This window comes from Oncorhynchus mykiss, chromosome 2 (assembly GCF_013265735.2).
Source record: "Oncorhynchus mykiss isolate Arlee chromosome 2, USDA_OmykA_1.1, whole genome shotgun sequence".
NCBI classification, from domain to species: Eukaryota; Metazoa; Chordata; class Actinopteri; order Salmoniformes; family Salmonidae; genus Oncorhynchus; species Oncorhynchus mykiss.
The window spans coordinates 9,383,033-9,434,047 of record NC_048566.1 but is presented as its reverse complement, the minus strand read 5'-3'; the positions used below and the strand labels follow the sequence as shown (position 1 = coordinate 9,434,047).

At 43.0% G+C, this 51,015-nt stretch overlaps 1 protein-coding gene across 1 annotated transcript; it reads left to right on the top strand.

The window, feature by feature from the left end:
- The first annotated feature begins 30,554 nt into the window (after positions 1 to 30,554).
- Positions 30,555 to 41,102, top strand: LOC110512181 (basic helix-loop-helix transcription factor scleraxis-like). The gene is made up of 2 exons (XM_036937361.1): positions 30,555 to 31,486; positions 39,724 to 41,102. Exons 1-2 carry the CDS (start codon positions 30,902 to 30,904, stop codon positions 39,760 to 39,762), a joined length of 624 nt encoding a protein of 207 aa, XP_036793256.1. The 5' UTR covers positions 30,555 to 30,901; the 3' UTR covers positions 39,763 to 41,102.
- Positions 41,103 to 51,015: the final 9,913 nt, after the last annotated feature.

Genomic DNA, 51,015 nt, shown 5'->3' with positions numbered 1-51,015 from the left:
GAGACAATTTGGCCCTGTCCATAGTCCATATGGGGACTGAGACAATTTGGCCCTGTCCATAGTCCATATGGGGACTGAGACAATCTGTCCCTGTCCATAGTCCATATGGGGACTGAGACAATTTGGCCCTGTCCATAGTCCATATGGGGACTGAGACAATTTGGCCCTGTCCATAGTCCATATGGGGACTGAGACAATTTGGCCCTGTCCATAGTCCATATGGGGACTGAGACAATCTGGCCCTGTCCATAGTCCATATGGGGACTGAGACAATTTGGCCCTGTCCATAGTCCATATGGGGACTGAGACAATCTGTCCCTGTCCATATGGGGACTGAGACAATTTGACCCTGTCCATAGTCCATATGGGGACTGAGACAATCTGTCCCTGTCCATATGGGGACTGAGACAATCTGGCCCTGTCCATAGTCCATATGGGGACTGAGACAATTTGGCCCTGTCCATAGTCCATATGGGGACTGAGACAATTTGGCCCTGTCCATAGTCCATATGGGGACTGAGACAATCTGTCCCTGTCCATATGGGGACTGAGACAATCTGGCCCTGTCCATAGTCCATATGGGGACTGAGACAATTTGGCCCTGTCCATATGGGGACTGAGACAATCTGGCCCTGTCCATAGTCCATATGGGGACTGAGACAATTTGGCCCTGTCCATAGTCCATATGGGGACTGAGACAATTTGGCCCTGTCCATAGTCCATATGGGGACTGAGACTATTTGGCCCTGTCCATAGTCCATATGGGGACTGAGACAATCTGTCCCTGTCCATAGTCCATATGGGGACTGAGACAATTTGGCCCTGTCCATAGTCCATATGGGGACTGAGACAATTTGGCCCTGTCCATAGTCCATATGGGGACTGAGACAATCTGTCCCTGTCCATATGGGGACTGAGACAATCTGGCCCTGTCCATAGTCCATATGGGGACTGAGACAATTTGGCCCTGTCCATAGTCCATATGGGGACTGAGACAATCTGGCCCTGTCCATAGTCCATATGGGGACTGAGACAATTTGGCCCTGTCCATATGGGGACTGAGACAATCTGGCCCTGACCATAGTCCATATGGGGACTGAGACAATCTGGCCCTGTCCATAGTCCATATGGGGACTGAGACAATTTGGCCCTGTCCATAGTCCATATGGTGACTGAGACAATTTGGCCCTGTCCATAGTCCATATGGGGACTGAGACAATCTGTCCCTGTCCATAGTCCATATGGGGACTGAGACAATTTGGCCCTGTCCATAGTCCATATGGGGACTGAGACAATTTGGCCCTGTCCATAGTCCATATGGGGACTGAGACAATTTGGCCCTGTCCATAGTCCATATGGGGACTGAGACAATCTGGCCCTGTCCATAGTCCATATGGGGACTGAGACAATTTGGCCCTGTCCATAGTCCATATGGGGACTGAGACAATCTGTCCCTGTCCATATGGGGACTGAGACAATTTGACCCTGTCCATAGTCCATATGGGGACTTAGACAATCTGTCCCTGTCCATATGGGGACTGAGACAATCTGGCCCTGTCCATAGTCCATATGGGGACTGAGACAATTTGGCCCTGTCCATAGTCCATATGGGGACTGAGACAATCTGTCCCTGTCCATATGGGGACTGAGACAATTTGGCCCTGTCCATAGTCCATATGGGGACTGAGACAATCTGTCCCTGTCCATATGGGGACTGAGACAATCTGGCCCTGTCCATAGTCCATATGGGGACTGAGACAATTTGGCCCTGTCCATATGGGGACTGAGACAATCTGGCCCTGTCCATAGTCCATATGGGGACTGAGACAATTTGGCCCTGTCCATAGTCCATATGGGGACTGAGACAATTTGGCCCTGTCCATAGTCCATATGGGGACTGAGACTATTTGGCCCTGTCCATAGTCCATATGGGGACTGAGACAATCTGTCCCTGTCCATAGTCCATATGGGGACTGAGACAATTTGGCCCTGTCCATAGTCCATATGGGGACTGAGACAATTTGGCCCTGTCCATAGTCCATATGGGGACTGAGACAATCTGTCCCTGTCCATATGGGGACTGAGACAATCTGGCCCTGTCCATAGTCCATATGGGGACTGAGACAATTTGGCCCTGTCCATAGTCCATATGGGGACTGAGACAATCTGTCCCTGTCCATATGGGGACTGAGACAATCTGGCCCTGTCCATAGTCCATATGGGGACTGAGACAATTTGGCCCTGTCCATATGGGGACTGAGACAATCTGGCCCTGTCCATAGTCCATATGGGGACTGAGACAATTTGGCCCTGTCCATAGTCCATATGGGGACTGAGACAATTTGGCCCTGTCCATAGTCCATATGGGGACTGAGACTATTTGGCCCTGTCCATAGTCCATATGGGGACTGAGACAATCTGGCCCTGTCCATAGTCCATATGGGGACTGAGACTATTTGGCCCTGTCCATAGTCCATATGGGGACTGAGACAATCTGGCCCTGTCCATAGTCCATATGGGGACTGAGACAATCTGTCCCTGTCCATAGTTCATATGGGGACTGAGACAATTTGGCCCTGTCCATAGTCCATATGGGGACTGAGACAATCTGTCCCTGTCCATAGTCCATATGGGGACTGAGACTATTTGGCCCTGTCCATAGTCCATATGGGGACTGAGACTATTTGGCCCTGTCCATAGTCCATATGGGGACTGAGACAATTTGGCCCTGTCCATAGTTCATATGGGGACTGAGACTATTTGGCCCTGTCCATATGGGGACTGAGACAATCTGGCCCTGTCCATAGTCCATATGGGGACTGAGACAATTTGGCCCTGTCCATAGTCCATATGGGGACTGAGACTATTTGGCCCTGTCCATATGGGGACTGAGACAATTTGGCCCTGTCCATAGTTCATATGGGGACTGAGACTATTTGGCCCTGTCCATATGGGGACTGAGACAATCTGGCCCTGTCCATAGTCCATATGGGGACTGAGACAATTTGGCCCTGTCCATAGTCCATATGGGGACTGAGACAATCTGGCCCTGTCCATAGTCCATATGGGGACTGAGACAATTTGGCCCTGTCCATAGTCCATATGGGGACTGAGACTATTTGGCCCTGTCCATATGGGGACTGAGACAATCTGGCCCTGTCCATAGTCCATATGGGGACTGAGACAATTTGGCCCTGTCCATAGTCCATATGGGGACTGAGACAATCTGGCCCTGTCCATAGTCCATATGGGGACTGAGACAATCTGTCCCTGTCCATATGGGGACTGAGACAATTTGGCCCTGTCCATAGTCCATATGGGGACTGAGACAATTTGGCCCTGTCCATAGTCCATATGGGAACTGAGACAATCTGTCCCTGTCCATATGGGGACTGAGACAATTTGGCCCTGTCCATAGTCCATATGGGGACTGAGACAATTTGGCCCTGTCCATAGTCCATATGGGAACTGAGACAATTTGGCCCTGTCCATATGGGGACTGAGACAATTTGGCCCTGTCCATAGTCCATATGGGGACTGAGACAATTTGGCCCTGTCCATAGTCCATATGGGGACTGCATTGACAACCATGAACGTAAATCAATGTGATCCCTGGTTGCCATGGAGGTTCAGCCCGTTGAATAGGTTCTAGAAATGGTTAGTACAATAAACACAACTCTGTCCCTCATTCTCAACAAACTAACGCCTCTGAAGGAAAACCAATCACCTGATGAAATAAGGGCCTAGTTTGAGCGGTGTTGAATGTAATTTTCCCCACTACTGAAAATTGACCTTGGCTTGAAAGTTGTGGGAGAAAGTTAATTCACTCTGATGAGGGGAAAAATGAGCTTTTTCAGATATTCAGGTATTTCTAACCTGTAACAGGTATAGTCAAGTTTTGCACAACTATGACAAACCAAACTGTAAAAGTGTTGTTTTATGAAACCACAATCCATAGTTCAAATATATTGTTAACATATCAGTGAGACATTGTCACGTACTGTATTTCACCCTAAAAACAGAGTTACCAGGTACACTCTTGGTAAAAAAGGTGTTCTATAGAGCCTATAAGGGTTTTCTGCTGTCCCCATAGAATAACCGTTTTAAGAACCCTTTTTGGTTCCAGGTAGAACCCTTCTGAGTTCCATGTAGAACCGTTTCCACAGAGGGTTCTACATGGAACCCAAAATAGTTTTATGTTGAACCAAAAAGGGTTCTCACTGGAACCAAAAATGGTTCTCCTTCAGAGTGTACAGGGAAGGGCTCTCAGGGTGTTTTGCACTAGGTCAAACCAGTCTGTATATATGGCTCTGGGTCAAACTTGTGGAAATCATTTAAATCCACCTAAGCTATATGTACCAGTTAAACAAATCTTTATGCCCCTCAGGCAAGTACCTCACCCTCTTCGTTAATATTTTCACATTCAATAAAATGAGGGTGTTTAAAGCATTAATACAAAGGTTAGGCACAGGCCAAAGCCCTTAAGTCCGGGTCCACCCCTACATGGCTTAGACTGGGGGGGGTGTCCCAAATGGCATCCTATTCCCTATATAGTGCACTAGTTTTGATTCACGCTCTGTTCTAACATAGTGCACTATATAGGGTAAAGGGTGCCATTTGTGACGAAACCAGTGGAACATACACTGTTTATTCAGCTGAAGTCATGGAGCAGAGCAGCTCACAGCCCACAGCACCCCAACACCCTCTCCCTCCATCCAGCCCACAGAGACTGATTGTATCATCTGTAAGAATCTGAAATGATCTCGTATTGAAGTGAACTTTTGACCCTCTTCCCTTGGTGTAACTTTGCTGAAATGTCCTGCAGCTCTATTCTGAGTTTGAAGGGCAAACATGGTGAGAGACGTCCTGCAGACATGTCTCCCTCATGTGGAACATCACCAAAAGCATGGTAGAAATATCACTATCTACTCTCCTTGGCAAATGACAGATTACGTTCTACTCCTCTTTCATTTCTGATATCACACTACTTAGTTTCTTACCTGTCTGTCGCTGAAAATATCTAATTCACTTACAGTTGAGTTTCTGTTACTATTCTTATAGACTTATAGATTATCTCACTCTCTCTCTCTCACTCACTCACTCACTTTCTCTCTGTCTCTCTCACTCACTCACTCACTTTCTCTCTGTCTCTGTCTATCTCTCTCTCTCTCTCTCTCTCTCTCTCTCACTCACTTTCTCTCTCTATTTCACTTTCTCTCTGTCTCTGTCTCTCTCTCTCTGTCTCTCTCTCTCTCTGACTCTCTCTCTGTCTCTCTCTCCCTCTCTCTGTCTCTCTCTCTCTCTCTGTCTCTGTCTCTCTCTGTCTCTCTCTCTTTCTCTCTCTCTCTGCACAATTTGATGACTGGAAATTTCACTTCATCAGCACTGTTTACTTTGGATCTATCCAAATCTGTTGAGTTTCTCCTAAATCTTACTTGCCTAAATATTCCTTCTTGGCTGCAGGTTTGGTGCTCACAAACAGATTTACTCACATCAATATAATTATGCAGCCTAATATGAGGATATAAAAACATTGTAAGGAAATGGAACCAGAAGAGAAGGAATTGACAGATGTCCATTGAATAATTATCTAATCAAAACAAAGAGTGGTTTTAATGTATTTTTATTTTGGTAAAGAATGATATAATAGGGGAGGAATGGCTCTATTGTTTTATTTTGGTAAAGTATGATATAATAGGGGAGGAATGGCTCTATTGTTTTATTTTGGTAAAGTATGATATAATAGGGGAGGAATGGCTCTATTGTTTTATTTTGGTAAAGTATGATATAATAGGGGAGGAATGGCTCTATTGTTTTATTTTGGTAAAGTATGATATAATAGGGGAGGAATGGCTCTATTGTTTTATTTTGGTAAAGAATGATATAATAGGGGAGGAATGGCTCTATTGTTTTATTTTGGTAAAGTATGATATAATAGGGAAGGAATGGCTCTATTGTTTTATTTTGGTAAAGTATGATATAATAGGGGGGGAATGGCTCTATTGTTTTATTTTGGTAAAGTATGATATAATAGGGGGGGAATGGCTCTATTGTTTTATTTTGGTAAAGAATGATATAATAGGGGGGGAATGGCTCTATTGTTTTATTTTGGTAAAGTATGATATAATAGGGGAGGAATGGCTCTATTGTTTTATTTTGGTAAAGTATGATATAATAGGGGGGGGGGCTCTATTGTTTTATTTTGGTAAAGTATGATATAATAGGGGGGGAATGGCTCTATTGTTTTATTTTGGTAAAGAATGATATAATAGGGGAGGAATGGCTCTATTGTTTTATTTTGGTAAAGAATGATATAATAGGGGGGGAATGGCTCTATTGTTTTATTTTGGTAAAGAATGATATAATAGGGGGGGAATGGCTCTATTGTTTTATTTTGGTAAAGAATGATATAATAAGGGAGGAATGGCTCTATTGTTTTATTTTGGGTAAAGTATGATATAATAAGGGAGGAATGGCTCTATTGTTTTATTTTGGTAAAGAATGATATAATAGGGGGGGAATGGCTCTATTGTTTTATTTTGGTAAAGTATGATATAATAAGGGAGGAATGGCTCTATTGTTTTATTTTGGTAAAGAATGATATAATAGGGGAGGAATGGCTCTATTGTTTTATTTTGGTAAAGAATGATATAATAGGGGGGGAATGGCTCTATTGTTTTATTTTGGTAAAGAATGATATAATAGGGGGGGAATGGCTCTATTGTTTTATTTTGGTAAAGAATGATATAATAAGGGAGGAATGGCTCTATTGTTTTATTTTGGGTAAAGAATGATATAATAGGGGGGGAATGGCTCTATTGTTTTATTTTGGTAAAGAATGATATAATAAGGGAGGAATGGCTCTATTGTTTTATTTTGGGTAAAGTATGATATAATAAGGGAGGAATGGCTCTATTGTTTTATTTTGGTAAAGAATGATATAATAGGGGGGGAATGGCTCTATTGTTTTATTTTGGTAAAGTATGATATAATAAGGGAGGAATGGCTCTATTGTTTTATTTTGGTAAAGAATGATATAATGGGGGGGAATGGCTCTATTGTTTTATTTTGGTAAAGTATGATATAATAAGGGAGGAATGGCTCTATTGTTTTATTTTTGGTAAAATATGAATTAATAGGGGGGGGGGGGGTGGCTCTATTGTTTTATTTTGGTAAAGTATGATATAATAAGGGGGGAATGGCTCTATTGTTTTATTTTGGTAAAGTATGATATAATAAGGGGGGAATGGCTCTATTGTTTTATTTTTGGTAAAGAATGATATAATAGGGGGGGAATGGCTCTATTGTTTTATTTTTGGTAAAATATGATATAATAGGGGGGGGGGGGGTGGCTCAATTGTTTTATTTTGGTAAAGTATGATATAATAGGGGGGGGGGAATGGCTCTATTGTTTTATTTTGGTAAAGTATGATATAATAGGGGGGGGGGGGGAATGGCTCTATTGTTTTATTTTGGTAAAGTATGATAAAATAGGGGGGGGGGGGGGGAATGGCTCTATTGTTTTATTTTGGTAAAGTATGATATAATAGGGGGGGGGGAATGGCTCTATTGTTTTATTTTGGTAAAGTATGATATAATAGGGGGGGGGGGTGGCTCTATTGTTTTATTTTTGGTAAAGAATGATATAATAGGGGAAGAATGGCTCTATTGTTTTATTTTGGTAAAGTATGATATAATAGGGGAGGAATGGCTCTATTGTTTTATTTTGGTAAAGTATGATATAATAGGGGGGGGGGGCTCTATTGTTTTATTTTGGTAAAGTATGATATAATAGGGGAGGAATGGCTCTATTGTTTTATTTTGGTAAAGTATGATATAATAGGGGATGAATGGCTCTATTGTTTTATTTTGGTAAAGTATGATATAATAGGGGGGGGGGGGGAAATGGCTCAATTGTTTTATTTTGGTAAAGTATGATATAATAGGGGAGGAATGGCTCAATTGTTTTATTTTGGTAAAGTATGATATAATAGGGGGGGGGGGAATGGCTCTATTGTTTTATTTAGTTAAATAATGATATAATAGGGGAGGAATGGCTCTATTGTTTTATTTTGGTAAAGAATGATATAATAGGGGGGGGGGGGGGCTCTATTGTTTTATTTTGGTAAAGTATGATATAATAGGGGAGGAATGGCTCTATTGTTTTATTTTGGTAAAGTATGATATAATAGGGGATGAATGGCTCTATTGTTTTATTTTGGTAAAGTATGATATAATAGGGGGGGGGGGGAAATGGCTCAATTGTTTTATTTTGGTAAAGTATGATATAATAGGGGAGGAATGGCTCAATTGTTTTATTTTGGTAAAGTATGATATAATAGGGGGGGGGAATGGCTCTATTGTTTTATTTAGGTAAATAATGATATAATAGTGGGGGGGAATGGCTCTATTGTTTTATTTTGGTAACTTTTTTTCCATCTCCCAAAGGTAACCAGTCCTGGTACTGGGAAGGCAGAGGCTATGTACCAAAATAGTGCACTATGGAATAGGGTGCCATATGGGACGCACTCCTTTGCACCCCGGTATCTCTACTTGTACATTCATCTTCTGCACATCTATCACTCCAGTGTTTAATTGCTAAATTGTAATTACTTCGCCACTACGGTCCATTTATTGCCTTTACCTCCCTTATCTTACCTCATTTGCACACACTGTATATAGACTTTTTTTATTGTATTATTGACTGTACGTTTGTTTATTCTATGTGAATCTCTGTGTTGTTGTTTGTGTCACACTGCTTTGCTTTATCTGGGTCAGGTCGCAGTTGGAAATGAGAACTTGTTCTCAAATAGCCGACCTGGTTAAATAAAGGTGAAATAAAAATTAAATACATAAAATTGAGTTGCAACCCATTTATCCTCAGAACAGCCTCAATTTGACGGGGCATGGACTCTATAAGGTTCCATGCTGGCCCATGTTGACTCCAATGCTTCCCACAGTTGTGTCAAGTTGGCTGGATGTCCTTTGGGTGGTGGACCATTCTTGATACACACAGGAAAGTTGAGCATGAAAAACCCAGGACCGTTGCAGTTCTTGACACACACAAACTGGTGCACCTGGCACCTACTACCATACCCCGTTCAGAGGCACTTCAATATTTTGTCTTGCCCGTTCACCTTCTGAATGGCACACATACACAATCCATATCTCAATTGTCTCAAGGCTTAAAAATCCTTCTTTAACCTGTCTCCTCCCCTTCATCTACACTGATTGAAGTCATTTTAACAGGTGAAATTAATAAGGGATCATAGCTTTCACCTGGATTCACATGGTCAGTCTACGTCATGGAAAGAGCAGGTGTTCTTAATGTTTTGTAGACTCAACTACAACTGTTGTTGTAGCATGTCCATGTCCATCCGCTCTGTAGGTCATCTATAACACACTGTTCACACAGGGACATAACCGAGCAGAAGCAGTATCACTGTAATGGGTTGCCTCCCAAATGGCTCTCTATTATAATACCCTTCATCCTGGGTGACCCATAGTCAACTCTTTCTCTTGTCTTGTTTAATCACTGTGAAACAGCTATTGAGCATTCTAAACACATTATGACTCATTTGAATGTTTTCAATCATTTATTATGTTGACTATAGGCTGCCATTTTAATTATCTCTGGTCAGGGCCAGAACTACTGTTGTAGTATGTAGTTTGAAGACAGAGAACAGTGGGAAAGCTCTGGAACGACTCAGCACAGGTGGTAAGAGAATTAACCTTAAAACCAACCGTCAAAACCTGCGAACCTGAAAGCCATCTCTAGAATTTCAGGTGGCAGGAGCAGGACTTAATGAATGGGGAGAAATAAATTACACATAACGTCCAAATGGATCACAGCTTGAAGTAAACTTCAACAATTCTCCTGCTTCAAAATCCCGTTCAGGGTCTGTAGTAGTAGTATTACTCTGTTTTACTTTGATTTCATTGCCAAATCTCCCAAAATAGATGGGTCAGAGTCAGTTCAACCCTTTCAGTAGACGCTACGTTGGCCCAATAATGAATTACAAGCAGCCAGAGGCTAAAAGTACCTTTGCACTGGCATGGCTTGGTGAAACAACACATCTCATATTAACTAATGCACGAGAGCACAGGTGTGTCTCAAAGTGATGGGCTAACTTCACCAAAATAGTGATCTCACCAAAACAGACTCAACAAAATAGTGATCTCACCAAAATAGACTCAACAAAATAGTGATCTCACCAAAACAGACTCAACAAAATAGTGATCTCACCAAAATAGACTCAGCTAAATAGTGAACTCTCCAAAATAGTGAAATCTCCAAAATAGAGAACTCGACAAAATAGACTCACCAAAATACTGAACTCGCCAAAATAGACTCACCAAAATAGACTCACCAAAGTAGTCTGGAAGCATGATGTTGATTTTGCTCATCATATACCATATTTGATAACTATATTTGGAAATCTTTAAAAAATAATAATAATTGCCTACAACAACCTGATATTTGAATATGTCCCTCTTTGGCTAGAAGTCATCTTATCTACAATCCCAGAGTGGCTCCATCCAACCAGCCCTGCATACAGCACCAAGCACACGGACCACAACTTAAACACTTTTATGACATGTTATTTTACAACCTTAGTGGGCTTTCTCTTATTAACCATGGTGAAATAGTTTTGTGTTTTAACAGCTGCTAACTTTGATTTTGATTTCTCTCCAGTCTACTCAACACTTGCGATATATGAGTTCGCCTCTCTTTTTGTCTCATCTCACTGACCCCTGCCAGTTAGTAAATCAGCTAATCTGAGCATATAACATGTAACTTCCAATGGTGGCCCACCCTGACATCAGTCTCTGTGTTACAGCCCTGTTGCCCTGAGCTCATGTGTTTTGTTTGGTCTACCCTCGTCTTAGTGACATATATATAGAGCCCACATGCCATAATGTTTTGATAGTGAATCCCTTAATTGCTGTTTTAATCTCCAAATACCATAATTCATACTTCCTCATTCTTGAACAGAAAAATGACCCTTCTTTATGACCGTTACTCAACAGTCCAGGTATGTGCCTGCTCAGGGAGGCTTGTCTAATGCCAAAATACAGACACATGTACTGTTTCATTGTTGTCCTTTCATGAAGGATGCCAGCCTCCCATTACTAGAGGCTGCTGTGGTCAGTTTATTATTGATATGCGCTTGGCGGGCTCCTATTACCAAGCTCAGATGTGAGGCAAGCACCACCACAGAACTGTCTGTCCAACTGAAATAGCAGTTACAGTACTGTAGTATTGGCTACTACTTCAATATTATAACCCCTATTTCACCCTCCCCTCAATCTTTTTGAATTAGATTGATGAACCTATAACTTGCTGAAGTGATACGATCAGCCTATGCATGCATCATAATCCTCTTGACTTTCAGGTGACACTAAAGAGAACTGTTAGAATGAGTTATATAGGCTTGTGTTTCTCCAGCCAGAGACTGCTGCTTGTTGGATGTTGGCCTTCACTGCAAAATATGTTGATTTTACCTAAATATCTCTTAGAATTTTAATTTTAATTTGATTTTTTTCAGCTTTATTTAACCAGGTAGGCTAGTTGAGAACAAGTTCTCATTTAGAATTGCAACCTGGCCAAGATAAAGCAACGCAGTTCAACACATACAACAACACAGAGTTACACATGGAGTAAAACAAACATACAGTCAATAATACAGTAGAAAAAGTCTATATACAACATGTGCAGATAAGGGAGGTAAGGCAATAAATAGGCCATGGTGGTGAAGTAATTACAATATACCAATTAGACACTGGAATGGTAGAATGTGCAGAAAATGAAGTTGCAAGTAGAGATACTGGGGTGCAAAGGAGCAAGATAAATAAATACAGTATGGGGATGAGGTAGTAGGGTGGGCTATTTACAGATGGGCCATGTACAGGTGCAGTGATCTGTGAGCTGCTCTGACAGCTGGTGCTTAAAGCTAGTGAGGGAGATATGAGCCTCCAGCTTCAGTGTTTTTTACAGTTCGTTCCAGTCATTGGCAGCAGAGAACTGGAAGGAAAGGCAGCCAAAGGAAGAATTGGCTTTGGGGGTGACCAGTGAGATATACCTGCTGGAGCGCTTGCTACGGGTGGGTGCTGCTATGGTGACCAGTGAGCTGAGATAAGGCGGGGCTTTACCTAGCAAAGACTTGTAGATGACCTGGAGCCAGTGGGTCTGGCAACGAGTATGAAGCGAGGGCCAGCCAACGAGAGTGTACAGTTCGCAGTGGTGGGTAGTATATGGGGCTTCGGTGACAAAACAGATGGCACTGTGTATCCAAATTGTTGAGTAGAGTGTTGGAGGCTATTTTGTGAATGACATCGCCGAAGTCGAGAATCGGTAGGATGGTCAGGGCTGTTGACTGGGGCAGGGGTAGCCAGGTGGAAAGCATAGCCAGCCGTAGAAAAATGCTTATTGAAATTCTCAATTATAGTGGATTTATCGGTGTTGACAGTGTTTTCTAGCCTCAGTGCAGTGGGCAGCTCTTATTCTCCATGGGCTTTACAGTGTGCATTGGCTTGACATATAATGTAAATTATTTTAGTACACTGGCAGATCATTTTGCTTATTTTAACCCAAGAAAGGGCTTGATACAAGTGGGGTATGATAAATGATCCTATTTCAAGATATTTAATAATATGTCTTAACAAAACAAATGATCTTAGTGCACTGGCAGATTTTTCCTTATTTTAACTTAAAAAAGGCTTGAAATAAGTCAGAATATCTTAAAGCAAAACAGATGTCTTGATGTCTTTTCAGCTCAAAACTAGTAAATAGATTTTACTTCATTATCTCAATACAATTTTACAAAATATATGTAAAAATGGCATTGTTTAGTAATAGATGCTTGATGACCAGCCTTGGTCGTTCCACAAAATGAGTCTCTTTTCGGTATATTTTAGTTCCCCTAATTTTAACATTCTGTCATGTCGAGAAACTTAATAACTTAATAAAAAACATGTTTTCCCATCTCAAGAGGTTAAAAAATAAATGACTATAGTAAGTGCCTATTGAATGCCAAATAAAGTAACAGAGTTGACCGTAACAGGGTTGAAGAGTTCATCTTAAATCAGCCATAAATTCCCTTGTGACAGGGAATGGAACCTTGTTGTGAACAACAAGGAGGGGCAATTGAATGAAAACATTTACTGTAAAGGAGGGGTGGGGCTGTATCCCGACACACACTATATAGTGGACTACTTTTGACCAGGGCCCATAGTTGGTGTACTGAGTGATGGTGAAGGGAAACAGATATGTAACAAGAGAGAAAGGATGATTGGGGAGGAGAATGAGGAGACAGCAGGGTTGAGAAGTGTTGAGGAAGGACGACGGGAGGAGAATGAGGAGACAGCAGGGTTGAGAAGTGTTGAGGAAGGATGACAGGGGAGGAGAATGAGGAGACAGCAGGGTTGAGAAGTGTTGAGGAAGGATGACAGGGGAGGAGAATGAGGAGACAGCAGGGTTGAGAAGTGTTGAGGAAGGACGACGGGAGGAGAATGAGGAGACAGCAGGGTTGAGAAGTGTTGAGGAAGGACGACGGGAGGAGAATGAGGAGACAGCAGGGTTGAGAAGTGTTGAGGAAGGACGACGGGAGGAGAATGAGGAGACAGCAGGGTTGAGAAGTGTTGAGGAAGGATGACAGGGGAGGAGGATGAGGAGACAGCAGGGTTGAGAAGTGTTGAGGAAGGACGACGGGAGGAGAATGAAGAGACAGCAGGGTTGAGAAGTGTTGAGGAAGGACAACGGGAGGAGAATGAGGAGACAGCAGGGTTGAGAAGTGTTGAGGAAGGACAACGGGAGGAGAATGAGGAGACAGCAGGGTTGAGAAGTGTTGAGGAAGGACGACGGAAGGAGAATGAGGAGACAGCAGGGTTGAGAAGTGTTGAGGAAGGACGACAGGGGAGGAGACTGAGGAGACAGCAGGGTTGAGAAGTGTTGAGGAAGGACGACGGGAGGAGAATGAGGAGACAGCAGGGTTGAGAAGTGTTGAGGAAGGACGACGGGAGGAGAATGAGGAGACAGCAGGGTTGAGAAGTGTTGAGGAAGGACGACGGGAGGAGAATGAGGAGACAGCAGGGTTGAGAAGTGTTGAGGAAGGATGACAGGGGAGGAGAATGAGGAGACAGCAGGGTTGAGAAGTGTTGAGGAAGGATGACAGGGGAGGAGAATGAGGAGACAGCAGGGTTGAGAAGTGTTGAGGAAGGACGACGGGAGGAGAATGAGGAGACAGCAGGGTTGAGAAGTGTTGAGGAAGAATGACAGGGGAGGAGAATGAGGAGACAGCAGGGTTGAGAAGTGTTGAGGAAGGACGACGGGAGGAGAATGAGGAGACAGCAGGGTTGAGAAGTGTAGAGGAAGGATGACAGGGGAGGAGTATGAGGAGACAGCAGGGTTGAGAAGTGTTGAGGAAGGACAACGGGAGGAGAATGAGGAGACAGCAGGGTTGAGAAGTGTTGAGGAAGGATGACAGGGGAGGAGAATGAGGAGACAGCAGGGTTGAGAAGTGTTGAGGAAGGATGACAGGGGAGGAGAATGAGGAGACAGCAGGGTTGAGAAGTGTTGAGGAAGGATGACAGGGGAGGAGAATGAGGAGACAGCAGGGTTGAGAAGTGTTGAGGAAGGACGACGGGAGGAGAATGAGGAGACAGCAGGGTTGAGAAGTGTTGAGGAAGGATGACAGGGGAGGAGAATGAGGAGACAGCAGGGTTGAGAAGTGTTGAGGAAGGATGACAGGGGAGGAGAATGAGGAGACAGCAGGGTTGAGAAGTGTTGAGGAAGGACGACGGGAGGAGAATGAGGAGACAGCAGGGTTGAGAAGTGTTGAGGAAGAATGACAGGGGAGGAGAATGAGGAGACAGCAGGGTTGAGAAGTGTTGAGGAAGGACGACGGGAGGAGAATGAGGAGACAGCAGGGTTGAGAAGTGTAGAGGAAGGATGACAGGGGAGGAGTATGAGGAGACAGCAGGGTTGAGAAGTGTTGAGGAAGGACAACGGGAGGAGAATGAGGAGACAGCAGGGTTGAGAAGTGTTGAGGAAGGATGACAGGGGAGGAGAATGAGGAGACAGCAGGGTTGAGAAGTGTTGAGGAAGGATGACAGGGGAGGAGAATGAGGAGACAGCAGGGTTGAGAAGTGTTGAGGAAGGATGACAGGGGAGGAGAATGAGGAGACAGCAGGGTTGAGAAGTGTTGAGGAAGGACGACGGGAGGAGAATGAGGAGACAGCAGGGTTGAGAAGTGTTGAGGAAGGATGACAGGGGAGGAGAATGAGGAGACAGCAGGGTTGAGAAGTGTTGAGGAAGGATGACAGGGGAGGAGAATGAGGAGACAGCAGGGTTGAGAAGTGTTGAGGAAGGACGACGGGAGGAGAATGAGGAGACAGCAGGGTTGAGAAGTGTTGAGGAAGAATGACAGGGGAGGAGAATGAGGAGACAGCAGGGTTGAGAAGTGTTGAGGAAGGACGACGGGAGGAGAATGAGGAGACAGCAGGGTTGAGAAGTGTAGAGGAAGGATGACAGGGGAGGAGTATGAGGAGACAGCAGGGTTGAGAAGTGTTGAGGAAGGACAACGGGAGGAGAATGAGGAGACAGCAGGGTTGAGAAGTGTTGAGGAAGGATGACAGGGGAGGAGAATGAGGAGACAGCAGGGTTGAGAAGTGTTGAGGAAGGACGACGGGAGGAGAATGAGGAGACAGCAGGGTTGAGAAGTGTTGAGGAAGGATGACAGGGGAGGAGAATGAGGAGACAGCAGGGTTGAGAAGTGTTGAGGAAGGATGACAGGGGAGGAGAATGAGGAGACAGCAGGGTTGAGAAGTGTTGAGGAAGGACGACGGGAGGAGAATGAGGAGACAGCAGGGTTGAGAAGTGTTGAGGAAGGATGACAGGGGAGGAGAATGAGGAGACAGCAGGGTTGAGAAGTGTTGAGGAAGGACGACGGGAGGAGAATGAGGAGACAGCAGGGTTGAGAAGTGTTGAGGAAGAATGACAGGGGAGGAGAATGAGGAGACAGCAGGGTTGAGAAGTGTTGAGGAAGGACGACGGGAGGAGAATGAGGAGACAGCAGGGTTGAGAAGTGTAGAGGAAGGATGACAGGGGAGGAGTATGAGGAGACAGCAGGGTTGAGAAGTGTTGAGGAAGGACAACGGGAGGAGAATGAGGAGACAGCAGGGTTGAGAAGTGTTGAGGAAGGATGACAGGGGAGGAGAATGAGGAGACAGCAGGGTTGAGAAGTGTTGAGGAAGGACGACGGGAGGAGAATGAGGAGACAGCAGGGTTGAGAAGTGTTGAGGAAGGATGACAGGGGAGGAGAATGAGGAGACAGCAGGGTTGAGAAGTGTTGAGGAAGGACGACGGGAGGAGAATGAGGAGACAGCAGGGTTGAGAAGTTTTCTGCAAGCCACTGTTACGGCCACTGAAGTGGAGCCTATGTCATGACTTACTTAGAATAAGTAAGTGTGAATGACTGCAACAGGCCTCTTCCCAGTGCTCCGATAACAGCAGGTCTGGTATCACTAAGTCTATCCTGTGAGAACTGATGACCAGATGTGAGAGCGGGCTTGTTGCTGTACACACGATGCAGTTTCACACAGATTGATTCACGGCAAAAAATAAAAAACAAAACATTATTTTTGGGGGGATCCAATCAATAGAAAATCCATGGCCAATTTCCAATCTCTGACTTTTCAATAACAGGTGAGCAGAGTCCCATAACCACTTCCACTTTTTCACTGTCTGTGGATGATCCACTGCAGAGCCGCTGAGCAGCAATAACGTTTGACTGACAGCGTCCTTGCCATGCTCTGGCTGAGCAATAAAACCAGACAAATAAACAGAGGGCCGTCATTACCCCTCCCTCGCATCCAGCTCCTCCACACACAGAACATTGAGAATCATGAGGCAGAGAGAGAGAGAGAGAGAAGACCTGGATGCTTCTGCTCCATACGGGCCAGCCCATCATTAACCTGATCAGCTACAACAACAAATAGCATAATGCACAGAGAAGAAAGAACGAAACCAACGCATTTAGCAGCTTTGTCTACTTTGGACTGGAAGACATTCTGTCTGTTCTGTTGCATGAAAAACAAGGGGATATATTTTTTTTATATATCAGTACGATATGGTTGAAGGCTAGCTTAGGGATCGGATCGCCCCCCAGCTTCCTGAAGTGAGAATGCTTTCTGAACTGGGTCCAGGTAAGGATTTAGGGGCTCAGATTTATGGGCCCAGGGGGACTCCACAGCTGTGGTGGGGAACGCCAGACGACCAGAGAAGGAAGGTTTTGGGGGAGAATAAATCAGAGCGTTTTCATTTTATTTTAGATGAGAGGAGTGGAGCATGGCGATAGAGGGGAGGAAAGAGATCCCTCTCTTTAACAGTGCAAGTATAGCAGAGGTTCGGAACCACGCTTATGTTATGAGTAATAACCTTCCCTGAAAATATATCTGTTGGCTCCCCGAGCTAAAGGCTTTAGCTCAGCGTGCTAACACAGACTTGCAGAGAGCAGGAGACCCAGGTTTGAATCCCTGTCAGAGATATGGTAACAGTGGGGTGTGAGTGATTACGAGCCTGGGCGTCATGACAACTGGATAATGGTTCAAAAGGTGTAGTTTAGAAAGCGAACAGTCTTTATTGTGTTTTATCCTTAATAGTCTTTTACGTTTATAATGTTGTCTCCATGTGTAATGTTGTCTCCATGTGTAATGTTGTCTCCATGTGTAATGTTGTCTCCATGTGTAATGTTGTCTCCATTTGTAATGTTGTCTCCATGTGTAATGTTGTCTCCATGTGTAATGTTGTCTCCATGTGTAATGTTGTCTCCATGTGTAATGTTGTCTCCATTTGTAATGTTGTCTCCATTTGTAATGTTGTCTCCATGTGTAATGTTGTCTCCATGTGTAATGTTGTCTCCATGTGTAATGTTGTCTCCATGTGTAATGTTGTCTCCATGTGTAATGTTGTCTCCATTTGTGATGTTGTCTCCATGTGTAATGTTGTCTCCATGTGTAATGTTGTCTCCATGTGTAATGTTGTCTCCATTTGTGATGTTGTCTCCATGTGTAATGTTGTCTCCATGTGTAATGTTGTCTCCATGTGTAATGTTGTCTCCATGTGTAATGTTGTCTCCATGTGTAATGTTGTCTCCATTTGTGATGTTGTCTCCATGTGTAATGTTGTCCCCATGTGTAATGTTGTCTCCATGTGTAATGTTGTCTCCATGTGTAATGTTGTCTCCATGTGTAATGTTGTCTCCGTTTGTGATGTTGTCTCCATGTGTAATGTTGTCTCCATGTGTAATGTTGTCTCTATGTGTAATGTTGTCTCCATGTGTAATGTTGCCTCCTTGAGCGGCCTTCTACTTTTAATTGTCTAATAAACTTAATCAGTCAATCAAACATGAACCGGTAGTTCAAGTCAACAGTATTATTCCAGAATGATGCCCTCAGTCAGAGCGAAAGCCTTGTGTAATAGCAGGTCCAGTAAGTCAGTAGCTCATATAATATAAAGTTAGTGACCACATCCATCTCTTGCCCAGATTAAACATGCTCATCTAGCTGAGAGCTCACCTACCACATCCTGTTTTTACACAGACACCAATGTCAAGGTAATGAAGTTATAATGGAGCTTCAGCCCAAAAGTAGGTATATCTGTATTTTTACAACCTCTGGTTTTCTCTATAGAATATCTGAATATGCTCACACTGCTTGAATGTCTGAGGGGACTGAAAATGCCATTTCTCAACTCTAAACTTGTCAAAGCATACTATGTTGAACGTCCATTAAGTACCTTTATAAAACCCATTGTATATAATGTACAGTACTGTAGACCTATAGGTTTACGTCACTAGAAGTTTCCCTCATAGTGAACGCAGCATAGTCTTATTGAGCTTCCTTCAAGCAGTTTATCACATTAACAATGACTTGATTATACTCTCTGTGTCCCAAATGGCACCCTGTTTCCCTATGGGCTCGGGTCAAAAGTACTACACTACATAGGGAATAGGGTGCCATTTTGGATGCTTACTAGTATCAAAACATGCTAATCTGACTTTATTTTTCAAAGGGGAAAGAGCAGCAGGTCAAGTATATAACTCCTTATCACCATGTTATTGTTTGTTGAACAGCCCTTTGACACAAACCATGAGAAGCAAGGAAAGGATGGATTTACCACAGAGGGAGGGAATGTCTTTTTACAACCTTCTACTGTTTTTCTCTCAACTGTTGTTTCTATTGGCAGAGGCCTCTACGAACATCTTACTTTTCACAACGGGTCTCATTGTCCTTGCATGTGTGGTTGCACTTTATGAGCTATGTAGACAAAAGTGGCAGTAGTACATTTCATACGTTGGAACAGGGCTGTCCTGTCAAGTCCAAATCGGCTGCGGTGTATGAAACTAAGCATGTCGTCTGGACAGAAGTCTATAGTTGCCTTTGATAAGTGGCCCAAGTGGAGAGCACTCCATCTTTTACTTGTGAATTAACTAGTTCAAGTCAAATCACACAAAGTCAAGCCTTTGTTAGGGTTGCAAAAAATCGGGTAACGTTTCCAAAAGTATTTCCTATTCCCTCCTGATTCTGGAAATTTTCCAATTGGGTTTTCTAGAAAACCAGGGAATTTGAGGAAAGTTACCGGATTTTGTGGACCAGTGTTTCTTTTATATCAACATATTAATAACTTTTTTCTTCCAGTTTCATCCTACTTATTTAGGATGCGTGCCAAATGATACCACATTCCCTATATAGTGCATGACTTGGTCAAAAGTAGTGCACTAAATAGGGAATAGGGTGCCACACAGCCACTATGTGCTGTTGTCATCTGTCATCTGAGCCAGTTCAGGAACAAACAGGCCTTCCAAACACAGTATTATGTGATGGAGTCCTCTGAGCCTGTTCAGAAACTAACAGGCCTTCCAAACACAGTATTATGTGATGTAGTCCTCTGAGCCTGTTCAGAAACTAACAGGCCTTCCAAACACCCTACAATGTGATGTAGTCCTCTGGTACTCATGCTGGATCAGATCAGTTATGTTACAACAGCAGCTACACTTCAGAACACATCATAGAAATAATCTGTAACCTCTATAGCTGAAAATGACACGTTATGCGACTGTAGTCCGTGTGTCTTCTGATAGAAAGACGATGCAAGCCGTTCATTCACTGTTAACTATTTAACCCAGATGACCTAGAAGAAGGATAGAAAACGAAGGCACAGCATATGAATGACTTGATCTGCACAGCAATACTTAGAGTGGTGAGAAAGATCATTCAGATGGCTATGTCGTGTTCATAGAGAAGTAGACTACTGCATGGAATATGTTGCTGTGAGCAATAATTACTACTTAATAAACATTCAAAATTGCGGAAACTCAATGCATCTCCCCTCTCCACCTATAAACTGTCCAAGCAACAGCTTTAACAAAGGCTTCAGCAAGAATTAAAATATTTTGGAATTCCTCAGCACACACAAAAAAATGAAATATTTGATCAAGAACTATATGGTTCTGAGTTGTAAACTTCTCTCCCCCAGTGTTTATTTTATTCTAACCTTGTCACGCCCTGACCTTAGAGAGCCTTTTTCTATTCTCTATTTGGTTAGGTCAGGGTGTGACTTGGGTGGGCAAATCTAGGTTTCTATTTCTTTGTTGGCCTGGTATGGTTCCCAATCAGAGGCAGGTGTTTATCGTTGTCTCTGATTGGGGATCATACTTAGGCAGCCTTTTTTCCCACCTTCAGTTGTGGGATCTTGATTTTATTAGTTGCTGTATATCCTGCAGAACTTTACGTTCGTTTATCTTTTGTTGTTTTTTGGGTGTTCATCAAAATAAAGAAAGACGTATGCTTACCACACTGCACCTTGGTCTCATTCCAACAACGGACGTAACAGAAGATCCCACCACAAACGAACCAAGCAGCCTGGTCAGGAGGAGAGGACACAACGGAAACCCGAGAGGCAGCCCCAACAAAACATCTTGGGGGGGACAGATGACCTGGGCGTCGGTGCTGAGGGGTAAGTTCGAGACCGAGGAGGAATAATTGGACCGTTTGAGTGAGGAGTGATTGGCAGTGGAGAGGGACGAAAGAGTTTGGAGGGGTTGGAGTCTGGAGCAAGACAGTCGCTTTGAGGAGCATGTGACCCTTCAGGCACCATGCTTTGCGGTTACACGTACTGTGTCTCCGGTACGCATCCACAGCCCGGTGCGCTCTGTGCCAGCTCCCCGCATCTGCCATGCTAGAGTGGGCATTCAGCCAGGACGGATTGTGCCGGCTCAGCGCTCCTGGTCTCCGGTGCATCTCTTCGGCCCGGGATATCCTGCGCCGGCTCTGCGCACTGTCTCTCCGGTGCGTCTGCCCAGCCTGGTAAGTCCTGTGCCAGATCTACGCACCAGGTGATCCGGATAGAGACGGTGGAACTCCCGCAGCATCGAGGGGTCCAATACGTCCTCCACCGGCTCCCAGCATCTCTCCTCCGGACCGTACCCCTCCCACTCCACGAGGTACTGAAGGTCCCTCGCCCGACGCCTCGAATCCCGAGGTAAGGCTGACCGAGACCCCCAGACGTTCCATGAACGCCCTCCAGACCTTTGACGTGAACTGGGGACCTCGATCAGATCTATGTCTTCAAGCACCCCGTAGTGCTGGAAGACGTGTGTAAACAGGGCCTCCGCAGTCTGTAGGGAGACCGGGCAAAGGGAGGCGACCACGGCCGTTGTGGAACGGGTAAGGGTTGTAACTTCCCTCTGAGTGCCTAGGGACCTTGCACTGGGTGCACACCCCGAGCAGGAGGAGATATAAACCCTCACGTCCTTAGCTAAAGTGGATCACCAGTACTTCCCACTAAGACAGCGCACTGTCCGACCGATGCCCAGATGACCAGAGGAGGGTGACGTATGGGCCCAATAGATCAAACGGTCGCGGACAGCAGACGGAACGTACAGACACCCAGCTGGACATTGGGGGGGAGTGGGCTCAATACGTAACGCCTACTCGATGACCGCGTCCAGCTCCCACACCACCGGTGCCACCAGGCAAGAGGCCGGGAGTATGGGAGTGGGATCCATGGGCCGCTCCTCTGTGTCATACATCCGGGACAGTGTGTCTGCCTTAGTGTTCTGGGAACCTGGTCTGTAGGACAGGGTGAAAACAACACAGGTAAAGAACATGGCCCACCTTGCCTGGCGAGGGTTCAGTCTCCACGCCGCCAGGATGTACTCCAGATTGCGGTGGTCGGTCCAGATGAGAAAAGGGTGTTTAGCCCCCTCAAGCCAATGTCTCCACACCTTCAAGGCCTTGATGACAGCCAACAGCTCCAGGGTCCCCCACGTCATAGTTTCGCATCGCCAGGCTGAGCTTCTTCGAAAAGAAGGCACAGGGGCGGAGCTTTGGTGGCGTACCGGAGCGCTGAGAGAGCACGGCTCCTATCCCAGCCTCGGACGCGTCCACCTCCACTATGAACGCCAAAGAGGGATCCGGATGAGCCAGCACCGGAGCCAAGGTAAACAGAGCCTTCAGGTGACCAAAAGCCCTGTCCGCCCCAGCCGACCAATGCAAACGCACCGGTCCCCCCTTCAGCAGTGAGGTAATGGGAGCCGCTACCTGACCAAAACCCCGGATAAACTTCCTTTATCCGGTAGTAGTTGGCAAATCCTAAAAATCGTGGTGGGAGTCAGTCAATTAGGCACTGCTGAAATGCGGTCACTCTCCATTTCCACCCCTGAAGTGGAAATGCAGTACCCTGGGAAGGAGACGGACTGTTGAAAAAACAGGCATTTCTCAGCCTTGACGTACAGGTCATGCTCCAACAGTCGACCAAGCACCTTGCGCACCAGGGACACATGCTCGGCCCATGTAGCGGAGTATATCAGAATGTTGGCGATATACACCACTACACCCTGCCCGTGCAGGTCCCGTAAAATCTTGTCTACAAAGGATTGGAAGGCTGATGGAGTATTCATCAACCCGTACGGCATGACGAGGTACTCACAGTGCCCTGAGGTGGTACTAAATGCCGTCTTCCACTCGTCCCCCTCCCGGATACGCACCAGGTTGTAAGCGCTCCTGAGATCTAATTTTGTGAAAAAGCGCGCCCCATGCAATGACTCTGTCACACTTGCTATGAGAGGCAGCGGGTAACTGTACCTCACAGTGATTTGGTTGATGCCTCGATAGTCAATACACGGGAACAGACCTCCATCCTTCTTCACAAAAAATAAACTTGAGGAGGCAGGTGAAGTGGAGGAGCCCTGCCCCAGAGATTCGGAGACATATGTTTCCATAGCCGCCGTCTCCTCTTGCGACAGGGGATACACGTGACTCCTGGGAAGTGCTGCGTCTACCAGGAGATTCATCGCACACAATCCCCCCGTCGATGGGGTGGTAATTGAGTCGCCTTCTTCTTACAGAAGGCGGGAGCCAAATCAGCATATTCAGAGGGGATGCGCACGGTGGAGACCTGGTCTGGACTTTCCACCATAGTAGCACCAACGGAAACCCCTAAACACCTCCCCGAGCACTTTTGTGACCACCCTGTGAGAGCCCTCTATTGCCACAAAATAGTGGGGTCATGACAGGCCAACCAGGGTAGGCCCAGCACCACAGGAAACACAGGAGAATCAATAATCCTTGTGACCCTCCTGCGTAACCATGCCCAGTGGAGCGATGGCCTCCGTAATTAGCCCTGACCCTAATGGTCGACTATCTAGGGCATGCACAGGGAAAGGCAAATCCACAGGAACAATGGGGATCCCTAAACTATGGGCAAATGATCTGTCAATAAAATTCCCAGCTGCGCCTGAATCTACGAGCGCCTTATGCTGGGAATGCAGTGAAAACAAAAACATGTGAGCAACAGGGGGCTCTGGGTGAGCCTGGTAGCCAATCACCTGGGGTGACACGAGAGTGCCCTGCCTGCTGCCTCGACTCCAATTATTCCCTGCAAACCCTACAACCCCTCCCCCAATTGGAGTAAACTAATAAACAATATCACTTAGTCTTCTACCTTCAGTTTATACATATTATACACATTTTACAGACACAATATATTTTACAATAGTTTGTTTTTAGTCCTTCCTCTATTTCTGATGTCCATCCAGTTTCATTTCTATTTGTAACTGTGCTATTTCACAAAATGTCTGAACCTATATACATTTTACAGACTGATGTGTTGTTGGCAACAGCCATCAGGCTGGGAGGTTTAGGTCCAAGTCAGCTGCACATTATGTCAGACGATATCTTTTCAGAATTACAGAAAAAAAATAGATTTGATGATATGTAGCTGCAGTTCATCTCAGTGTAGGGATTTCATAATTAGGAAGGTTGCAAGTGTATTTTCAGCTAATTGTCTGTTACTGAGAGAGAGGCATGTTTGTGTATCTACAAACACAGAACAATTATGAACACAAGACGAGAAAATGAAATGATCTCTAACCTAATCGCTGGTAGCCTATCGTACCCACGTGTCCATGTGGAAAAGAACATTCTTAAGCAACAACTTTGTGGACCAAGTTTAAGACCTATGGGACATATTGGTGGAAACATTGCAATTATTACGTTATTTTTTATCACTGGAAACGTTTTGAATCTTTCTGAAATCATAAACACAACAGAAATGTATATTTTGCTGAAGGTGAACCACCTAAAGCTTTAAACGAGCATAATGTCAAATACAAATGGGGAAATGTGAATGAAAATAAAGTATTAAGTAGTTTATTCACAGTTTTTGAAATGAAAAGGGTCTTAAAATACTTTGTGTCTCATTGACATTACAGTAGGACTACAATATTGCATGTGGTGGTCTTTCCAACTCTGTTTGATAAAACGTTGCTGGTATTCCAAACTCCTCCAACTGTAATAACCCAGCAGGGTGTTTGAGTTGCCACAGACAAAAACAGGCCTTTGGTTGCCTATGAGCTCGAGCAGGTCAGATGGTCGGTCGGTCGGTCCTATCAGTGCACATAGTTAAGTCAAGCTCATTATAAACTCATTACACAAGGCATAAAACTGAAAGGGCACAGTACAACCAATGAGTCATTTAGGCTCAAGTCTTCAAACATCAAGCTGCAACACATTATGCCTCATACCTGCAACACCAGATTGACATCTGTGACTAGTTTCTATAAAATCCCCCTACCTTATCTAGCTTTGAACAAGTGAACAGGCAGCATTGTCACATGACCATGGATGTGAAGCTGAACTTGTCACAGGCATCTGGTCTCTTTCCCCGAACAAATGTGCTATTAAATCTTGCATGTGTTATACGTGTGTGTGTGTGTGTGTGTGTGTGTGTGTGTGTGTGTGTGTGTGTGTGTGTGTGTGTGTGTGTGTCTGTGTCTGTGTCTGTGTCTGTGTGTGTTTTGCATGCATGGTCATTGGGCAGAAAGGATAAAAAAAACATAGCTCTTTGAAATTGAACACAGTTGATAAATCTATATAGTGTCTTAGAACGACATTGGGGCTTGCTGTGTTCTAGTGGTGCATGGCCCTGGAGTGTGGCTTGCTGTGTTCTAGTGGTGCGTGGCCCTGGAGTGGGGCTTGCTATGTTCTAGTGGTGCGTGGCCCTGGAGTGGGGCTTGCTATGGTCTAGTGATGCGTGGCCCTGGAGTGGGGCTTGCTGTGTTCTAGTGGTGCATGGCCCTGGAGTGGGGCTTGCTGTGTTCTAGTGGTGTATGGCCCTGGAGTGGGGCTTGCTGTGTTCTAGTGGTGCGTGGCCCTGGAGTGGGGCTTGCTATGTTCTAGTGGTGCGTGGCCCTGGAGTGGGGCTTGCTATGTTCTAGTGATGCGTGGCCCTGGAGTGGGGCTTGCTATGTTCTAGTGGTGCGTGGCCCTGGAGTGGGGCTTGCTATGTTCTAGTGGTGCGTGGCCCTGGAGTGGGGCTTGCTGTGTTCTAGTGGTGTGTTGCCCTGGAGTGGGGCTTTACAAGCTGTCTGAAGGGCTCCCTCAGGACAGCACTCTCCAGGGGCGGCAGGTAGCCTAGTGGTTAGATCGTTGGACTAGTAAATAGAATGCCATATGAGACACAGCCAGGGGCCGTGAGTCGGCCCTCACCCTCCCTCCGCCGTGAGCCTTTCTCACAGCTTTCTGTGGGTCAGTAAAACAGAACTTATTTCAGATCAGATCTCCTCCTGAGATCATGGTATACAAAGCCTAGGACTGAACCTTTCATCCACCATGATGGAGTTACAGTGGTATAAAGTGTAAATATTCAATCGGTTCCTAGGTAAGTTGACAGAGAACCCCTTTCTCACTTACAGAAATGATCTGGGGGAAGGAAGAGGAACCAGCGCTGTGTGTCCATGCCAGAAAGAGCTCTAATAATACTGACAGTGAAGCCAGAAGGGAGAGGATATTGTCTAAACAGTTTATCAGTGGCTACCTCAGCCTTATTCATTGACTGGAGAGCATTTGTTCCTGGATTGGCAAGTCTAGGAAAATTCTACTGTACAGTCAATATGAGTCAGAACTCCCCTCTCTGTCCGAGGTGATAATGATTTTGGCGCCACGTCTTTAGAATCAATACATGAAATTCTCAGTAGGTGCTGTCAGAACGGAGGTGGCTGGCAAATACAATCAGGTCCCTGGCTGCCTCCCAGTCAGATCAGCACTTCAGTTTTCCATTCCACAGCAGCTCCAGTGATCCGAATTCCTTGGCATCTGAAGACGTTGGAGATTACGGCGTGGAATTTAAAGGGGAGACTGACTTCATCCTTCATTACAAAATAGAAAAGGACGTTGGAAGAAACGGCATGGCCACAAAAACCCAATTACCAGCAATCATCTAAGAGAGAGAGAGGAGTGTGAGGCTGCCAAATCATTTCTCTACCACTTCCTCTGACATACGCTTTGTTTCCTGAAACCAGTCACAAGCGATGACATCTTGCATGATATTCTCTCCGGTACTGGTCACCTACTGTGTGTGCTGCTACACCAGCCTCTAAGAGTTAAGAAAAAACCATACAAATATCTTGACGTCTTTTGTAATGGGTCTTTCACAGCCTTGAAATGGAGATACTGTATATTCTGTATACACACCAGATATAAATAAGCCCACACAGTTCATGGACACAGTATTTTGTTCTTTTTTATATTCTGAAGGATATTAACTTGAGGAATAAGAAATACATTCATTAAATTGTTTTTGAACTTATTAAATTGAAAATGTATCTGTGAGAAACGTTGTCATAAAAGAGGAAATTAATGGAAAACTCAAAAGTCAATTTGATGTCTTCCAGTTGTGTGAACTCCCTTAGTTGTGCAGGAAGCAAGCATCTCTCTCTCTATCTCTCTCTCTCTATCTCTCTATCTCTCTCTCTCTATCTCTCTATCTCTCTCTCTCTCTCTCTATCTCTCTCTATCTCTCTCAGATGTTGAGCCTGCATCACTTCAAGACCGGTTGAGTGGAGTGTGGCAGACCGGGCTCCTGGACTGTCCCCAGCAACATCCTAGCTTCCAGACACACACACACACACACACACACACACACACACACACACACACACACACACACACACACACACACACACGTCACTCAACACTCCGGACAGCAGACAGACGCCTTAATGGCCCAATCGAGCCGTCTGCGGTACTGCTCCCAGAACAGTTTCCAAATTTTGACAGGTCCCTGACCCATGTCAGAAGAGTTCAGTAGGATTGGGACTGAGGGTGGAAGGGAGGCAGAGTGGGTAGTCCAGGGGGAGGGAGGGAGGCTGGGTAGTCCAGGGGAAGGGAGGGATGCTGGGTAGACCAGGGGAAGGGAGGGAGGCTGGGTAGACCAGGGGAAGGGAGGGAGGCTGGGTAGACCAGGGGAAGGGAGGGAGGCTGGGTAGACCAGGGGGAGGGAGGGAGGCTGGGTAGTCCAGGGGAAGGGAGGGAGGCTGGGTAGACCAGGGGAAGGGAGGGAGGCTGGGTAGACCAGGGGAAGGGAGGAAGGCTGGGTAGTCCAGGGGAAGGGAGGGAGGCTGGGTAGACCAGGGGAAGGGAGGGAGACTGGGTAGACCAGGGGAAGGGAGGGAGGCTGGGTAGACCAGGGGAAGGGAGGGAGGCTGGGTAGTCCAGGGGAAGGGAGGGAGGCTCGGTAGACCAGGGGAAGGGAGGGAGGCTGGGTAGACCAGGGGAAGGGAGGGAGGCTGGGTAGTCCAGGGGAAGGGAGGGAGGCTGGGTAGTCCAGGGGAAGGGAGGGAAGCTGGGTAGACCAGGGGAAGGGAGGGAAGCTGGGTAGACCAGGAGGAGGGAGGGAGGCTGGGTAGACCTGGGGAGGGAGGGAGGCAGGGGAAGGGTGTCATTAATAATATTTAGGAACTGAGGAGGGAGTTTAAAGATGTGTCCCTCATCAGTGACATGTTTAAAGATGTGTCCCTCATCAGTGACAGGGTTAAAGATGTGTCCCTCATCAGTGACATGTTTAAAGATGTGTTCCTCATCATTGACAGTGTTAAAGATGTGTCCCTCATCAGTGACATGTTTAAAGATGTGTTCCTCATCAGTGACATGTTTAAAGATGTGTCCCTCATCAGTGACAGGGTTAAAGATGTGTCCCTCATCAGTGACACGTTTATAGATGTGTCCCTCATCAGTGACATGTTAAAGATGTGTCCCTCATCAGTGACATGTTAAAGATGTGTCCCTCATCAGTGACATGTTTAAAGATGTGTCCCTCATCAGTGACATGTTTATAGATGTGTCCCTCATCAGTGACATGTTTATAGATGTGTCCCTCATCAGTGACACGTTCATAGATGTGTCCCTCATCAGTGACATGTTAAAGATGTGTCCCTCATCAGTGACACGTTTATAGATGTGTCCCTTATCAGTGACATGTTATAGATGTGTCCCTCATCAGTGACACGTTTAAAGATGTGTACCTCATCAGTGACAGGTTTAAAGATGTGTACCTCATCAGTGACAGGTTTAAAGATGTGTCCCTCATCAGTGACATGTTTAAACATGTGTACCTCATCAGTGACACGTTTAAAGATGTGTACCTCATCAGTGACACGTTTAAAGATGTGTCCCTCATCAGTGACATGTTAAAGATGTGTCCCTCATCAGTGACATGTTTAAAGATTTGTCCCTCATCAGTGACACGTTTAAAGATGCGTACCTCATCAGTGACATGTTAAAGATGTGTCCCTCATCAGTGACATGTTAAAGATGTGTCCCTCATCAGTGACATGTTATAGATGTGTACCTCATCAGTGACATGTTAAAGATGTGTCCCTCATCAGTGACATGTTATAGATGTGTACCTCATCAGTGACACTAGATATTAAGTAATGAATTCATGTTGAGATGTTATACCAATGAACAGAACACATAGAAGGACATGTCAGCTGAGGATGTAGCAAGAAAAGGAAGCCGTGTCTGTTGTACAATTTTTTTAGCTATTTTCACTTACTCAATTAATTTATAAATGTAATTTTGCAATTGAAATGTGGCCATATTTTGCAATGTGCAAATGTTGCCATGGAAAGCAGTATATTATTTCCTATATTGTTGACATTTTCTTGGCATCTAGGACCATTTTGTAGTATATCTGATTATTGTTCAGGAAGAAAAAAAATTCTCCCCTGAAGCAGTTGATTAGGATGGTGAAAGTAATACTGTGTTGAGCTGCCTGCATGGTCCTGTGAGATATGTAAAGTGGAGAGAAAATCCTGCTACTGCATGTCTATGTAATAGTAGCATAGGCATTCTGTCAGGTCCACCTGGCTGCAGTATTCTCCCGTCCGTCCACTTCCTCCTCCCAACTTTATTGCCTCTAGCACTTCCTGTTAATCAACCATGGCGCTGACTGTTGGCTACTTTTCCGCTGTCAATTTCACAGAATAAATATTATGAATAAATAAGAAAGATGAAGGTTGACTGAAACATTGTGTAACTTGACAAATTATACATTTGTGATATTACCTTTCAACAGCCGTCTCGTGTTGCCCTAACCTCACGTTAGTGCCACGCTAGTCAAATCAGTCAAGGCAGTGCTTTCTCATACCGTAGAACGCTGAGATGAAGACAATAGTCCAGAACTGTGTTGTTGTGCTATTTGAGAACGAGAGGTGTGAAACAGTTGACATGAAATCAATAGGCTTCTGTGTAGATGGTGAAGTGGAGAAGGAGAGGAGAGGAGAGGAGAGAGAGAGCGAGAGAGAGAGAAGAGAGGAGAGGAGAGGAGAGGAGAGGAGAGAGAGAGAGAGAGAGAGAGAGAGCATAAAGTAGTGGACCTTACCATCCGGCGTTCAGTGACTGTCTATCACATGTATTTGTTTTCATCATCATACAGACCACGTTTCTTTTCATCTTCCCAGCCCCAGTCCAACCCCAGCCCCAGTCCAACCCCAACCCCAGTCCAACCCCTGTCCAGCCCAGACACTGAGAGAGTCTAACTCTATCTCTGAGATTTCTATAGAGCAGAGGGTGGAGTAGAGCAGAGCAGAGCAGCAGGCCCTCCCACCGCCTACATAGAGCAGAGGGGGGAGTAGAGTAGAGCGGAGCAGCAGGCCCTCCCACCGCCTATAAAGGACAGCCATACGGAGACACTCAGACAGAAATCACACGTGTATCTGTGTAGAGGCAGAGGGAGGCTAACAGCACACTGAGGGGAACCCAGAGGAAACAGACGCTCACAATATAGCCAGCCAGGAGTGAAGGAGGGGTCCACCTTGAGAGAGAGAGAGAGAGAGGTGAGACAGAGAAAGAGAGAGGAAGAGAGAGAGAGAGAGAGAGGTGGAGAGAAGCAGAGAAAGAGCGAGAGATATCAAATAGTGATTTAATCTGAGTGTCTTGATCTCTTTTGTCCTCATGTCCAAGGATTAAGTAGAGGATCTACAATACTGGGGGGATCTGGTCTTTCTACAGGTCTCTATATGAGAGAGGAGTCTCCCACCTGTCTTGTAGATCTGGACTGATGTCTTTTACGATGGTGCGTACGGCTCCCCCAAGCCGCTTCCTCTTCTCCGACATCAGCATGATGTCAGAGGACGAGGAGGAGAACGGCGGCAGCGAGAGCTCGGGCTCCGACTCCCAGAAGTCCTCCTTCCGTCTCAACGGCGGCTCCAACGGGTTTCAGATCAAGGTGGGAAGCAGGAAGAGGAAGTTCTGCGGAGTTGCCGGGAGGCTGGCGGGGCCCCCGATGGTGGCAGGGGCCCCGGTGGTGGAGGTGCGGCAGCGGAACGTGGCAAACGCTCGAGAGAGGGACCGCACCAACAGCGTGAACACGGCCTTCACTGCCCTGAGGACCCTCATCCCCACCGAGCCAGCTGACAGGAAGCTGTCCAAGATCGAGACTCTGCGGCTGGCGTCCAGCTACATCTCCCACCTGGGTAATGTGCTGCTGGTGGGCGAGGCGTGTGGGGATGGGCAGCCGTGCCACACCTCCACACCCCCATTCCACCACCACACCCTCCACAGTCTCAGCCCCTCGCCCGGCCGGGGCTCAGAGAACCAGCCCAAACACATCTGTACTTTCTGCCTCAGCAAGCAGAGGAAAATGGTGAGTGCCACTGGAGGGGCAGAGCTACTGTATGACTGACAGGAGAGTGGTATGGTGTGGATGTCAAGCGTCTTATTGGTTGAAATCCTCCCAGAGATAAATAACTTAACTAGGCCGTTCATGGAGTCCCTTTAAGTGGCCTTTCAACTTCCAAACAAACTATTTTAGAGCTAGTTCTGGGTTCTTATTTCAGGTCAATCTGTCATTGAGAAAATTAGAATTTCATAACTGTGGGCTGCGTCTTGTGGCCGAACTCCTCATGGCTAAAGGCTGGGTTTTGGCCCCACGTCATTTGGATAGTCCCCTATAGATAGTCTATATCAGTTCAAACTGTCACCAAACTATCATTAGTTTGATCATAAGAATATGTTGAATTAATTAGGTAGGTTATGGAAAAAAGTTAGGGAAACACTTGGATATATTCACCCTCCTCAATGCTGCCTTCTCGTTCAAATCAGTGTAATACTATAATACTGTAGTTATTAATAAGGAGCCAATTTCATCCTAACCTGACCGTAGCACATCTAAGCTAATTTATGTGGGAATGGTTGACATGTGGCAGCCTCCCCGCAGTGTGAAATCTACACCTCTGTTCCCTACCACTGGTGGAGTCGATGGGATCAGTCAGAGCAGAAACACTGAAGTACAACCTCAACTCTCATTACATTAGACCTGCATAATATATCCCATTTAGGAGGCGCTTTTTCCCCAAAGTGACCTACAGTAGTGCGTACATACATGTTGTTATGGGTGGGTCCAGCAGGACTCAAACCCACGGTCCTGACATTACAAGCACCATGCTCTACCAACTGAGCCACGCAGGACCTGCATCATCCCCAGGATGAGTGTCCTAGATAAGGACTGATTGTTAACGTCAAGAGAAAACAGTGAGGACTAAGCCGTTGGTTTGAACCTTGTGAACTGGACAAGATCATTACTCCAGGTGGAAAGTGAGCGGTAGAGAATCGTGTATCATCAAAGTATAAATGAGCTAACCCGTAAGAATTCATCCATGCAGTACTCACAAATTTGCCTGACGACTCATCCTGAATTTAGTTACGCTGCTCTGTCGATCACTGCATACGTTCATCTTGGAGAAGAAATTATAGTGAGCCTGGTGTTTGGCCGGAGCAATGTGAATGAGTAGTCAGGCAAGTCACAAATACCCTGGACAAAGTAACTACTACAAGCATACAGTCAGCCAAAATAGTCAAATCTGGAGATAGTATTTCAATTGTCTTGAGGACTGCTGGAGACATGTGAATCTCAGTGCTGGGTGAATGATGTAGATGTGCATCATGCCTTAATCTGAGGCTGTTCTCCTCCTCATTCCTTCTGCTGTTAACCACTTTGTCGTTACAACTCTGAGTCCCTGTCTCAAATGGAACCCTATTCCCAGTGGTGAAAAACGTACCCACTTGTGATACTTGAGTAAAGGTATAGGTACCTTAATAGAAAGTCACCCAGTAAAATACCACCTGAGTAAAAGTCTAAAAGTATTTGGTTCTAAATATACTTAAGTATCAAAAGAAAATGTAGAAGTAGAAATTATTTCAAATTTCTTATTTTAAGCATAACAGACGGCACCATTTTCTTGTTTTTAAAATGTATGGATAGCCAGGGGCACACTCCAACACTCAGACATAATTTACAAAATATGCATTTGTGTTGAGTGAGTCTGTCAGATCAGAGGCAGTAGGGATGACCAGGGATGTTCTCTTGATAAGTGCGTGAATTAGACCATGTTCCTGTCCTGCTAAGCATTCAAAATGTAACGAGTACTTTTGGGTGTCAGGTAAAATGTACGGAGTAAAAAGTACATTATTTTCTTTAGGAATGTAGTGGAGTAAAAGTAAAGATACTCCCAAAAACTACTTAAGTAGTACTTTAAAGTATTTGCACTTAAGTACTTTACATGACAGCCTATGGTCAACAGTAGTGCATAATATAGGGAACAGGGTGCCAGAGTCTATAGTGCTCTGGTCGACAGTAGTGCATTATATAGGGAACTGGGTGCCAGAGTCCATAGTGCTCAGGTCAACAGTAATGCATTATATAGGGAACAGGGTGCCAGAGTCCATAGTGCTCTGGTCAACAGTAGTGCATTATATAGGGAACAGGGTGCCAGAGTCCATAGTGCTCTGGTCAACAGTAATGCATTATATAGGGAACAGGGTGCCAGAGTCCATAGTTCTCTGGTCGACAGTAGTGCATTTTATAGGGAACTGGGTGCCAGAGTCCATAGTGCTCTGGTCAACAGTAGTGCATAATATAGGGAACTGGGTGCCAGAGTCCATAGTGCTCTGGTCAACAGTAATGCATTATATAGGGAACAGGGTGCCAGAGTCCATAGTGCTCAGGTCAACAGTAATGCATTATATAGGGAACAGGGTGCCAGAGTCCATAGTGCTCTGGTCAACAGTAGTACATTATATAAGGAACAGGGTGCCAGAGTCCATAGTGCTCTGGTCAACAGTAATGCATTATATAGGGAACAGGGTGCCAGAGTCCATAGTTCTCTGGTCAACAGTAATGCATTATATAGGGAACAGGGTGCCAGAGTCCATAGTGCTCTGGTCAACAGTAATGCATTATATAGGGAACAGGGTGCCAGAGTCCATAGTGCTCTGGCAACAGTAATGCATTATATAGGGAACAGGGTGCCAGAGTCCATAGTGCTCTGGTCAACAGTAATGCATTATATAGGGAACAGGGTGCCAGAGTCCATAGTGCTCTGGTCAACAGTAGTACATTATATAGGGAACAGGGTGCCAGAGTCCATAGTTCTCTGGTCAACAGTAATGCATTATATAGGGAACAGGGTGCCAGAGTCCATAGTGCTCTGGTCAACAGTAATGCATTATATAGGGAACAGGGTGCCAGAGTCCATAGTGCTCTGGTCAACAGTAATGCATTATATAGGGAACAGGGTGCCAGAGTCCATAGTGCTCTGGTCAACAGTAATGCATTATATAGGGAACAGGGTGCCAGAGTCCATAGTGCTCAGGTCAACAGTAGTGCATTATATAGGGAACAGGGTGCCAGAGTCCATAGTGCTCTGGTCAACAGTAGTGCATTATATAGGAAACAGGGTGCCAGAGTCCATAGTTCTCTGGTCAACAGTAGTGCATTATATAGGGAACAGGGTGCCAGAGTCCATAGTGCTCAGGTCAACAGTAGTGCATTATATAGGGAACAGGGTGCCAGAGTCCATAGTTCTCTGGTCAACAGTAGTGCATTATATAGGGAACAGGGTGCCAGAGTCCATAGTTCTCTGGTCAACAGTAGTGCATTATATAGGGAACAGGGTGCCAGAGTCCATAGTGCTCTGGTCAACAGTAATGCATTATATAGGGAACAGGGTGCCAGAGTCCATAGTGCTCAGGTCAACAGTAATGCATTATATAGGGAACAGGGTGCCAGAGTCCATAGTGCTCTGGTCAACAGTAGTGCATTATATAGGAAACAGGGTGCCAGAGTCCATAGTGCTCTGGTCAACAGTAATGCATTATATAGGGAACAGGGTGCCAGAGTCCATAGTGCTCAGGTCAACAGTAGTGCATTATATTGGAAACAGGGTGCCAGAGTCCATAGTGCTCTGGTCAACAGTAATGCATTATATAGGGAACAGGGTGCCAGAGTCCATAGTGCTCTGGTCAACAGTAGTGCATTATATAGGAAACAGGGTGCCAGAGTCCATAGTGCTCTGGTCAACAGTAATGCATTATATAGGGAACAGGGTGCCAGAGTCCATAGTGCTCTGGTCAACAGTAATGCATTATATAGGAAACAGGGTGCCATTTGACAGAAACTGTAGGCATGATGTTTTTGTTGTCCCATGCACAGCATAAAGATATTAATTCATCGTTGAACCCAATGGTAGGGATTGTGATAGTATCATTCAACAATAACTAGAATGTATGAATGTATAGAATATATGCATTAGATTTGCAACAGAAGGAATATGTCATGTTTGACTAAGGCAGCTAAACATCAGAAAGAGGATGACAATGTGAAAATACTCTTCACTATCAGGAAGGAATCATATTTATCCAATGCATGAAGAAATATTTCAGATTTATAATGCTGTGAATGGTTTTAATTCAAAGTTCAGCGACTATAAAAGTTTTACAACAGTATAATTGGTCATTGGATTTGGACTTTTGGAAACATAGACATATGAAAACAGATTCTGACCATATATCCCAATAATGAATCCAGAATAAATGTATCCTGGAAGTACTTGGACATTGTTAGAATCCTACAGAATAAACCAGATAATGAGATAATTGCCCTTTAAATGATTGATCCAGTGCTGAACCCTGTATTCATTCTGCTGCTGGTATTTGAACCAGATTGAGCTAGCTCTCTTAGCTCTTTGATGTGCTGCTTAAAGTAAAACTGGTCTCCATAACAGCTCTCACTCCTTTCTCCCATTAAGGCTGTCCCAAATGGCACCCCATTTCCTTTAAAGTGCTTTACTTTGTACCAGGACTCATAGGGCTCTGGTCAAAAGTAGTGCACTATATAGGGAATAGGGTGCCATTTGGGACAGCCTTTCTCCCAGAAAAACACCCTTCAGCAGCCACTCGTTTCTTTGTTTCTAAAGAAGAAGAATATAATGAAATGAAGCACATGTGAACTATTCAGGATATAATACGAGTGCAGTTTTGTCTTTTCAACACCTTTCCAGACCTGCAGAGTGGACTAATGAGCTACTGTAGACTGTAGAGAGAGAACACTGTATAAAGTAAAACATCATTGTCTCTTCAAGGTTTTCACAAGTGTTGTTACCCTCAACTGAGGCAGAAAATGTATGAAAATAAAGTCATACATGCTTAAGCTACAGCTATGACTTACTGTGTAGGAGACTACATGCCTCAGCCATATCATGCCTATCGAGTGTACTTTATCACACTTCATACTATACTCTCTATTCCATTTAGACAGAGCATGGCCAGCATTTATGAATACTGTATATTCTAGCTCTAGATTTATAGAATTATTAAGTGGAAAAACCCAGTAAATCTATAGTCTCCATATCAAGGTTAGAATGCCAGGGATCTTGTCTTCATGGGATCTAGTGATGATGCTTGGCAGTGAACACTCCCATTACAAACCAGGCTTCCCCTTAGGGTCCAAACATTACAGCAACATTGGTCCAGCCCAGTACCTTTAGTTAAATGGATACTGGATATTGAGTATTATACCAAATGCAAACTCAGAAGCGCTGGTGACACTTCATAAAAACGTTTATGAGTAAGCCATTATAAATACTTGTACATTTTTACCAATATTGAAATACCTATTTATAAATAGTTGATTAAATTGTTTAATAATCATGCTTATTCATGAAAGTTATGATAAAGTGTTACCAATCGAAAAAAATTGAAGTGAATGTTTTGTGTTCAGAGGAAGCTTGTTGTTGACTGTTGCGTTCCCTCTCTGCTGTGAGCAGTACTAATAGTATGTACTCTAAATGGCACCCTTTTCCCATAGTGCACTACTTCTGACCAGACCCCTATGGGTCCGTGCACTATAAAGTGGATAGGGTTCCATTTGTGACGCAGCATAGAGTTGAGTGCTGTGCAGTGCTGCTGCTCCGGCCACTGTATTCTACCTCATGCCTTGTATTGTATTCACATGATCTTCACTGGGTATTTTATCATGGACAGACATATGGAAGTAGTTAAAGACTAATTCAACACGAAACAGGAGTCAGTCCTAAAATGCACATTAAATAAATGAGCGCATTTAAATTAATCGTCATATTAATGTAATTAGATTATCAGCAACAGGAACAGTTGTAAAGACAAATTAAATTGAATAGAGATAAAACATGTAGATGTATTTCTTTATTTAACTAGGCAAGTCAGTTAAGAACTAATTCTTATTTTCAATGACGGCCTAGGAACAGTGGGTTAACTGACTGTTCAGGGGTAGAACGACAGCTCGGGGATTCAAACTTGCAACCTTTCGGTTACTAGTCCAACGCTCTAACCACTAGGCTACCCTGCCGCCTCAGTGTCAATGTATGACACTGAGCATGATGAATTTGTTTCAATGTATTTTTCCAACTAGTTTATCATGTTGGAGTAGTGCCGCCCTATTCAGGACAATGTAATAATTTTAACTTTTTATTTACTTCACAGAATAGCCAGGACACAACTATTTCATTAAGTGGAAAAGAAAGCGTGGAAAATCCATGCTTAGTAGATCAATATTTTAGATAGGCTACTGTTTCAATACAAAAAGGGGAAATGTGTATAATTGATAAGCCTCCTTGAAGGGCGTATTTAACTAATGTAGATGAAACCTCCTTAACCTTAATATAACAATAATATTTATTCAACAAATTATGTTCACATCTAAAGAAAACAGAAATAGATTCCAGTAGATGCTCTTATCCAGAGAGACTTACAGTAGTGAGTAATTTAGCAGACTCTCTTATCCAGAGAGACTTACAGTATTGAGACATTTAGCAGACTCTCTTATCCAGAGAGACTTACAGTAGTGAGTAATTTAGCAGACTCTCTTATCCAGAGAGACTTACAGTAGTGAGTAATTTAGCAGACTCTCTTATCCAGAGAGACTTACAGTAGTGAGTTATTTAGCAGACTCTCTTATCCAGAGAGACTTACAGTAGTGAGTCATTTAGCAGACTCTCTTATCCAGAGAGACTTACAGTAGTGAGTCATTTAGCAGACACTCTTATCCAGAGAGACTTACAGTAGTGAGTCATTTAGCAGACTCTTATCCAGAGAGACTTACAGTAGTGAGTCATTTAGCAGACACCCTTATCCAGAGATACTTACAGTAGTGAGTGCTTACATTTTCATTCTGGTCCCCAGTGGGATTTGAACCCACAATCCTGGTGTTGCAAGCACTATGCTCTACCAACTGAGTTACACAGGACCACAATACAGAATTGTGTTAGTGTATAAATCACCCCCAGGAACATTTATTCTGAACAAAAATATCAGCGCAACATGTAAAGTGTTGCGCTCTTCATGGACGAATCCCGGTTTCAACTGTAGCGGGCAGATGGCAGACAGCCATCATCTCATGTTCCAGCATGATAATGCATGGCCCCATGTCGCAAGGATCTGTACACTATTCCTGGAAGCTGAACATGTCCTAGTTCTTCTATGGCTTGCATACTCACCAGACATGTCACCGATTGAGCATGTTTGGGATACTCTGGATCAATGTGTACTACAGCATGTTCCAGTTCCCACTAATATCCAGCAACTTCGCACAGCCATTGAAGAGGAGTGGGAAAACATTTCACAGGCCACAATTAACAGCCTGATCAACTCTATGCGAAGGAGTTGTGTCACATTGCATGAGGCAAATGGTGGTCACACCAGATAGTGACTGGTTTTCTGATCCATGCCCAACCTTTTTTTAAACGGTATCTGTGATCAACAGATGCATATCTGTATTCCCAGCCATGTGAAATCCCTAGATTATCACCTAATGAATTTATTTCAATTGACAAATGTCCTTATTTGAACTGTAATCTTTGAAATTGTTGCATGTTGCGTTTATATTTTTGTTCAGTGTATTAACATTCTGTCAGTAGCCATAAGATTTCCCCAAAAGCTTCAGTAAGAAAACTGACCAGAGCTTGTTTTGAAATCTGATTAGACTCCATTTGACTCCAGGAGCATTGATTAGGAGCTCCAGCTCCCGCTCCCGCTTAGCTCACATACGGTACGGCCTAGCTCTGACTCAAGAAACAATGCCATTCCAATAACTTACAACCTCCTCACCAAAGCGAATGGACGTAATGCAAGCCAGGTGTGTCACAAAACACAGAGAGGTGAGAAGGGAAAATATGAGGCTCTGCTTTCTGCTCCCTGGGCTGGCTTCCTGGCCAGACAACCTGGACCCCAAGGACATAACCACAGGAGAAAATCAAGGGTGCTCTGTTTTGATAGAACAGACAAATGCTAAACATCCCATTCTGATTCAAACCCTTTATTTTTCACTCTGTTGGCCTAGATTACAATGATGTCATTGTGACTGCAGACTGAAAAATAAGGTGAAATGGAGAGCTGGGCTACATCATTTCATGCATCTAATCTCAAACGACACCCTATTCCCTATATAGTGCACTACTTTTGACCAGAGTCCTATGGGCCATAGTCAAAAATAGTGCACTATTAAGGGGATAGGGAGTCATCTTCAGTGGGTGAAAACCAGGAGGTCTGATGATGTTTTCTCTCTTTCAGAACAAAGACAGAGACAGAAAAACAACTGTCAGAAGATAACGCCTGAAGACCAGAAACATCCAGAGGATAAATATCCAACACTCTTGTGAAGGATCAGTTCAATTAGCCTATTCTTCAAATGAAAGTTGTAATTACAGTTGTGTACTTAATAATAATACAATATTTGTATCATGTGTATATATATATATATATATGTATATATTGAAAGCACAATGGTGTATTTAAGACCATGGAGGATTTGATATGTGTGTTAAGGGAGGATGTGGCAGCAAAAAGTCCATGAAACATGGGATGATATATAGACTCATGACCATTTAGTTAATATCTATCCTTAAACTACTGGGCATTATAATGAACAGGCCGAGGAGGACAGCTCTTTCAACGGGTGCAGCCCAAATGGCACTGTATTCCCTATATTGTGCACTACTTGGGCTCTGGACACACAAATGACTCGTTACTGAAACTTCCACGGACTTCAGAGCACCTAAATATGACATAACACCACTCTAGAACCCTCCCTGGACTGTATGCCCTTCACTCTCATCAATACGTGCTGGATGTTCATGTTATTGATGTTCAACATATTGTGCTATTACGCTGATGGATCTGAAGTGTACTGGCTGAATCATGGGAGAAAGGCAATCCTTTAGGAAGAATCAGCAGTAGTTCAGTACCATGCAGACCCTGACATCCCCCACCCTTTCATCAATTACCAATCAGATGGATTTCTAAAGCTCTTCTCTTTTTTACATCAACAGTTGTTACAGAGTGCTTTTCAGAAGCACAAGCAGAAGCACAGCCCTCAGCCTCAGACAGTGGTGATGGTGACTGGCAGAGCAGAGGAACAGATCCTAGATTACATCTGCAGGTAGAGCTCTGGCAGTTTGCCTGTCCCGTCCCCTGACTGTCCTCTCGTTTACCTTTGGAATTCCATGTGCTCCCTCCGTCTCTCCTCCTCTTCTCCTGCGTTCTTCCTTCTTTTTCCCAGGAGCGCTACTGACTCACAGGCTCTGTTGTGATGGCTTTACAATGTGTGCAGGGTTCACTCAGATTGTCCTCTGTCCTGCATCTTTGCTGCTTCCTTTTCTGTCCGCCATCCGTGACCCCTGTTTGAAGAAGAAGAAGAGGTCCACTTCAATGTGCTATATCCATGGATGTCCAACTGCTCCTTGTCTTGTGCTTTTTGTCCGACCCCTCCAAAGACTTACACACACATACAGTGGTTTGAGAGCTCTGACAGATTTCGGTCCACCTCCTGAAAAATCATCAAGATCTTTTCATAAATAGTTGAACATTTGGAAATCTGGGCCAATGTTGTGTATTGTTTATGTGTTTTTGTATTGTTTATGTATTGTTTGATAAAAATACGTTTTATGCTAATGCTCCTTTTCGTGTTATATCATGTGGTCTTCGGATCACAGTCAGTGCAAATCTTTGAAGTCAAATATCTATTATGTTGCCATAGTAGCTAGGTGGCTAGATTGTCTAAACTGCTTGTGTGGAGCAGCTTCATAGAACACTCCCACCATTCCCAGACCCCAGACCAAACCTCTCAGATCATCACCAGTGACATCAGCTAAGAAAACACAGTCCATAAGGACATCTGGTTTGGGTTGATGATACTCTCTCTGCCCAATGGAAACCCAGTGACCTGTGGACAGTTTAATCAGACCATATAACCCACATCTTTCCCTTCTCTTTACTTAATCTATCATCCAAAAACAACAAACAGTCATCATCTGTCTGCCCATGGACTAGTGGAAAGAACCTAACTAGCCTAGACTAGACCACCGGTGACAAACAGTGTTAATGGGTTATTAGGACCACCGGTGATGCTGCTGGAATGACAGACAGTGTTAATGGGTTATTAGGACCACCGGTGATGCTGCTGGAGTGACAGACAGTGTTAATGGGTTATTAGGACCACTGGTGATGCTGCTGGAATGACAAACAGTGTTAATGGGTTATTAGGACCACTGGTGATGCTGCTGGAGTGACAGACAGTGTTAAGGGGTTACTAGGACCAGCAGTGATGCTGCTGGAGTGACAGACAGTGTTAATGGGTTATTTGGACCACCGGTGATGCTGCTGGAATGACAGACAGTGTTAATGGGTTATTAGGACCAGCGATGATGCTGCTGGAGTGACAGACAGCGTTAATGGTTTATTAGGACCACCGGTGATGCTGCTGGAGTGACAGACAGCGTTAATAGGTTATTAGGACCACCGGTGATGCTGCTGGAGTGACAGACAGTGTTAATGGGTTATTAGGACCACCAGTGATGCAGCTGGAGTGACAGACAGTGTTAATAGGTTATTAGGACCACTGGTGATGCTGCTGGAGTGACAGACAGTGTTAATGGGTTATTAGGACCACCGGTGATGCTGCTGGAGTGACAGACAGTGTTAATAGGTTATTAGGACCACTGGTGATGCAGCTGGAGTGACAGACAGTGTTAATGGGTTATTAGGACCACCAGTGATGCAGCTGGAGTGACAGACAGTGTTAATGGGTTATTAGGACCACCAGTGATGCAGCTGGAGTGACAGACAGTGTTAATAGGTTATTAGGACCACTGGTGATGCTGCTGGAGTGACAGACAGTGTTAATGGGTTATTAGGACCACCAGTGATGCAGCTGGAGTGACAGACAGTGTTAATAGGTTATTAGGACCACCGGTGATGCTGCTGGAGTGACAGACAGTGTTAATAGGTTATTAGGACCACTGGTGATGCTGCTGGAGTGACAGACAGTGTTAATGGGTTATTAGGACCACCAGTGATGCAGCTGGAGTGACAGACAGTGTTAATAGGTTATTAGGACCACTGGTGATGCTGCTGGAGTGACAGACAGTGTTAATGGGTTATTAGGACCACCAGTGATGCAGCTGGAGTGACAGACAGTGTTAATAGGTTATTAGGACCACCGGTGATGCTGCTGGAGTGACAGACAGTGTTAATAGGTTATTAGGACCACTGGTGATGCTGCTGGAGTGACAGACAGTGTTAATGGGTTATTAGGACCACCAGTGATGCAGCTGGAGTGACAGACAGTGTTAATAGGTTATTAGGACCACCAGTGATGCTGCTGGAGTGACAGACAGTGTTAATTGGTGATCAGGACTACCAGCTGCTAGCTCAGATCAATAATCACTCCGGGACACAGATGTACAATTCCTACACCAAAAAAGTATTATTGGTAACACTTTACTGTAGGTGCATGCATTCATAAAGCCTTTTATAACAGCCATATAACACATTATGTATATGTATATAACAGCTGTCATAAGTAGTTTTAAATAGCATGAGATGTTATAACACCGGTTATAATGAGTGTTAAAAATGACTGAACATACTGTTGACGCACGCTCTAATGTCAACTATTAATTACAACTGCTACTATACAGTCTGCCTGACAACTTATGTCATGTATTATTACATACTACATAAGAGTCTACATACCAGATGTTATAGCATGGTGTTATCTCATTTACAACCTCTCTGTCACAGTGAATGGAAAGATGGGCATCATAACCATGTCATATGCCCTTATAGAGGGTGTATAGACACCTTAAGTAAAGTGACATTAGGTGTTATAGAACTATGAATGTGCTTATACCACAGAATGAGTTGATAGTATCACAAAACATTACCATTCAAATGATCTCCAAGAAACATGGGCAAATGGGAGCATTGATGTACTCATAATAATACAAACAAGGGCCACACAGAGTGATTCTTGGTAGTCTTAAGAAATTCTACTTTGCCACAAAGTTTACACCTCACACACATGGTTATGGGCTTAAATAATAATACACCTGTACCATGTCAGATACACAATTATAATGTCTTACATTTTGAGTTTGCATCCCAATATTACACTTTATATACAGTACCAGTCATAAGTTTGGACACACCTACTCATTCAAGTTTTTTCCCCCCTATTTTCTACATTGTAGAATAAAGGTGAAGACATCAACACAACACATATGGAATAATGTAGTAACCACAAATTGTTTCAACAAATCAAAATATATTTATACTGTATTTGAGATCCTTCAAAGTAACCAGCCTTTGCCTTGATGACAGCTTTGCACACTCGTGGCATTCTCTCAACCAGCTTCACCTTGAAGGCTTTCCCAACAGTCTAAAAATGTTAATATTATCTTCAGCTATAGATTTCATTTTTGATAGTATTTATACTTAATGGCGGCCAATGAAAACTATACTGTGACTAGTACAGCCTGAATAATTTCGCTAGTTAAATTTACTCAGTATGGCTAGCTTATTAGTGATGTGCGATTCGCAAACAATTAGTACATTTTTGTAGTGACTAAGAGTAAAGATTAGTCTCTGTGACTCGCTATCGAGACAGTGAATGAATCATTAGGAGAGTTGTTTTAGGTCTAAAACATGCCGTGTTCACATGATGTTGGGAACTCGTAAATAAATCCATCCTACTGGGAAAAATGCACGCATACACCCCCCCAACTCGTAATTACAACTAAGAAACTCTGGTATTATCTCTGGAATCCAAGCTTTCCCACATGCTGAACTCTGATGTCACGCATCACTGAAAATGTCAACAAATATGGCTGCAATTTCATGGTCAATGGTGAGAAGCTCTTTCCAAGCACGTGAACGCTCCAAGTCGTTCCTCCGAAGTAGACATGGCGTTGCTCCGATCAATCAGACATGACAACAGTCCTATTCCTGGGAGGAGGAACAACGTACTACGATTGGCTCCTCCTCGGTTGCACAAGAACAGTGGCACAATCAAATAGTGTTAAGCGCTTGCTAAGAGGCAGATTGGTGTGAACCACCCTCTTTTTGTAGCCAAAGGTGCTGAGTTCGAAATCATCTTAGGGCGCCCCTTTTGCCCAAATATCTCAACTTAAGCTAACCTTTACCTAACCTTAACCCTTACCTTAACCCAGGGTTTCCCAAACTCGGTCGGAGGGCCGAGTGTCTGTGGGTTTTCGTTCCTCCCTGTTACTTGATTGATGAATTACGGTCACTAATTAGTAAATAACTCCCCTCACCTGGTTGTCTAGGTCTTAATTGAAAGGAAAAATCAAAAACCCGCAGACACTAGGCCTTCCATGGTATGAGTTTGACACCTCTGCCCTAAGTAGTCATTTTACATGTCTAAACTTAAGCTAACCAACTAATGTTAGCACTTCCTGTTAACGTCACTCTCTTTTTGAGGTGGTGTGTTTACATCTCAAGCACATTCTTTGCAGTTCCGAACCCAGGGAACGGGACAGTTTTATCTCTCCAATTGAGCAATACTTGAGGCCAGCGTACACTCAGTTATGCTTGAAATTGGACACTGAGTCCCTTTACAATGAACAATAATCTTGTAAACTGAGTCCCTTTACAATGAACAAGGATCTTGTAAAACCAGCCACTCTTGAATTTCATTCTTTGGTCACCAGGGAAATCTGTCCTGCCATGCCCGCACATTAGACAATTAAATGAAATTAAAGAGATCAGTCAAAAGATTTGTCAAAAAAATCTTTACAAATAAGTTTAAAATAGTATTTCAAATACTGTTAAAACCGGAGTTGTTTTGGAGCTGAGTATTTATTTAAGTAAGGGAATACCCCCCTGATTTGGACAAAAACAAATGGCGGTATATTGGCATTGGACAAACCATGTACACGATGGTCAATACCACCCAATTTGGCGTTGATTCATGCAAAGTATATTGCAAATGCCATATGGCAATTGCCAATTGTAACACTTCAAAATTCCAATAGGGGGCGTGTGCGTTCCACCGGGGCATTTCATATTGCAAATGGCACCCAAGTCAACATCCAAAAGCCAAATTTTGAAAAATGACATTTTTTAAAAAAAACTTAAAACCCCTTAAAAAAGTGCTTTCTGGACCTTTTTTCGAAATTCTTTCGAGTTTTTTGTCAATTACACATGTGTAAGAACTGTATGAGTATACTTTTGTCATCATATATATATATTTTTTAAGTACATGCGCATAAGGCATATGTTTTGTCCATTTGCAATATGATTTCATAGGAAGTCAAAAGTCAAAAGTCAAAAATGTCAAAATTTGGTAAAAAACTTCACACATCCTTAAAAAAGTGCTTTCTGGACCTTTTTTCAAAATTCTTTCGATTTTTGTGTCAATTACACATGTATAAGAACTTTATCAACATACTTTAGTCATACTTTATTATCATATATATATATTTTTTTTTACTTGTGCATAAGGCATATGTTTTCTCCATTGGCAATATGATGTCATAGGAAGTCAAAAGTCAAAGTCAAAAGTAACGATTTTCCTCCGTGCAACTGATGATCTAAAATGTGCAACAAAATGTTTTTGATTTTTTTTGTTTATGTTTCCTTACTTTTTCAAAGTCACTGTGCATTTGCAATATGTTTTAATGGGCAGATACCATCACGAATTTGTCATGCTCAAAATTCAAACTTTACTTTGCTCAAACTATACCTTGGTCAACTTGTATTACATATTTCTTTTTGTTTTACTTGTGCATAAGGCATATGTTTTCTCCATTTGCAATATGATGTCATAGGAAGTCAAAAGTCAAAGTCAAAAGTAAATATTTTCCTCCGTGCACCTGGTGATCTGAAATGTGCACCTGGTGACCTGAAATGTGCACCTGGTGATCTAAAATATGCAACTGGTAACCCAAAAAAAAATTTTTGGGATGTTTTTTTGTTTATGTTTCCTTACTTTTTCAAAGTCACTGTCCATTTGCAATATGTTTTAATGGGCAGGTACCATCACGAATTTGTCATGCTCAAAATTCAAACTTTACTTTGCTCAAACTATACCTTGGTCAACTTGTATTACATATTTCTTTTTGTTTTACTTGTGCATAAGGCATATGTTTTCTCCATTTGCAATATGATGTCATAGGAAGTCAAAAGTCAAAGTCAAAAGTAAATATTTTCCTCCGTGCACCTGGTGATCTGAAATGTGCACCTGGTGACCTGAAATGTGCACCTGGTGATCTAAAATATGCAACTGGTAACCCCAAAAAAAATTTTTGGGATGTTTTTTTGTTTATGTTTCCTTACTTTTTCAAAGTCACTGTCCATTTGCAATATGTTTTAATGGGCAGGTACCATCACGAATTTGTCATGCTCAAAATTCAAACTTTACTTTGCTCAAACTATACCTTGGTCAACTTGTATTACATATTTCTTTTTGTTTTACTTGTGCATAAGGCATATGTTTTCTCCATTTGCAATATGATGTCATAGGAAGTCAAAAGTCAAAGTCAAAAGTAAATATTTTCCTCCGTGCACCTGGTGATCTGAAATGTGCACCTGGTGACCTGAAATGTGCACCTGGTGATCTAAAATATGCAACTGGTAACCCAAAAAAAAAATTTTGGGATGTTTTTTTGTTTATGTTTCCTTACTTTTTCAAAGTCACTGTGCATTTGCAATATGTTTTAATGGGCAGGTACCATCACGAATGTGTCATGCTCAAAATTCAAACTTTACTTTGCTCAAACTATACCTTGATCAACTTGTATTACATATTTCTTTTTGTTTTACTTGTGCATAAGGCATATGTTTTCTCCATTTGCAATATGATGTCATAGGAAGTCAAAAGTCAAAGTCAAAAGTAAATATTTTCCTCCGTGCACCTGGTGATCTGAAATGTGCACCTGGTGACCTGAAATGTGCACCTGGTGATCTAAAATATGCAACTGGTAACCCCAAAAAAAAATGTTGGGATGTTTTTTTGTTTATGTTTCCTTACTTTTTCAAAGTCACTGTCCATTTGCAATATGTTTTAATGGGCAGGTACCATCACGAATTTGTCATGCTCAAAATTCAAGCTTGTGATCTAAAATATGCAGCTGGTTACCCAACATTTTTTGGGATGTTTTTTTGTTTATGTTTCCTTACTTTTTCAAAGTCACTGTGCATTTGGAATATGTTTTAATGGGCAGGTACCATCACGAATTTGTCATGCTCAAAATATTTTAGATTTATTTTTTTTTGTTTCTTACTTTTTCAAAGTCACTGTGCATTTGGAATATGTTTTAATGGGCAGGTACCATCACGAATTTGTTTATCGAATTTGTTTATGTTTCCTTACTTTTTCAAAGTCACTGTGCATTTGCAATATGTTTCAATGGGCAGGTACCATCACGAATTTGTCATGCTCAAAATTTTTTAGATGTATTTTTTTTTGTTTCTTACTTTTTCAAAGTCACTGTGCATTTGGAATATGTTTTAATGGGCAGGTACCATCACGAATTTGTTTATCGAATTTGTTTATGTTTCCTTACTTTTTCAAAGTCACTGTGCATTTGCAATATGTTTCAATGGGCAGGTACCATCACGAATTTGTCATGCTCAAAATTTTTTAGATGTATTTTTTTTTGTTTCCTTACTTTTTCAAAGTCACTGTGCATTTGGAATATGTTTTAATGGGCAGGTACCATCACGAATTTGTTTATCGAATTTGTTTATGTTTCCTTACTTTTTCAAAGTCACTGTGCATTTGCAATATGTTTCAATGGGCAGGTACCATCACGAATTTGTCATGCTCAAAATTTTTTAGATGTATTTTTTTTTGTTTCTTACTTTTTCAAAGTCACTGTGCATTTGGAATATGTTTTAATGGGCAGGTACCATCACGAATTTGTTTATCGAATTTGTTTATGTTTCCTTACTTTTTCAAAGTCACTGTGCATTTGCAATATGTTTCAATGGGCAGGTACCATCACGAATTTGTCATGCTCAAAATTTTTTAGATGTATTTTTTTTTGTTTCCTTACTTTTTCAAAGTCACTGTGCATTTGGAATATGTTTTAATGGGCAGGTACCATCACGAATTTGTTTATCGAATTTGTTTATGTTTCCTTACTTTTTCAAAGTCACTGTGCATTTGCAATATGTTTCAATGGGCAGGTACCATCACGAATTTGTCATGCTCAAAATTTTTTAGATGTATTTTTTTTTGTTTCCTTACTTTTTCAAAGTCACTGTGCATTTGGAATATGTTTTAATGGGCAGGTACCATCACGAATTTGTTTATCGAATTTGTTTATGTTTCCTTACTTTTTCAAAGTCACTGTGCATTTGCAATATGTTTCAATGGGCAGGTACCATCACGAATTTGTCATGCTCAAAAAATTTTAGATGTATTTTTTTTTGTTTCTTACTTTTTCAAAGTCACTGTGCATTTGGAATATGTTTTAATGGGCAGGTACCATCACGAATTTGTTTATCGAATTTGTTTATGTTTCCTTACTTTTTCAAAGTCACTGTGCATTTGCAATATGTTTCAATGGGCAGGTACCATCACGAATTTGTCATGCTCAAAATTTTTTAGATGTATTTTTTTTTGTTTCCTTACTTTTTCAAAGTCACTGTGCATTTGGAATATGTTTTAATGGGCAGGTACCATCACGAATTTGTTTATCGAATTTGTTTATGTTTCCTTACTTTTTCAAAGTCACTGTGCATTTGCAATATGTTTCAATGGGCAGGTACCATCACGAATTTGTCATGCTCAAAAAATTTTAGATGTATTTTTTTTGGTTTCTTACTTTTTCAAAGTCACTGTGCATTTGGAATATGTTTTAATGGGCAGGTACCATCACGAATTTGTTTATTGAATTTGTTTATGTTTCCTTACTTTTTCAAAGTCACTGTGCATTTGCAATATGTTTCAATGGGCAGGTACCATCACGAATTTGTCATGCTCAAAATTTTTTAGATTAATTTTTTTTGTTTCCTTACTTTTTCAAAGTCACTGTGCATTTGGAATATGTTTTAATGGGCAGGTACCATCACGAATTTGTTTATCGAATTTGTTTATGTTTCCTTACTTTTTCAAAGTCACTGTGCATTTGCAATATGTTTCAATGGGCAGGTACCATCACGAATTTGTCATGCTCAAAAAATTTTAGATGTATTTTTTTTGGTTTCTTACTTTTTCAAAGTCACTGTGCATTTGGAATATGTTTTAATGGGCAGGTACCATCACGAATTTGTTTATTGAATTTGTTTATGTTTCCTTACTTTTTCAAAGTCACTGTGCATTTGCAATATGTTTCAATGGGCAGGTACCATCACGAATTTGTCATGCTCAAAATTTTTTAGATGAATTTTTTTTGTTTCCTTACTTTTTCAAAGTCACTGTGCATTTGGAATATGTTTTAATGGGCAGGTACCATCACGAATTTGTTTATTGAATTTGTTTATGTTTCCTTACTTTTTCAAAGTCACTGTGCATTTGCAATATGTTTCAATGGGCAGGTACCATCACGAATTTGTCATGCTCAAAAAATTTTAGATGTATTTTTTTTTGTTTCTTACCTTTTCAAAGTCACTGTGCATTTGGAATATGTTTTAATGGGCAGGTACCATCACGAATTTGTTTATCGAATTTGTTTATGTTTCCTTACTTTTTCAAAGTCACTGTGCATTTGCAATATGTTTCAATGGGCAGGTACCATCACGAATTTGTCATGCTCAAAAAATTTTAGATGTATTTTTTTTTGTTTCTTACTTTTTCAAAGTCACTGTGCATTTGGAATATGTTTCAATGGGCAGGTACCATCACGAATTTGTCATGCTCAAAAAATTTTAGATGTATTTTTTTTTGTTTCTTACTTTTTCAAAGTCACTGTGCATTTGCAATATGTTTCAATGGGCAGGTACCATCACGAATTTGTCATGCTCAAAAAATTTTAGATGTATTTTTTTTTGTTTCTTACTTTTTCAAAGTCACTGTGCATTTGGAATATGTTTTAATGGGCAGGTACCATCACGAATTTGTTTATCGAATTTGTTTATGTTTCCTTACTTTTTCAAAGTCACTGTGCATTTGCAATATGTTTCAATGGGCAGGTACCATCACGAATTTGTTTATCGAATTTGTTTATGTTTCCTTACTTTTTCAAAGTCACTGTGCATTTGCAATATGTTTTAATGGGCAGGTACCATCACGAATTTGTTTATCGAATTTGTTTATGTTTCCTTACTTTTTCAAAGTCACTGTGCATTTGCAATATGTTTCAATGGGCAGGTACCATCACGAATTTGTCATGCTCAAAATTTTTTAGATGTATTTTTTTTTGTTTCCTTACTTTTTCAAAGTCACTGTGCATTTGGAATATGTTTTAATGGGCAGGTACCATCACGAATTTGTTTATCGAATTTGTTTATGTTTCCTTACTTTTTCAAAGTCACTGTGCATTTGCAATATGTTTCAATGGGCAGGTACCATCACGAATTTGTCATGCTCAAAAAATTTTAGATGTATTTTTTTTGGTT

Coding starts and splice junctions, on each gene's coding strand:
- LOC110512181 (XM_036937361.1), top strand. CDS start 30,902: ATGTCTTTTACGATGGTGCGTACGGCTCCCCCAAGCCGCTTCCTCTTC. Junction 31,487..39,723: donor TCAGCAAGCAGAGGAAAATG/GTGAGTGCCACT, acceptor TCTCTCTTTCAG/AACAAAGACAGAGACAGAAA.